General features: G+C 42.4%; 2 protein-coding genes and 2 pseudogenes across 3 annotated transcripts in view; all 4 read left to right on the plus strand.

Annotated features, from left to right (window-relative positions):
• The window catches only part of LOC139159262 (zinc finger protein 850-like), a 28130-nt pseudogene extending 13681 nt beyond the window's left edge, over positions 1-14449 (plus strand).
• On the plus strand, positions 1494-3657 carry LOC139160057 (zinc finger protein 572-like). Its single transcript, XM_070737586.1, has one exon. The coding sequence runs from the start codon at positions 2768-2770 to the stop codon at positions 3080-3082; it is 315 nt and encodes a 104-aa protein (XP_070593687.1). The 5' UTR covers positions 1494-2767; the 3' UTR covers positions 3083-3657.
• Positions 14450-23491: 9042 nt separating the features above from the next.
• LOC139160058 (zinc finger protein 271-like) lies at positions 23492-53907 on the plus strand (annotated as a pseudogene).
• A 9256-nt stretch (positions 53908-63163) lies between these two features.
• Positions 63164-72089, plus strand: part of LOC139160053 (zinc finger protein 271-like) — a 15404-nt gene continuing 6478 nt past the window's right edge. Inside the window, exon 1 of one of the 2 annotated variants that reach the window (XM_070737580.1) lies at positions 63164-63245. The gene's annotated coding sequence lies outside the window, so the exon portion shown is untranslated. The remainder of the gene's footprint in view (positions 63246-72089) is intronic. The other variant, XM_070737581.1, reaches the window with a different exon arrangement.

Here is a 72089-nt window from a genome sequence, read left to right on the forward strand (position 1 = left end):
TTGCAAAACACAGCTGTTTATGTAATGAGAAGCTAAACAGGAGAAAAGCCATACACACTGGTCAGAACAGCTCCCTTGTGATTCCTGGAAGCAACCACACAAGAGGGAAGCCACAAAAGTGCTCCCAATGTGCTAAGTACTTTAGTGAACATGGCAACATGGTGGAATACCAGAAGACACACATGAAATGGAAAACATATGACTGTGCAGATTGTGTAAATGTTTCTTTAGAAATTCTCAGGTCATGAGACACTAAAGGACACACACACAAGAATAAAAGGATTTGAATATCCTTTCTGTGAGAAAGGCTCCATAGAGAGAAAGTTTGGTGAAGCACACAAAGACCCCCAAAGAAGAGAAACCCTTTGAATGTGCTGACTGTAAAGTCATAATTTCAGTCATGAGACACCAGAGAGTTCACACAGGAGAGAAACCCTTTGAATGTCCTGACTGTGGGAAAAGATTTAGTCATAATTCCAACCTGGTGCAACACCAGAGGAAACACACAGGAGAGAAACCCTTTGAATGTCCTGACTGTGGCAAAAGTTTTAGTCATCATTCCAGCCTGGTGCAACACCAGAGGACTCACACAGGAGAGAAACCCTTTGAATGTCCTGACTGTGGGAAACGTTTTAGTCAGAGTTCTGACCTGGTGAGACACCAGAGGACTCACACAGGAGAGAAACCCTTTGAATGTCCTGACTGTGGGAAAAGTTTTAGTGATACTTCCAACCTGGTGCAACACCAGAGGACTCACACAAAAGAGAAACCCTTTGAATGTCCTGACTGTGGGAAAAGTTTTAGTCATAATTCCAGCCTTTCGAATCACCAGAGGACTCACACAGGAGAGAAACCCTTTGAATGTCCTTACTGTGGGAAAAGTTTTAGTCAGAGTTTCAGCCTGGTGATACACCAGAGGACTCACACGGGAGAGAAACCCTTTGAATGTCCTGACTGTGGGAAAAGTTTTTGTCATAATTCCCACTTGGTGCAACACCAGAGCACTCACACAGGAGAGAAACCCTTTGAATGTCCTGACTGTGGCAAAGGTTTCAGTCGTAACTCCAGCCTGATGCAACACCAGAGGACTCATACAGGAGAGAAACCCTTTGAATGTCTTGACTGTGGGAAAAGTTTTAGTTTGAATTCCAGCCTTTTGAAACACCAGAGGACTCACACAGGAGAGAAACCCTTTGAATGTCCTGACTGTGGGAAAAGTTTTACTCAGAGTTCCAGCCTTTTAAAACACAAGAGGATTCACACAGGAGAGAAGCCCTTTGAATGTCTTGACTGTGGGAAACGTTTTAGTGATAGTTCCAGCCTTTTAAAACACAAGAGGATTCACACAGGAGAGAAACCCTTTAGATGTCTTGACTGTGGGAAAAGTTTTAGTGATAGTTCCAGTCTGGTGAAGCACAAGAGGATTCACACAGGAGAGAAACACTTTAAATGTCCTAGAAATATAGAAACATAGAAGATTGGCAGCAGAAAAAGACTTCATGGTCCATCTAGTCTGCCCTTATAATATTTCCTGTATTTTTTCTTAGGATGGATATACGTTTATCCCAGGCATGTTTAAATTCAGTTACTGTGGATTTACCAACCATGTCTGCTGAAAGTTTGTTCCAAGCATATACTACTGTTTCAGTAAAATAATATTTTCTCACATTGCTTGCGATCTTTCCCCTAACTTACCTCAGATTGTGGACCCTTGTTCTTGTGTTTACTTTTCTATTAAAAACACTTGCCTCCTGTTGTGGTTGGCTCTGGGCCAGCTGCTGCCCCAAGGACAGGGAGTGGATGTAGGTGAATTTTTACAGTGTCAGAGGCCAGAGTTACTGCCTTCTTCTGCTGACAGCGAACAGTCGGTATCAGGAGATGAAGAGGAATTGGACTCAGTGGGAGGCAAGGCAGAATCCTCGTTATCATCCCTGGATTCGGATGACGAACCCTTCATTGACGTACGCAGCCGCAGAGCACTGAATAGGAAAGAGCAGCTGCGTAGATATTATCAGAAATAAGAGAATTCACTTGTATTTGGGTGTGGTGCAACTAATTAGGGCTGCTGATAAAAGGACAGCTTGTCGGCTGCTGTGTGTGGAAGATTTATCTGTTTGTATTTGGAGGAAGAGCCTGGCGTTTCAAGAAATCTCTGGTTGTTGATTTTTTAGGACTTTGAAACCAAGCCATAGCAAAGCGTGTTTGTTTCAACTCCTGAAAGAAAGGTGGCTGTGACGTTCTTCACAGCTGCTAGCTAAGTACTTTGGGAATTGCTTAAAGGGTTTTACTGCCTACAAGTTTGTTTTGGAAAGTGTGCTCCTTGCAATACAAAAAGGGTGCTTTGTTTCTTTTGAATTTTGTGAAAAGAAAACATTGTTTTTGAATTTTCAAGTGTGTGTGTGTGTGTGTGTGTGTGTGTGTGTGTCTGAATTTTTTACCTTTGAATTTTCTTAAGGCTCATGCCATAGAGCCCGGCATAACACCTCCTGAACCTTATTTAACCCTTTAACATTTTAAATGTTTCGATCATATCCCCTCTTTCCCTTCTGTCCTCCAGACTATACAGATTGAGTTCATTAAGTCTTTCCTGATAAGTTTTATGCTTAAGACCTTCCACCATTCTTGTAGCCCGTCTTTGGACCCATTCCATTTTATCAATATTTTTTAATAGGTGAGGTCTCCAGAACTGAGCACAGTATTCCAAATATGGTCTCCCAGCGCTCTATACAGCGGGATCACAATCTCCCTGCTTGTTATACCTCTAGCTATGCAGCCAAGCATTCTACTTGCTGACTATAGGAAAGGTTTTAGTGATAGTTTCAGCCTGGTAAAACACAAGAGGACTCATACACGAGAGAAACCCTTTGAATATGCTGACCGTAGGAAAAGTTTTAGTGAGAATTCCAGCCTGGTGCAACACCAGAGGAATCACACAGGAAAGAAACCCTTTGAATGTCCTGACTGTGGGAAAGGTTTTAGTAATAATTCCAGCTTGATGAGACACCAGGAGTCTCATACAGGAGAGAAACCTTTTGAATGTCCTGATTGTGGGAAAAGTTTTAGTCATAATTCTAACCTGTAGCAAAACCAGAGGACTCATACAGGAGAAAAACCCTTTCAGTGTCCTGATTGTGGGAAAGGTTTCAGTCATAATTCCCATCTCGTGATACACCAGAGGACTCACACAGGAGAGCAACTCTTTGAATATCCTGATTGCTGGATTGTTGCATCCCTCTCATCCTGGACACATCAACTCCTACCCTCAAAACATTGCTACAGAGCACATACGCCAAGACAGCTAGACACAATAATAGTTTTTCCCCAAACACCATCACTCTGCTAAACAAATAATTCCCACTGTCAACTATTTACTAAGTGTGCACTACTATTACTACTAGTTTTTTTCTCATTCCAATCACCCATTTCCTCCCACTAATAACTGTATGACTAACTTGTTGCTTGTACCCTTAAGGGTTTTTATTAATATTGATTGTTTCCTCATTGCTTATTTGATCCCTATAATCATTAAGTGTTGTATCTCATGATTCTTGAAAAATTTGTATTTTCTTTTATGTACAATGAGAGCATATGCACCAAGACAAATTCCTTGTGTGTCCAATCACACTTGGCCAATAAAGAATTCTATGAATATTCTTATTGTTGGAAAGGTTTTAGTCATAATTCTCACCTGGTGAAACACAAAAGGACTCACACGGGAGAGAAACTCTTTGAATCTCCTGACTGCGGGAAAAGCTTTAGTCAGAATTCCATCTCGATGAGACACCAGAGGACTCACAAAGGAGAGAAACCCTTTAAATATCCTGACTGTGGGAAAGGTTTTAGTAATAATTCCAGCCTAGCCTGAAGAAGCACTAGCCTGAAGATGATGAGTGGGACCTTGTCGAAATATCGGCAGAAATCTCTGAATCCTACACGGGAAGAAACCTGAATATGCCAATACCTTCATACCTGTACCCATGAAGATCTACAAAAACAAATGTGTGTGTGTGAGTGTGTGTGTATATATATATATACAGTGATACCTTGTCTTACAAACTTAATTGGTTCCGGGACAAGGTTCTTAAGGTGAAAAGTTTGTAAGACGAAACAATGTTTCCCATAGGAATCAATGGAAAAGCGATTAATGCGTGCAAGCCCAAAATTCACCCCTTTTGCCAGCCAAAGTGCCCGTTTTTGCGCTGCTGGGATTCTCCTGATGTTCCCCTCCATAGGAAACCTCACCTCTGGACTTCTGTGTTTTTGCGATGCTGCAGGGGAATCCCAGCATAGGAATCCCAGCATCGCAAAAACAAGTGCTTCGCTGTCAACGGAAGTCCGGAGGTGGGATTTCCCATGGAGAGGAGCCTCAGGGGAATCCCAGCAGCGCAAAAACAGGTGCTTCGCTGGCAACGGAAGTCCAGAGGCGGGGCATCCCAGCGGCGGCGGTGGGTTTGTAAGGTGAAAATAGTTTGTAAGAAGAGGCAAAAAAATCTTAAACCCCGGGTTTGTATCTCGAAAAGTTTGTATGACGAGGCGTTTGTAAGATGAGGTATCACTGTATATATATATATATATACACACACACACACACACACATATATATATATATATATCGTAGATTTTCACTGGTACATGTATGTAGATTGTTCTGAGTTCGGGTTTTGCCCCCATGTAATATTTTGAGTGTCTATGCGACGTTTCAGTGAAAACACTAAAACATAGTCACCCAATCTATTTGCTACATTCAAACCAAATCTCCACCCCCAACACTATATATAAGGAACAAATGGCAGTTGCAAACATTCCATATTTAAAGCAGCACGAAGCTTAAAACTTCAGCCTGATGATGGTGAATGTGATTTCACCGAAATGTCGCATAGACACTCAAAATATTACACGGGGCAAAAGCCGAACTCAGAACAATGTACATACATATACCCATGAAAATCTATGAAAACAAATATATATATTCTATTACACACACACACACACTATAGTATTTGAGATATTGTATCAGATATAACTGTATCTCAGAACCACTGAACTATACCTTTCAGAGATCCTGGAGCACTGATGAACTGCCAGAGGACTGGAAAAGAACTGATGTAGTTCCCATCATCAAAAAAGGGGGGAAAATAGATCCGGGAAACTACAGACCTATCAGTCAGACCTCAATACCAGGGAAGATTCAAGCAATGAATCAGCGAATATCTAGAAGCAAAGAAAGTAATAACCAAAACCTACATGGGTTTGTCAAAAAGAGAGCATGCAAATCTTTATTGCATTACTGTATTTGACAAAGTGACAAAATTAGTGGACAAGAGGAATGCTGTTGATATAATATACTTGGACTTCAGTAAGGCATTTGATAAAGTAGACCATAACCTACTACTACATAAATTAGAAAAATGTGGGTTAGACAGCATCACCATCAGATAGATTCGTAACTGGCTGATGAACTGCACTCAACATATAGTCCTCAATCGAACTGCATCTACATGGAGGGAGGTATTGTCAACAATCACTTAGATTGCTGTATTCTTTCGCTTAGTTGTCAATAGTTATGGGGTGAGTTAGATAGAAGGGGTGTTGGTGGGAAGTTCACAGGAGGAGATATAGGTTTCATTTTCTTAGGTACCAGGAGGAGACCGTTAGAGGAAAATTCCAGAAGAGTGACGTGAGGGCCAAGATGTCCCACCTGATGATTATGGACAATGGGGATTGGGCACGGTCCCAAGGGGGCTTGGAAAAGGGGTTTGATATATGTCTGTATCACATCATTTTCTCAGACTTTGCTTTTCTTTCCAGTTCTGATTTTGATAAATTCACTTTTGAACTTTTATAAAAAGGACTCTGAGTTTTATTTGTCTGAATTTTGACTGGCAGCTTGACAGGCATGCAGTGGAATACCACAGGGCTCTGTTTTAAACCCAGTAGTCTTCAATACCTTCCTCAATGATTTTGCAAGGGGATAGGTGGGGAACACAAAAATTTGCAGATGACATCAAGCTGGCAGGAATAGCCAACACTAGAACAGTGGTTCTCAACCTGGGGGTCGGGACCCCTTTGGGGGTCGAACAACCATTTCACAAGGCTCGCCTAAGACCATGGGAAAAGACAAATTTTCCCTGGTGTTAGGAACTAAAACTTCTATTCTGGCCCCTTAGAACATATTTTTACACTCTGACCAATCAGGCATTTACAGTAGAGGTGTCCCTCTGATCTTACTACCAATCAACTTAAAGATCTGTTGGGAGAATTGGCGCTAGACTTATGGTTGGGGGTCACTAACACATGAGGAATTGTATTAAGGGGTCGCAGCATTAGAAAGATTGAGAACCACTGCTCTAGAAGATAGGCGCTAGATACAGAAGCAGCAACCGTCCACCATTCCCGGTGCTACCGGAATGGACTGGGTGCACGGGAGTGTGCGCGCCCGGTGCATGCCCACGCTTGGCACAAAATTCAGTTTCTGCACTTTCACAGAAGCAGAATATCATGCGATGATGTGCCTGCAAAAGATTTTCGGGGGGGTGGGGTTGCTTCCACGTATGTGCGGAAGCAAAAAGTCTCAAAATCCAGCCAAAATAACTGCTTGTGCCAGTTCCACCGTGAACGGCCTGTCCACTCACCTGCACACCTGCACCGCTAATGACGGCTCTGCCATGAGTGGCCTGCCCCGCCACCATCGTACCGCTCGTGGCAATTCTGCCCCGAGCAGCCTGCCCGCTCATCTGTATACCCATGGCGCTCATGGTGGCTCTAGCCTGAGGAGCCTGCTCGCCCCACCGTGCTGCTAATGGAAAGTTAACTTAGAGTAGAGGATATATGAAAGGAAGAGAATATATATGATAGGTGAAAGAAAGGAAAGACAATTGGACAGGGGACGAAAGGCACACCAGTGCACTTATGTACGCCCCTTACTGGCCTCTTAGGAACCTGGAGAGGTCAATCGTGGAGAGTCTAAGGGAGAAGTGTTGGGGGTTAGGGGTTGACACAACTGAGTCCGGTAATGAGTTCCACACGGGGCATTCCGGTAGCGTAAGTGTAAGTGTTTATAAACCTCTGCTAGTAATCTATGTGGTCCTGGGGTCCCATTATTATTATTTGCCTTTTTATTATCAGCCAGCAATGGGCAGCAGCTGCCAAAACAGCCAACACAGTTCTAGGCTGCATTAACAGAGAGACAGTCTCAGGTTCATGTGAAGTGTTAATATCACTATATAATGCCTTGGTAAGGCCACACTTGCAATACTGCATGCAGTTTTGATCACCACGATGCAAAAACGATGTTGAAACTAGAAAAAGTGATGAGAAGAGCAACAAAATATGCCCATGTTACACCAACACTCCGCAGTCTGCATTGGTTGCCAATCTGTTTCAGGTCACAATTCAAAGTGTTGGTTATGACCTATAAAGTCCTTCATGGCACCGGACCACATTATCTCCGGGACCGCCTTCTGCTGCACAAATCCCAGCGACCAGTTAGGTCCCAGAGAGTGGGCCTTCTCCAGGTCCCGTCAATTAAACAATGCCGCTTGGCGGGACCCAGGGGAAGAGCCTTCTCTGTGGCGGCCCCGGCCCTCTGGAACCAACTCCCCCCAGAGATTAGAATTGCCCCCACCCTCCTTGCCTTTCGTAAGCTACTCAAAATCCACCTCTGCCATCAGGCATGGGGGAATTGAGATACTCTTTCTCCCTAGGCCTTTACAATTTTATGCACGGGATGTCTGTATGTATGTTTGGTTTTTATATTAATGGGTTTTTTAATTGTTTTTAGTATTGGATTATTATTGTATACTGTCTTATTATTGCTGTTAGCCGGAGAGGGGCAGCATACAAATCCAATAAATATAATAATAATAATAATAATAATAATAATAATAATAATAATAATAATAAAAAAATGATTAGGGGACTGGAGGCTAAAACATATGAAGAATGGTTGCAGGAACTGAGTATATCTAGTTTAAGTCACCCTTAACAAAGATGATGGTGTCATTCTTTAAGCCTTCATGAACGTTTACAATTGAGAGAGTCCAGAAATATTTCACAAGAACAGTCCTCCACTCTTCCCACAGAATATCTTATTCCATCAGAGTTGACATTTTGGGCTTAGAAAATTTAGAGCTACCTCACCTTTCATCTGATCTAAATATAGTTCATAAAATCATCTGCCACAATATTCTACCTGTCAATGAATACCTTAGCTTCAACCACCACAACACACGAGCACATAATATATTCTAACTCAATGTAAATAGCTCAGATACTAAGTTCAGCAACACAGTGATCAGTGCCTGGAATGCACTACTTGACTCTGTGGTTTCTTCTCCAAAACTTTAACCTTAGACTGTCTACAGTTGACCTCACCCCTTTCCTAAGAGGTCTTTCAGGGGAGTGCATAAGCACACTATCGTGCCTACCATCCCTGTCCTACTGTCCAAATTTATCTATACCTATTTTGCATTTATGTTTATAACTGTTATCATGTACACATTTGACAGATAAATAAAATAAAAATATTTCCTTTAAAAAATAAATTTAGGGAAAATGTCTCCCCACCCCACCCCTTCTGTATGTTGGTCTTGTAGATATGTATATTTTGTATTTTGTATGTTGGTTTGTCTTAAATTCAATAAAAATCTTTTTTAAAAAAAAGTAAAATAAATTTAGGACTCAGCACATATCTAAACTTGGTAAGATAAGTAGCATCACATTTCACTATTTTACTAGGCTCACTTGCAAAGGTCAGTTGCTAGAAGTGAAAAACGTTTTGACAGAATTTATACAGTGAAAACATCTTTCAAACGCCTTTGATAGAGACGCTATCAGGAGGTGGCAGTCAGAAAGGCAGCATCTGTGCCACAAACGTGAGGAGTTAAAACCATCGAGGACTGAATTGCTAGAAAATATCTGAGGAGAGAAGAAACGCAGAACTTCCTTTTCCGGAAGACTGATGCGGGGAACGTGGTCTGTAGAGCGGCTTTTGTGCTCTTCAGAGAATTGAAGCGGTAGCTGGAACGTGAGTTGAGGGCAGGTGGGAGGAAAGTCTGGGAGCAAGTTGTGCTGTTTGTTTTTCCTCCACGGCCTGGAAGCAGAGAAGCAACCCGGGTGAAGCGTGTTAGCTGCTGCAGGTTCCTCTCCTGCCCAAATTTAAGCCCACTGGTGCTGTACGCTGTGAACCTGGTGGCTGCAATTTTCTGCTGGTGGGAAGATTGAAAAAGTCGCTTTCAAGTTAAGGTTGATTTTTTTGAGAATGGATCCCTGCAGAGGTTGTGGGTGGCCCATCGCTGGGGGTTTGTGACAGAGTTGGAAGGGACCTTGGGAATCTTCTATTCCGACCCCCTGCACAAGCAGGAGACCCAATACCATTTCAGACAATTGGTTAATTGTTCTCAGTGTCAGGAAAATTCTCCTTAATTGTAGGCTGCTTCTCTCCTGGATTAGTTTCCACCCATTGCTTCTTGTCTTGCCTTCTGGTACATTGCAAAATATCTTGACCCCGTTCTTGACCCTTCAACTATTGGAACACTGCTATCATGTCACCCCAGTCCTTCCTTTCACTAGATTAGACATACTCAATTCCTGCAACCCTTCTTTATATGTTTTAACCTCCAGTCCCCTACTGCTCTTCTCTGCACTGTTTATACAGTCTCAACACCTTTTAAAAAATATGGCAATACTCCAAGTGTGATCTTACCAAAACATTATAAATTGATACTAACACTTCACATGATCTTCATTCTAGCCCGGTGTTAAGGCAGCCTAGGATTGCATTAGTTTTTGTGGCCACTGCATCACACTGTTGGCTTTTTTAAATTGATTGTTCACTATGGTAGGACTTCAAGATCCATCTCACAGTTACTGCTGTTGCACCTATTCTGTACCTTGCCATTTGCTTTTTGGTGACTAAGTGTACAACCTCTTTTCTTCACTGAATTTCATTTTGTTGGATAGGGCTCAGTGTTCAAATCTATCAAGATTCTTCTGTATCTTGAGTCTGTCTCTTGGGGTGTTGGCTATTCCTGCCAGCTTAGTGTTGTCTCCAAATTATCCTCTGGGAGTTGGGTGGAATATAAGCACTTCCAGCGACAGGCGAACTGGTTTCCCATACGGATCTTGAAGATATTGAGCGCCCACAGTGGTCACCTCCTCCACCCTGCAGTCGCTCTCCTCCATGCCAAGTCTGAGCCTCCTTTTGCCTTCCTAACTGGCCCTTTCTTTTATTTTTTGCCTCTCAGCTGTGCGCGCTTTTGAACTCCTTGCTCAGCTGCTTCCCGATCCCGCTATATAGAATGCTGGTGAGACCACATTTGGAATACTGTGTTCAGTTCTGGAGACCTCACCTACAAAAAGATATTGACAAAATTGAACGGGTCCAAAGACGAGCTACAAGAATGGTGGATGGTCTTAAGCATAAAACGTATCAGGAAAGACTTCATGAACTCAATCTGTATAGTCTGGAGGACAGAAGGAAAAGGGGGGACATGATCGAAACATTTAAATATATTAAAGGGTTAAATAAGGTCCAGGAGGGAAGTGTTTTTAATAGGAAAGTGAACACAAGAACAAGGGGACACAATCTGAAGTTAGTTGGGGGAAAGAGCAAAAGCAACATGAGAAAATATTATTTTACTGAAAGAGTAGTAGATCCTTGGAACAAACTTCCAGCAGACGTGGTAGATAAATCCACAGTAACTGAATTTAAACATGCCTGGGATAAACATATATCCATCCTAAGATAAAATACAGAAAATAGTATAAGGGCAGACTAGATGGACCATGAGGTCTTTTTCTGCCGTCAGACTTCTATGTTTCTATGCTTCTGGAACCCCATCTGACTCTCCTTCCTCCCCTTGATTAGTTCGGGGATCTCTGCTCCCTGCTGCCTTCAAGCCAAACTGATTTGGCTGTCCGGGTTGTTTCTTCAGGCAGTAATTTTTTTAACATACCATCTGCGGCACAAAGTTCAAAGTTGGAGAAGAAGGCGCCAAAGAGCTCAATGCGTCTTTCTTTTGTCCCCTCCTCCCCGTCCCTGTCATCAACAAGCCAGCCAGCCAAATCAGTTCAACTTGAAGGCAGCAGGGAGCAGAGATCCCCAAACTAAGAGGGGGTGGAAGGAGAGCCAGATGGGGCTCCAGAAGCACTGCAGCCCGGGAAGCAGCAGGGCAAGGAGTGGGAAGCGCGCGCAGCCGAGAGACAAAAAAATAAAAGGCCCAGTTAGGCAGGCAAAAGGAGGTTCAGACTTGGCATGGAGGAGAGGGGCTGCAGGTATTCTGGGTGGAGGAGGTGACCGCTTTGGGCACTCAGTATCTTTCAGGATCGGGATGGGAAGCCCATTCGCCTGGCGCCGGGGGTCCTCCAGGGAGAGGTGCAGCAACACCGGGCATGCAGAAACTTTTCTCATGAGGACAAGCAGTTAACAACTTCTGGCAGTGAAAAGAGTTTCTGTACCATTCAAAGTTTTTTTCTGTAAAGAGAGCAACACAGAGCTGCCAAACTTCAGTACCGGTAATACACCTGTCTTATGACCCACCCCTGCACCGCTCTGCGCCGCCTTCCCTGCCACCTCCAAATTGCGTCCCAACACGAGTTGGGCCCCTGTCTTATTTTCCGGGGGGAAACAGTATCTACAATTATATAATCTATCCCCAGAATTTCAAGATGTATTTGACGATAGTCCTTTGCATTACTAAGAATTCTTGATTGACTCAATTAAACAACTGAATTTGAATGGATATTTGAACATTCATCTCGGTAGTCTTCTATGAATCATAAATAATGTAATTGATTAGTATTGGGGCATGTTTTCTTTTTCATTATATATACAGTACTTTTTTTCTTTTTTTCACATCATCTATAACTACTGTACTTTATAAACAATTAAAGTTCTATTTTTCTTTGTATCTTGCAGACAAAGAGGATGGCAATAAGAGCACTCAGGACAATTGTAAATAAGAACCAACATTGAAAAGGGAAGAACATCAAGCAAAAAAAAAAATCAAAATATTTTCCATTTCTTTCAGAAATTCATACCATTCTCCTCCTCCTCCTCCTCCAGCAACTGATGGACAAGAGAGAGAAAATCAAGAAAGATTTCAAGCTCAAATAAGCAGATTAAGAAGAACTCAAGGAAATGTTACATGAAAAGTCAAAGGAGATTATTTTTCAATCAACAAAAATATGCTAAGTGCTTTAGTAAGCATGGCAACATGGTGGAATACCAGAAGACACACATGAGGGTGAAAACATATGACTGTACAGATTGGGAAAATGTTTCTTTACAAATTCTCAGGTCATGGGAGACTAAAGGTCACAAGAATAAAAGGATTTGAACATCCTTTCTGTGAGAAAGGATTCAAAGAAGCATCCAAGACTCGCAAAGAAAGAAAACAGTTGAATGTGCTGACTGTGTAAAAAAATTACTCATAATTTCAGTCATGAAACACCTGGTGAACCATGAGAGGACTCACACAGGAGAGAAACCCTTTGAATGTCCCGTCTGTGGGAAAAGTTTTAGTCATAATTCCACCCTCATTAGACACCAGAGGATTCACACAGGCGAGAAACCCTTTGAATGTCCTGACTGTGGGAAAAGGTTTAGTCATAATTCCACCCTCGTTACACACCAGAGGATTCACACAGGCGAGAAACCCTTTGAATGTCCCGTCTGTGGGAAAAGTTTTCGTCAGAATTTTGCCCTGGTGAAACACAAGAGGACTCACACAGGAGAGAAACCCTTTGAATGTCCTGACTGTGGGAAAGGTTTTAGTCAGAATTCCAACCTGGTGCAACACCAGAGGACTCACACAGGAGAGAAACACTTTAAATGTCCCGAGTGTGGGAAAAGATTTAGTGATAGTTCCAAGCTAGTGATACACCAGAGGACTCACACAGGAGAGAAACCCTTTGAATGTCCTGACTGTGGGAAAAGTTTTAGTCAGAATTCCAACCTGGTGCGACACCAGAGGACACACACAGGAGAGAAACACTTTAAATGTCCCGAGTGTGGGAAAAGATTTAGTGATAGTTCCAAGCTAGTGATACACCAGAGGACTCACACAGGAGAGAAACCCTTTGAATGTCCTGACTGTGGGAAACGTTTTAGTCATAATTCCATCCTGGTGGAACACCAGAGGATTCACACAGGCGAGAAACCCTTTGAATGTCCCGTATGTGGGAAAAGTTTTAGTCGTAATTCCAGGCTTTTGAATCACAAGAGGACTCACACAGGAGAGAAACCCTTTGAATGTCCTGACTGTGGGAAACGTTTTAGTCATAATTCCACCCTGGTGGAACACCAGAGGATTCACACAGGCGAGAAACCCTTTGAATGTCCCGTATGTGGGAAAAGTTTTAGTCGTAATTCCAGGCTTTTGAATCACAAGAGGACTCACACAGGAGAGAAACCCTTTGAATGTCCCGTCTGTGGGAAAAGTTTTAGTCAGAATTCCGACCTGGTGAAACACCAGAGGACTCACACAGGAGAGAAACCCTTTGAATGTCCTCACTGTGAGAAAGGTTTTAGTGATAATTCCACCCTCGTTAGACACCAGAGGACTCACACAGGAGAGAAACCCTTTGAATGTCCCGTCTGTGGGAAAAGTTTTAGTCGTAATTCCAGGCTTTTGAATCACAAGAGGACTCACACAGGAGAGAAACCCTTTGAATGTCCCGTCTGTGGGAAAAGTTTTAGTCAGAATTCCGACCTGGTGAAACACCAGAGGACTCACACAGGAGAGAAACCCTTTGAATGTCCTGACTGCGGGAAACGTTTTAGTCTGAATTTCATCTTGATCAGACACCAGAGGACTCACACAGGAGAGAAACACTTTTAATGTAGGAAAAGTTTTAGTCGTAAGTTCAGCCTGGTGAGAAACCTTTGGATGAACTGATTGTGGGAAAAGTTCTAACCTGGTGCAAAACCAGAGGACTCATACAGGAGGAAAACCCTTTCAATGTCCTGATTGTGGGAAAAGTTTCAGTCATAATTCCCATCTCGTGATACACCAGATGACTCCCACAGGAGAGAAACTCTTTGAATGTCCTGATTGCTGGATTGTTGCATCCCTCTCATCCTGGACACAAACTGTTTCAACTCCTATCCTCAAAACGTTGCTACAGAGCACTGCACACCAAGACAACTAGACACAAGTATAGTTTTTCCCCAAACACCATCACTCTGCTAAACAAATAATTCCCTCAACACTGTCAACTATTTACTAAGTCTGCACTTTCCTCCCTCTAATGACTGTATGACTGTAACTTTTTGCTTGTATCCTTAAGATTTTTATTAATATTGATTATTTCTTCATTTCTTATTTGACCCCTAAAATCATTAAGTGTTTTATCTCCTGATTCTTGACAAATGTATCTGTAATGTACACTGAGAGCATATCCACCAAGACAAATTCCCACTTGGGCAATAAATAATTCTATGAATATTCTTATTGTTGGAAAGGTTTTAGTCATAATTCTAGCCTGATGAAACACCAAAGGACTCACACAGGAGAGAAACACTTTGAATGTTCTGATTGTGGGAAAGGTTTCAGTCTTATTTCCCATCTTGTGATATACCACTGATGTTAAAAAAATTATGAACAGAAATACAATATAAAATACCAACAACATCAAATTGCATCACAATAAATCAATTTTGAGATTATGGTGTACAAATCCAATGCTACCTCCTTTATTTTTGACATCTGGACAAAAATAGCTTACATTACAGTGATCCCCCGCTCGTTGCGAGGGTTCCGTTCCAGGAGCCCCCGCAACGAGCGAGTTTTCGCGAAGTAGCGATGCGGAAGTAAAAACACCGTCTGCGCATGTGCAGACGGTGTTTTTACTCCCACAGCGCTAGCGAGGAGCCGAAGATTGGGGGCGGGGCGGCTATTTGCCGCCGGCATGGAGGGCTTCCTAGCAGCCCCCCAAACCCGGGTTGGGGGTCCAGGGGGCGCTGGCTCTCGGCGCTTTTGAGCTGAGTCCGGAAGCGAATTCGCTTCCGGACTCAGCTCAAAAGCGCCGATAGCAAGCGGCAAGGAACGGCTTGTCTCGGCGCTTTCGAGCTGACCGGACTCAGCTCGAAAGCGCCGAGACAAGCCGTTCCTTGCCGCTTGCTATCGGCGCTTTTGAGCTGAGTCCGGAAGCGAATTCGCTTCCGGACTCAGCTCAAAACCGGCGATACCAAGCGGCAAGGAACGGCTTGTCTCGGCGCTTTCGAGCTGACAGCTCGAAAGCGCCGAGACAAGCCGTTCCTTGCCGCTTGCTATCGGCGCTTTTGAGCTGAGTCCGGGAGCGAATTCGCTCCCGGACTCAGCTCAAAAGCGGCGAGAATGAACGGCGTGGGCGGGCGAAGGGCGGGCGGCAGCGAGGAGTTTGCGTGGGCGGTGGGGAAACTCCTCGCTGACGCCAGCAAGAGGGGGAAGACCCAGGGAAGCCGCTGCCATCTACGCATGCGTGCCCGGCACGCATGCGTAGATGGTATTTTTGACTTCCGGGTTGAAAAATAGCGAAGTACCCTGTTCGCAATGGTTGGGGACGCAATAAACGGGGGATCACTGTATACTAATAAGCTATTAACTAATTAACTTTTTAAGCTGTTCCTAATTTTGATCACCTCTAATTGATTTGGCTGTAATATTTCAAATTTCTCTATATCAATTTTCATGTACATTTATTAACCTTTTTAATAGTAAATGCCCTTTAAAATAAAAGAATCTTTTTTTTTTCAAAATATTTTTATTAATTTTCTTTAAAAAGACAAACAAACTTACAAACATTTAACATACAATGTAGGGATGTATCATCCCTGCTCTTCTCAAAAGTATAATTGCAGATACAGAAAAAGGAATACACAATTGAGTATCTAATACAATACTACTAATACAAAAATTATCTAATAAAAAGTTTTTTATTATCATATAAAAATTTCTAACTAATTTCAAGTCATAAAAAATCTTTAAAGAAAACAAATTTCTATTCTATCTATATAAACTAAATCTAGTATAAGTCTCTATGAAGAAAAATCATCTAAGATATCTATATTGCTACTCTTCTTACTTTATTTTTTTATTCTTATCTATCCATTCATAAACACTGTTCCATGTTTCGTAAAATTTGGTTTCTTCCTGGTCATTCAAGCGTCTTGTCATCATGTCCATTTCCGCGCAGTCTAATATTTTTGCAATAACTCCCTCTTCTTTGGGGATATCTTCCCCTTTCCAATTTTGCGCGTATATAATCCTTGCCGCTGTAAAAATATGTATTATCAAGTACAAAATTTCTTTTTTATAATTTTGGTTAGTAATTCCTAGCAAACAAAACTCCGGGGTGAAATCTATTTTCTGCTTTGTAATTTCTTTTGTCATTTTCTCTATCATTTTCCAGTACGTTTTAGCTTTATTACATGTCCACCATTGATGGTAGTAGGATCCTATTTCTTTCTTACATTTCCAGCACAGAGGTGATGTCTTTGGGAACATTTTTGCTATTCTGCTTGGTGGGAGATGCCATCTATAAAACATTTTAATTTGGTTCTCTTTCAAAGAAACAGATTTTGTCATCTTCCAGTTACACATCCAAACTTTCTCCCATGTATCTAGATCGATTTCTTTACCTATGTTTCTACACCAATGTAACATACTATCTTTTAATGTTAGCTCAATATTCTTGTGGGTAATCAAATATTTATATATTTTTCCAATTACCCTATTTTGATTTTTAATAATTAACTCACTTAGCAGGTTTTTGCTTTTGTTAAATATATAAAGTATACTATCTTTCTGATATCTGGATCTAATCTGTGCATAGTGCCACCAATCAATTTGTATCCCTTCATCTTGTAATTTAATTCTAGATTTCAATTTCATTTGATTATCTAGCAAATCTTTATATCTTATATTTCTTGCGTCATTGATGGAGTTTGGATGTATTATTGCATCTAAGGGGGTAACCCAGTCTGGAATTATTAAAAAGTGGTTTTTCTTTATATCTTTCCAGACGTCGAATAAATATTTTCTCAGCGTATGTCTTTTAAAATAAGAATGATTTTTATCTTTATCGTACCAAACAAATGCATGCCAGCCGAGCATGAGATCATGTCCTTCTAATATTGATGTTCTCATATCCTCTAAAGTTATCCAATTTTTAATCCATGTTAAAGCGGCTGCCTGATAATATAATTTCCAATTTGGGAGAGCAAAACCCCCCCCTCTCTTTTATATCTTCTAACACATTTATCTTAATTCTTGCCTTTTTCCCTTGCCATATAAATTTTTTAACCACATTTGTTAAATTTTTAAAAAAATTGGCCCCTGGATTTATTGGGATTACTTGAAATAAAAATAATACCTTAGGTAAAATATTCATCTTAATCGTGGCTATTCTTCCCAAAAATGATATTTTTAAATTGTTCCATATTTCTAAATCTTTTTTAATTTCATTAATTAATTTTATATAATTATCATTTTTTAATGTTATTGTTTTAGCTGTTAGCCATATTCCCAAATATTTTACTTTTTTAACTATTTGCATTCCAGTAATACATTCTAAATTACTGTCTTGTATTTTACTCATATTTTTAGTTATGATTTTTGTTTTATTTTTATTTATTTTCAAACCTGCTACCTTACCATATTGTTCTATTGTTTGGATTAATCTTGGTGCTGTGACTAACGGATCTTCCATTATAAAAGTCAAATCATCTGCAAAAGCCTGGACTTTGTATGTCTCTTTTCTAACTGTTAAACCCTTTATCTTTGGGTCTGCTCTTATTTTTATTAAGAGTGTTTCTAATGTCATAATGAAAAGAAGAGGTGATATGGGACATCCTTGTCGCACTCCTTTATTTATTTTAAACGCTTCTAATTGTTCATTGTTTAATACAATTTTTGTCGTTTGTTCTGAATAAATAGCATCTATTAAATTGACAAATTTGGGGCCGAATCTCATTTTATTTAATTGCATCTTTATAAATGTCCAATTCACGTTATCAAAAGCTTTTTGAGCGTCTAGGAACATTAAAGATAATGTTTTATCTGAATGTTGCTCATAATACTCTAATACGTTAATAATTGTTCTAAGATTATTTTTAATTTGTCTACCTGGAAGGAAGCCATTTTGGTCAGAATGAATTTTGCTATTTATCACAGTTTTCAGCCTATCTGCATATATTGCTATAAAAATTTTATAATCTACATTCAATAAAGATATTGGTCTATAGTTTTTAATTTTTTCTTTTGGTGTTTCTGGTTTATGAATTAGAGTTATCAGAGATTCCGACCATGATTTGGGAATTTTACCATCTACTCTACATTCATTAAAAATTTGCAGCATATTATTTCTTAATACTTCATTTTCTATTTTATACCACTCTGCTGGTATAGCATCCGGTCCCGTAGCTTTGTTGTTTTTCTGCTTTTTAATAACTATAAGGAGTTCTTCCATTGTTATAGGACTCTCCATCTTTTCTTGTTGCTCTTCTGTTATTTGTGGTAACTCTGCACTCTCTAGGTATTTGAATACTACATCTTCTTCAATATTATCATCTTTGTACAATTCCTTAAAAAAAATTTGAACTATGTTTGCTTTTCCCTCTGGGTCATATTTTATTGTTCCATCTTTATCTTCTAACTGTCTAATTAATTTAGATTGTCTCTGTTTTCTCAATTTGTATGCTAACCATCTACCTGGTTTGTTGGCATGTTCAAAATATTGTTGCTTAGCTCTCTTTATTTTTTCCAAAATCTGATTTTGTTCTTGTAGTCTAATTTTGTGTTTAAAATAAAAGAATCTATGAATAACACCCCCCCCCCAAAAAACCTTCCAATAATGAATTCAAGGGGAAAAAGCCAAATAGTATAAAGTGATCCCTCGATTTTCGCGGGGGTTGCATTCCCGGACTGCCCACGAAAATCAAATTTCCATGAAGTAGAGATATGGAAGTAAAAACACCATTTTTTGCTATGGACAGCCAAAAATTACCCCCGCGCACCCTTTTCCAAGGCCGCACAAGGAGCCGGGATTGAAGTTGGGAGCAGGGAGCGACGAAAATGAGGCCAGCAAATATTGTTTTGAATGTCGGCCGCCCCCGCATCCCCAGCCCCTCTGGCCCCCTCACTGCTATCTCCCGCCCGATCCGGCTTTCTTGGGGCACGGGTCCTCCTGCAGCATCGCTGGCGGCTACAGCTTCTAGTCCTCCTCATTCGGCCGCTAGCCACTCTGAGCGCTTTGAGAATCCCCGCCCCTATCGCAGTCCCTTATCTGAGAGCGCTTTCATCCCAGCTGTTAGCGAGGGGGCTGCAGGAGAGGCGGGGCAGGTGTTCTCACAGAGAGAGAGCAAGAGACAGAGCGAGATAGAAAGGAGAGAGGGAGAGAGAGAGTAAGAAAGAGAGAGAGCAGGAGGGGGGAGAGTGGAAGGTAGAGAGAGACAGAGAAATGATAGAAAAAAGGGGAGAAAAAAAGAAATGAGAAAATGATTGAAGCTGAGAATGACAGGAAAGAGAGAGAGAAGTGACTCTTGGTGATGACGTATGACGTCATGGGGTGCGAAAAACCGTGGTATAGAAAAAAACCCGCAGATTATTTTTTTAATTAATATTTTTTGAAAAATCGTGGTATAGCCGTTTCGCGAAGTTTGAGCCCACGAAAATCGAGGGATCACTGCATTGTCAAATTAACCAAATTAATAAACCTAATTAATAATAATTCCTTTCAATAGGAATTATACAGAGAAAAAATAAAGATTTAAAGTTAAAAGGTTAGAATAAAGGAAAAGGGGAGGTGTGAAAAGAAAGCGCAGTAAGAAAGAAAAGAAAAAAAGAGAAAAAGGATCTTTCTTCTTCTTACCAACCTCCCATGTAAATCCAAGTAACACTATCGTAGCTTGCAGAACTTTATGGTTTGCAAATGGACCAATAAAATCCTCCAACCCACTCTAGACCATATTCCTTTAAATCCAGTGACATAATATACTCCTCATAACCTCCATTATCTATACCAGCGGTCCCCAAACTACGGCCCAGGGGCCGCATGCGTCCCTCTGAGGCCATTTATTTGGCCCGCGGGTGAGTCTGTCAGCCTGGAGAAACCCCCATGGGCTTTGAGCCCCGCCTGGCTTCTCCGGCTGTGTCCAGGGACCACGCCAATGTCCCCTGTAAGGTGTGCTGCCACGCACACAAAAACAACCCCCCGTGCAGTCTTTTCCAAGGCCGCACTGGGGAGCTGGGCATTGGAGTTGGGGCGGGGAGTGACAAGGAAAGTGCAGGGAACTCTTGCACCAGGGAAGGTTCACACGCACCTATGTGCGCGAGCTCCCCATTCCACTGCCAGCCTGCCATACACTTGGGGGTGGGTGGGGAGGCTGAGCACTCCAACGCTAACTTCAAAGAGGCCCTTACATGCAAAAGTAAGAATATAGTAGAGGCCTTTACAGGAGCAGCTCTGGCACAGCTGGTTAAGACACCGACTAGAGGGGAGAATATTCTACATTTAGTTTTTACGAATGGGAATTGGGTTTCAGAGGTTAAGGTGGGAGAAAATTTAGGTTGCAGTGACCACCTATGTTTGTGGTTTGATGTAAAAATCTGATTGTGAGCAATCCTATACTGCAACCAAACTGTTGGATTTCAAAAAAACAAATTTTAATGCAATGGGGGAATGTTTAAATAATGAATTAAAGGGCAGGGATAAAATGGCAGGAGCAAGCACCCAGTGGACTGTATTTAAAAAGGCCAACTTAAAAGCCACTAGACTGTGTATGTAAGGCAAATAACTAAAGGTAAAATGAAGAAGAAACCGCTATGCTTTAGCAATGATGTAATGGCTATAGTCAATGAAAAAAAGTCTGCCTATAGGACTGAGGATTGGAGAATGGCCAGTGTTGTGCCTATCCAGAAGAAGGGCAGTATAGAAGAAGCTGGTAACTACAGGCCAGTTAGCTTGACATCAGTTATAGTTAAAATGATGGAGACTCTACTCAAGAGGATATATCAGCACCTAAAAAACAATAACTTATTGGACCCAAATCAGCATAGCTTTACTAAAGGCAAATCATGTCAGACTAATCTCATTGATTTCTTTGACTATGTCACAAAGGTGGTGGATGAAGGTGGTGCCGTGGATATTGCCTATCTGGACTTCAGCAAAGCCTTTGAAAAGGTTCCACATAAAGGGCTGATAGTGAAAATTGGACAATCGCTGGATAGTTCAGTGGATTTGCAGCTGGCTGAAGCATAGACATCAGAGGTTTGTTGTTAATGGCAAGTATTCTGAGCAGAGACTGGTTACAAGCGATGTGCCACAAGGGTCTGTTCTGGGTCCTATTCTTTTTAATATGTTTGTGAGTGACATAGGGGAAGGTTTGGTAGGGAAGGTTTGCCTATTTGTTGATGACTAAAGTGTGTAATAGGGTTGATATTCCTGGAGGCATCTGTAATATGGCAAATGGTCAAAGCAGTGGAAACTGCAGTTTAATGTTTCCAAATGTAAAATAATGCACTTGGGGAAAAGGAATCCTCAATCTGAGTATTGTATTGGCAGTTCTGTGTTAGCAAATACTGTACTTCAAAAGAAAAGGATTTAGGGGTAGTGATTTCTGACAGTCTCAAAATGGATGAACAGTGCAGTCAGGCGGTAGGGAAAGCAAGTAGGATGCTTGGCTGCATAGCCAGAGGTATAACAAGCAGGAAGAGGGAGGTTATGATCCCGTTATATAGAATGCTGGTGAGACCACATTTGGAATACTGTGTTCAGTTCTGGAGACCTCACCTACAAAAAGATATTGACAAAATTGAACGGGTCCAAAGACGGGCTACAAGAATGGTGGAAGGTCTTAAGCATAAAACGTATCAGGAAAGACTTAATGAACTCAATCTGTATAGTCTGGAGGACAGAAGGAAAAGGGGGGACATGATCTAAACATTTAAATATATTAAAGGGTTAAATAAGATCCAGGAGGGAAGTGTTTTTAATAGGAAAGTGAACACAAGAACAAGGGGACACAATCTGAAGTTAGTTGGGGGAAAGATCAAAAGCAACATGAGAAAATATTATTTTACTGAAAGAGTAGTAGATCCTTGGAACAAACTTTCAGCAGACGTGGTAGATAAATCCACAGTAACCGAATTTAGTATAATGGTATTAGGGCAGACTAGATGGACCATGAGGTCTTTTTCTGCCGTCAGACGTCTATGTTTCTATTTTGAGACTGTTAGAAATCACTTTCCCTAAATCCTTTTCTGAAGTTTTTGCTAACACAGAACTGCCAATACAATACTCAGATTGAGGATTCCTTTTCCCCAAGTGCATTATTTTACATTTGGAAACATTAAACTGCAGTTTCCACTGCTTTGACCATTTGCCATATTACAGATGCCTCCAGGAATATCAACCCTGTTACACACTTTAGAGTCATTGGCATATAGGCAAACCTTCCCTACCAAAACTTCCCCTTTATTTCCTTAAAAAAAATTAATTCAGGGGAAATGTTCTCCCCCCCCCTTTTTTGTATGTTGGTCTTGTAAATATGTAAATATATAAATAAATAAAATAAAAATCTTTCCTTCAAAAATAAATTTAAGGAAAAATGTTTCCCCATTCTCCCTACTTTTTTTATATGTTGGTCTTGTAGATATTTTGTCCTCGAAGAGGGGGGCATACAAATCTAAATAATAATAATAGTAATAATAATAATAATGATAATAACAACAATAATAACAATAATCACAATCCCCGGGGACAGCAGAATTGAGGCGAAGCAGCTAGAGAAATTAGTGAAATACGAATATCTAAAAATCGAGCTGCAACGACTATGGCATAAGCCAGTGAAAGTGGTCCCAGTGGTTCTTGGCATGCTGGGCACAGTGCCAAAGGATCTCAGCGGACATTTGAAAACCATCGGAATTGACAAAATCTCCATCTGTCAGTTGCAAAAGGCTGCTTTACTGTGATCGGCAAATATAATTCGCCGCTACATCACGCAGTCTTAGGTGCTTGGGAAGCACCGGACTGGTGATGAAATACGAAATCCAGCATAGTGATCTCTTTTGCTGTGTTGTATTGACATAATAATAATAATCCTAGGTGTTTGGGAAGCGCCCGACTGGTAATAAAATACGAAATCCAGCATAGTGATCTCCTTTGCTGAGTTGTATTGACATAATAATAATAATAATAATAATAATAATAATAATAATAATAATAATAAATCTAAACTTGGTAAGCTAAGTAGCATCATATTTCACTAGGCTCACTTGAAGAAGTCAGTTGCTAGAAGTTAAAAACTTTTTGATATTTGATAGAATTTGTACAGTGAAAACATCTTGCAAACTTAGAGACGGGACAAGAGAGCTTTTCTGCCGCTATCATGAGATGGCAGTCAGAAAGGCAGAATCTCTGCCAGAAACGTGAGGAGTTAAAACCATCGAGTACTGAATTGCTAGAAAAGATCAGAGAGAGAAGAAACGCAGCACTTCCTTTTCCGGAAGACTGATGGCGGGAAGGTAGCCTGCAGAGCGGCTTTTGTGGTCTTCCGAGGATCGAAGCAGCAGCTGGTAGGTGAGTTGAGGGCAGGTGGAAGTAGAGTCCGGGAGCGAGTTGGGCTGTTTGGTTTCCTCCACGGTCTGGAAGCAGAGAAGCAGCCGGGCTGAAACCTGTCAGCTGCTGCAGGTTCCTCTCCTGCCCAAATATAAGCCCACTGGTGCTGCACGCTGTTAAACTGGTGGCTGCAGTTTTCTGCTAGTGGGAACAATGAAAATGCCTCTTTCAAGTTAAGGTTGATTTTTTGAGAATGGCTTCCCTGCAGAGGTTGTGGGTGCGAACTTAGATCAGCTGATGTGCAACGGAAGAAACCATGTTAAGCTTGTTATATATTATTTGTTAACCAAACTAATTTATGAGTAGAAATAATAGATTTAAAGATATATTTGCTCCCAACCAGTATATTATGTTCATAGAAGGCTTCATTTTAACAGAAGGCTACAATTGTTTGCATATTTCTTTGGCTATAAATGCCAACTAGCAGTGGAATATACTAAATATCTTGCTAAATATTGGTCTAGTCACTAAAGTATCATACATTTGCTGATTCCTCCAGTTCAAAGTTTGGAAATGTAAATTAGAATATTACTTAATGTTCAATTTTATAAGAGCGCTGTTTTAAGAGAACTGTCTGAGAGAGCTTATCTACAATTTTGGTCAGGAAACTATCTTTACTGCCCAAAAGCAATATCAGTAAGTCTTACTAAGCCCAACATTTATTACAAAAGCGAGTAAAGTTTGTGACAGTTTCCATCATTTTCCAACCATATTTGATGGGGTGGGGTTCCTACTGTTTTGAGCCTGGAAGTGAACTCTGTGGCATCTCACTATGATACTATGCGGTATTCCAAGTATAAATGCAGTATGGAATGCAATATGGAATACTGCATTTAGTTTTGATCACCACAATGCAAAAAGGATGTTGAGACTTTAGAAAAAGTGCAGAGAAGAGCAACAAAGATGATCAGGGGACTATAAGCTAAAACATATGAAGAATGATTGCAGGAACTGAGCATGGCTATATTAATTGAAAGAAAGACCAGGGGAGACATGATAGCAGTGTTCCAATATCTCAGGGGTTGCCATAAAGAAGAAGGAGTGAACCTATTCTCCAAAGCACCTGAAGGCAGGGCAAGAAGCAATGGGTGGAAACTAAACAAGGAGAGAAGCATCTTAGAACTAAGGAGAAAATTCAGCTGACTTGCATCTTAAGGAGGTACAGTAACTTCACATTTGAAGTATGTGGAAAAATTCAGAATATTAGTTTCCCAATTCATGTAAACATAATGATCTCTGTGCCCAACTGTTTCAGGATCTGATAAACAATGGAAGTACACAGGAGCTTACACAGAGAAATAATGTTGAACAAGTTATCCCTTAGTGCAGTACATAACCAATTAAGTATGGTGATAGGAATAAAAAAGATAATTCATAAGAATAAAAGGCAAACGTGTTCGACAAGGAGGGTTGCTCTTAAGGCCAAATTAAAAGTGAAAAGGAAACATAATAAAGTATATCTCCAGCATGACCACATTGTACATATTTTCAACAAGAGCTTTAGTAAGTAAGTTTTACTTTGCAAGATGTAGAACAATAGCTCTCTATATGAAATATGAAATAAATACTCCATATTAACACTGTCTATTCCTTATTAAAGCACGGGCAATTTGGCATTTCATGACAATAACAGTTATTGTTTCTATTGTATCGTAACTCCCATTAGAGACCAAAATAATGAGCCATTCTTTAGCCAAAAGGGGAAATAAGTGGAGCAGGGGGGGGAAAGCAAATTAAGTAAGATTGTATTGAATTGCTAGAAAAGATCAGAGAGAAGAAACACAGAACTTCCTTTTCTGGAAGACTGATGGGGGGAGGTAGCCTGAAGATTGACTTTTGTGCTCTTCCGAGGATCGAAGCAGCAGCTGGAAGGTGAGTTAGAAACATAGAAACATAGAAGACTGATGGCAGAAAAAGACCACATGGTCCATCTAGTCTGCTCTTATGCTACTTCTTGTATTTTATCTTACAAGGGATATATGTTTATCCCAGGCATGTTTAAATTCAGTTCCTGTGGAGAAAGTAGAAAAGTTGAGGGCAGGTAGGAGGAGAGTTTGTGACAGAGTTGGAAGGGACCTTGCGGGTCTTCTATTCTGACGCCCTGCACAAGCAGGTGACCCAATACCATTTCAGACAATTAGTTAGTTCTTAGTTGTCAGGAAAATTCTCCTTAATTAATTGTAGGTTGCTTCTCTCCTGGATTAGATTCCACCCACTGCTCCTTGTCTTGCCTTCTGCTGCACTGCAAAATAGGTTGATCGCATTCTTGGCCCTTCAACTATTGGAACATTGATATTAATCCTTCTTTCCACTAGACTAGACATACTCAATTCCTGCAACCCTTCTTTATATGTTTTAGCCTCAAGCCCCCTACTGCTCTTCTCTGCCCTCTTTATAGAGTCTCAACACCTTTTTGAAAAATATGGCAATCAAAACTAGTTGCAGTAATCCAAGTGTGATCTTACCAAAGCATTATAAATTGATACTAACACTTCACATGATCTTCATTCTAGCCCTGTGTTAAGGCAGCCTAGGATTGCATCAGTTTTTGTGGCCACTGCATCACACTGTTGGCTCTTTTTAGTTGATTGTTCACTATGGTAGGACTTCAAGATCCATCTCGCAATTACTGCTATTGAGCCAGGTTTTTCGTGTGCAACCTCTTTTCTTTTCTCCACTGAATTTCATTTTGTTGGATAGGGCCCAGTGTTCAAATCTATCAAGATTCTTCTGTATATTGAGTTTGTCTATTGGGGTGTTGGCTATTCCTGCCAGCTTAGTGTTATCTCCAAATTGTCCTCTGGGAATTTGGTGGAATATAAGTACAAACAAACAATGAGTTCCCATTGTAGTCATTCATTGAAATTATTCATGAAGATATTGAAGAATACTGAGATTAACATAGAGCCTTGGTGTACTTCACTGCTTACTTCCCTCCATATAGATGTACAGTGGTACTTCTACTTACGAACTTAATTCGTTCCGTGACCCGGTTCATAAGTAGAAAAGTTCGTAAGTAGAGGCAATTTTTCCCATAGAAATCAATGTAAATGATTTTGAATAATGCGAATAATGCGTGCAAACCCATCCCAAAACTCACCCCTTTTGCCTTATTACTGCCTGCATTCTCATCTTTTTTCGGGGGGTGGGGCTGGGGGGGCGTAAAGACTGTGGAGGCTGCCCGGAGAGAACCTCATGGGTGGATTGAAATGTGCGGGAAGCTGCCTGGCGGCTTGCCAGCCGGCAGGGCTTCCACCCTCCTTGAAAGTTTTCCATGACAGTAGCAGGCAAAGGGGAATCTGGAGGAGTCCCTTCAAGGCGCCCAAAGCAGCGGGTTTTAATTCCTCCTACCTTCCATCCCCGCGGACCCTTCCCGATGCCTCCCTGCCAACCGCCAAGGAAGAAGTTTTCGGAGAGGGGCAGCATACAAATCTAATAAATAATAATAATAAATAAATAAAAAGAAGAAGAGAGCCGAAAAGTTGTGAGGGGTGGTAGAAGGACCCGCGTGAGGAACTAGAAGGAAACCCGTGGAGCAGGGTGAAGAGAGCCAGGCAGAGGAGGAGGGTGCAAGGCAGGGTTTATCCCCAGCCTTGATCCCGAAGGCCAATCCGTGAAGTGAGCATCGGAGTCGCTGCGGTCTTTTGGGGAGCGCTCCATCAGAGACTTCTCCATGTTTTCACTACTAAAGGCTTTGGTGCACAAAAGCCAAGGACGGTTGCTCCCTTTTAGGGAGAGGGACTTGGACTGAACGACTCTCCATTGGAGTTTTTGCCGGTCCATGGTGAGAATCCGGCACTACGGCAGGAAATGTGTTGCCCCCGCTGTGTTCTGGCTTCCATGTTTTTTAAATTATCAATGAGTCATCTGCTGGGTGGGTTGTTTCCAGATTCCAGCTACCACCATTCCGGCTGCCATTAATATGTGTATCGTTAGGTAATAATTATCTTGGCCCAATTTTTTATCTATGATTCCTAGAAGAAATGCTTTCGATTTCTTATTTATTTTGACTTTAATTATGTCCCTTATCCATTTTTGTATTTTGGTCCAAAATTTCTTGATCGATGGACAAGTCCACCACATAAGATAATAGGTTCCCATATTTTCTTTACGACTCCAACAATGTGGCTTTAATCTAGAATACATTTGGGCTAATCTTGCGGGAGGGAGATGCCATAATCTATAACACGTTTTGTATAAGCTCTCCCTATAAGTCAATTTCATCAATTTATAATTTTTAGGCTAAGTTATGTCCAAAATTTTTGTTCCAATTGTGAATATTAGTTAGAAAATTGGAAAGGAGATTCGTACGACCCCCACCCTCCTTGCCTTCCGTAACAGTCTGAAGACGCACTTATACCGCCAGGCCTGGGGCCATCAGAACTCAATGAATGTGTTGAGAGAATGTAACATGAATAGAATGATTGTTTTTTATAGGGTGTTTTTTGGGGGGGGTGTTCAATTTTAATTAAATCAAGAGGCATAAACGATAATGACTATTTTTGGAATTTAAGTTATAGCATTTAATTAGGAAGAAAGTGGACAATTACAGGTGGTAGACCCAGGCAACAAAAATAGGAGGAAGGAGGCAGCATTAGATCAAAAGTAGATGTACCCGGAATAATATATTAAAAATATAAATATATATAAAGGGAAAGATATGTTTAAGAAATAGCTCTGATGTTGACATGATTGAAACATTTATATATGTTAAAGGGTTAAATAAAGTCCAGGAGGGAAGTGTTTTTAATAGGAAAGTGAACACAAGAACAAGGGGACACAATCTGAAGTTAGTTGGGGGAAAAGATCAAAAGCAACGTGAGAAAATATTATTTTACGGAAAGAGTAGTAGATCCTTGGAACAAACTTCCAGCAGACGTCGTAGATAAATCCACAGGAACTGAATTTAAACATGCCTGGGATAAACATATATCCATTGTAAGATAAAATACAGAAAATAGTATAAGGGCAGACCAGATGGACCATGAGGTCTTTTTCTGCCGTCAGACTTCTATGTTTCTATGTTGAAATGAAGTTAAGGCTTCTGAATTGATAGTCTGCTAACCATAAAAGGGAGTAAGAGGAAGTAGAAAGGGAAGTAGGAAAGAGGTAGAGAAGGAGAAAGAAGGTAGAGGGAAGAGAGGGAGATAAAGGGAGGGGAGTAGTATGAAATATAGAAGGAAAGCAGACTGGAGATAAAAGTATGAAAGGAGAAAACCAAGGATATATGTTTATGATATTTCGGATAGAAATATATAACTGGATGTCTCGGTAATATGGTATATGTACGAATGTTTGTGTAAGTTTGGTGAAAAAAATAGAAATTATTAAAAAAAATAAATGAGTGACCACACATATTTTTGACGTCAAGAATATAAGTGCTGGAAAAGCTCCAGGGATTGTGGGGAAATGCAGATATTGCAAATGACAGCTGATTATGCACAAGAAGATCCACACGGGAGAAAAGTCTTGAAAGTGCTCCCAATGTGGTAAATTCTTTAGTGAGCATGGCAACATGGTGATACCTCAGCGGAATCGCATGATGTAAGAGTGTCCAGATTGTGTGAAAGTTTCATTGGAAGGCCTCACCTCATGAGACAACAGAGGACTCATATATGGGGGGTAAATGTTCCCGCTAATATTTTTTCGGTGTGGGCGGAAAAGTATAGTGTCTGAGTGGCATAGAAGTATAAATAAATAAATAAATAAATAAGCAAATAAATAAGCAAATAAACAAACAAACAAATAAAAATTAAATTAAATTTAAAAATTTAATTTAATTTAATAATTTAATTTAATTAAAAATTAAATTTAAAATTAAATTAAATTAAATTATTAAATTAAATAATTAAATTAAATTAAATTAAATTAATCTCCCCCCTGCCTCTGTGTGTGTGTGTTTCTATGTGAACTCTTGAACCATTTCCAAAAAAAAGGTGAGGGCTGGGGTTTTTTTTCTCTGTTATTATTTAAGTGCTTTTTACCATATGCTTTAAATCAAGAGTCACTTCTCTCTCTGTTTCTCTCTCTTTCCTGTCATTCTCTGCCTCATTTTCTCATTTCTCTTTTTTTCTCCCCTTTTTTCTATCATTTCTCTCTCTCCCTTCCTTCCACTCTTCTCTCTTTCTTGCTTTCTCTCTCTCTCTCTGGCTGGCATTTTGTCAGACTTTGAAGACATAGATTTTCTCCATATGTGTTTGTGTGTGTAGGTGGGTGTGTTTGTTTTTTTATTCAATCCATATACACTGTTTCCCCGAAAATAAGACATCCTGAAAATAAGTCCCACAGGGCTTTTCAGGACATGCATTGAAATAAGCCCTGTCCTGAAAATAAGCCCCCTCCCCAATACTTTCTGGGGAAAAGAGGAACATGCTGGGAAGTGTTCTTTCCCTGGCGGGGACTCTTTTACACAAGAAAGTGAGAGAAAGCGAGAGCAGGTGTGCAAACACCCGCAGGACTATCTCGGCTCATATGGGCTCTGCGTACATCATTTTGAAATGCGCTCCTCCCTGTGAAAAACAGCAGACAACCTTCGAAGCCTTCATCGCAGGCAGGAGCATGTTTCAAAATTCTGCAGAAGGCAGCTCAGAGCAGCCAAACCAGTTTAGCAAGTGAGGGAGTCAGAGAAAAGGTGCAGAGCCAAAAGCGAGGGCGACAGGGACCTCTGCTTCTCAAGCCCTGGGCTCATCTGGGCTCTGCCTATGTTAGTTTGAAACGCCTCCTGCTTGCTCGCCGGCTCAGGTCTTTTCATCCACCACCTGTCTCCTTCAGATGGGGGATGCAGGCAAGGGCGGTGCATTTTAATGCCCTGCAGGACATTGATCCTCCTCCGCCTCCTAATATCGGGGAAAGGAGGAGGGGGAAAAAACTCTCGCAGGCTGCATAAGGTATCTGAGCTGAGAGCCAAACTTCTAGTTGGGCTGAGCTGCGCTTCCTTCCTTGCCAGTACAGTGGTACCTCATGATACGAACTTAATTGGTTCCAGGAGGAGGTTCGTAAGGTGAAAAGTTCGTAAGACGAAACAATGTTTCCCATAGGAATCAATGTAAAAGCAAATAATGCGTGCAAATCCTTCAGGAAAATCCCAAACTTTAGAAGGGAGGCGAACAGAGGGCAGGGAGGAGCAGCTAAAGGGGGCGGGTGGAAGAAGCAAGGCTAGGCTAAAGGGTGAGTGGGAAGGAAGAAAGGCAAGGGAGGCGCCCCTCCCTTTTCTTTCTTCAAAAGACACCCTTTCAGTGCCTCTGCAAGCACGCTGTTCTCTGCAAAGTCTTTCCCCCTCCAAGCCGCCCCTCCCTTATATTTCTTCAAAAGACACCTTTTCAGTGCCTCTGCAAGCACGCTGTTCTCTGCAAAGTCTTTCCCCCTCCAAGCCGCCCCTCCCTTTTCTTTCTTCAAAAGACACCCTTTCAGTGCCTCTGCAAGCACGCTGTTCTCTGCAAAGTCTTTCCCCCTCCAAGCCACCCCCCCTTTTCTTTCTTCAAAAAAGGGGGGGGAAAGAAACCCCTTCATCCCAGCAGCAGCGGCTTGGGTTCATAAGGTGAAAATAGTTTGGCAGAAGAGGCAAAAAAATCTTAAACACCAGGTTCGTATCTCGAAAAGTTCGTTAGAAGAGGCGTTCGTAAGATGAGGTACCACTGTACTTGAGTTTAGCAGCTCTGTGTGCCGGTTGGCTGGTCTCTTTAGGAAATAAAAGCTTGAAAAATACAGAAACTCTCCTCATGAGGTTAAGCAATTAACAACTTTTCGCAGTGAGAAGAGTTTCTCTACCGTGCAAGGGTTTTTTCTGTAAAGAGACCAGCTGAGAGATACACAGAGCTGCCAAACTCCAGTACCGGTAAGACACCTGTCCCGCGCCCCACCCCCTTGGTGATCTGCTCCGCCCTCCCAGCCACCCCAAATTGTGTCTTATTTTCAGAAGGAAACAGCATCTACAATTATATAATCTATCCCTAGCATTTCAAGATTTATTTGATGATAGTCCTTTGTATTGCTGAGAAATCTTGATTGACCCGATTAAATCTCTAACTATTTTATAAACAATTAAAATACTACTTTTCTTTTAATCTTACAGACAAAGAGAATGGCAATAAGAGCACTCTGGACAATTGTAAATAAGAACCAACGTTGAAAAGGGAAGAAAATCAAGCGGAAAATCAAAATATTACCATTTTGTTCAGAAAACCATACAATTCCTACAGCAGCTGTTACATGAGAGAGAAAATCAAGACAGATTTCAAACTCGAATAAGCAGATTAAGAAGAACTCAAGGAAAGGTTACATGAAAAGTCAAAGGAGATTATTTTTCAATCAGAAAACAATGAAATATCTGGAAGTCAGTGAGGAGGAAAAGGTCAATAGTAAAATCATGTAGAGAAGACAGGAATGAAAGCCTCTCCCACCAATAAACAAAGCATTGCCCATATTTTTGGTGACCTCAACTGTGGAAAAGCAACATAAATTTTCCTAATGTTGGAAACAAAGAGATAGTAAATCATAGCTGTTTTTGCAATGAGGAGCTAGACATGCGAAAAGCATACGTATTATCTCAATGTAGCAAAAACTGGTCGGAACAGCTCCCTTGTGATTCATGGAAGCAACCACACAAGAGGGAAACCACAAAAGTGCTCCCTATGTGCTAAGTACTTTAGTGAACATGGCAACATGGTGGAATACCAGAAGACACACATGGAAGAGAAAACATATGACTGTGCAGATTGTGTAAATGTTTCTTCAGAAATTCTCAGGTCATGAGACACTAAAGGACACACACGAGAATAAAAGGATTTGAACATCCTTTTCTGTGAGAAAGATTTCAAAGAGAGAATTCCAGTCTGCTGAACTACCAGACTCGCAAAGAAAACATTTGAATGTGCTGAGTATGTAAAAAAATTAGTAGTAATTTCAGTCATGAAACACCAGAGGACTCACACAGGAAAGAAATCATTTAAATGTCCTGACTGTGGGAAAAGTTTTAGTGATAGTTCCAAGCTGGTGGAACACCAGAGGACTCACACAGGAGATAAACCCTTTGAATGTCCTGTGTGTGGGAAAAGTTTTAGTCAGAATTCTGACCTGATGAAACACAAGAGGACTCACACAGGAGAGAAACCCTTTGAATGTCCTGACTGTGGGAAAAGTTTTAGTCAGAATTCCGGCCTGGTGCAACACCGGAGGACTCACACAGGAGAGAAACCCTTTGAATGTCCTGACTGTGAGAAAAGTTTTAGTCATAATTCTGACCTGGTGAAACACCAGAGGACTCACACAGGAGAGAAACCCTTTGAATGTCCTGTCTGTGGGAAAGGTTTTAGTCAGAATTCTGACATGACGAAACACAAGAGGACTCACACAGGAGAGAAACCCTTTGAATGTCCTGACTGTGGGAAAAGTTTTAGTCAGAATTCCAGCCTGGTGCAACACCAGAGGACTCACACAGGAGAGAAACCCTTTGAATGTCCTGACTGTGAAAAAGGTTTTAGTCAGAATTCTGACCTGGTGAAACACAAGAGGACTCACACAGGAGAGAAACCCTTTGAATGTCCTGACTGTGGGAAAAATTTTAGTCAGAATTCCAGCCTGGTGCAACACCAGAGGACTCACACAGGAGAGAAACCCTTTGAATGTCCTGACTGTGAGAAAAGTTTTAGTCAGAATTCTGGCCTGATGAAACACAAGAGGACTCACACAGGAGAGAAACCCTTTGAATGTCCTGACTGTGGGAAAAGTTTTAGTCAGAATTCCAACCTTGTGCAACACCAGAGGACTCACACAGGAGAGAAACCCTTTGAATGTCCTGACTGTGGGAAAAGTTTTAGTCTGAATTCCAACCTGGTGCAACACCAGAGGACTCACACAGGAGAAAAACCCTTTGAATGTCCTGACTGTGGGAAAAGTTTTAGTCAGAATTCTGACCTGGTGAAACACCAGAGGACTCACACAGGAGAGAAACCCTTTGAATGTCCTGACTGTGGGAAAAGTTTTAGTCAGAATTCCGACCTGGTGCAACACCAGAGGACTCACACAGGAGAGAAACCCTTTGAATGTCCTGACTGTGGGAAATGTTTTCGTCAGAATTCCGACCTGGTAAAACACAAGAGGACTCACACAGGAGAGAAACCCTTTGAATGTCCTGACTGTGGGAAAAGTTTTATTCAGAATTCCGACCTGGTGAAACACCAGAGGACTCACACAGGAGAGAAACCCTTTGAATGTCCTGACTGTGGGAAAAATTTTAGTCAGAATACCAACCTGGTGAAACACCAGAGGATTCACACAGGAGAGAAACCCTTTGAATGTCCTGACTGTGAGAAACGTTTTAGTCAGAATTCTGACCTGGTGAAACACAAGAGGACACACACAGGAGAGAAACCCTTTGAATGTCCTGACTGTGGGAAAGGTTTTAGTCAGAATTCTGATCTGGTGAAACACAAGAGGACTCACACAGGAGAGAAACCCTTTGAATGTCCTGACTGTGAGAAAAGTTTTAGTCAGAATTCCGGCCTGATGAAACACAAGAGGACTCACACAGGAGAGAAACCCTTTGAATGTCCTGACTGTGGGAAAAGTTTTAGTCAGAATTCCAACCTGCTGCAACACCAGAGGACTCACACAGGAGAGAAACCCTTTGAATGTCCTGACTGTGGGAAAAGTTTTAGTCAGAATTCCGACCTGGTGCAACACCAGAGGACTCACACAGGAGAGAAACCCTTTGAATGTCCTGACTGTGGGAAAAGTTTTAGTAAGAATTCCGACCTGGTAAAACACAAGAGGATTCACACAGGAGAGAAACCCTTTGAATGTCCTGACTGTGGGAAAAGTTTTAGTCAGAATTCCGACCTGGTAAAACACAAGAGGACTCACACAGGAGAGAAACCCTTTGAATGTCCTAACTGTGTGAAAGGTTTTAGTGATCGTTCCAGCCTGGTGCAACACCTGAGGAGTCACACAGGAGAGAAACCCTTTGAATGTCCTGTCTGTGCGAAAAGTTTTAGTTGTAATTCCAGCCTGGTGCAGCACCAGAGGACCCACACAGGAGAGAAACCCTTTGAATGTCTTGTCTGTGGGAAAGGTTTTTGTCGTAATTCCAGCCTGGTGCAACACCAAAGGACTCACACAGGACAGAAACCCTTTGAATGTCCTGACTGTGGGAAATGTTTTAGTCAGATTTCCAAACAGGTGCAACACCAGAGGACTCACACAGGAGAGGAACCCTGCAAATGTGCTGTGGGAAAGGTTTCAGCGATAGTTCCAGCCTTTTGAATCACAAGAGGACTCACACAGGAGTGAAACCCTTTGAATGTCCTGACTGTGAGAAACATTTTTGTCAAAATTCCACCCTCGTGATATACCAGAGGACTCACACAGGAGAGAAAGCCTTTGAATGTCCTGACTGCAGGAAAAGTTTTAGTCAGAATTTCATCTTGATCAGACACCAGAGAACTCACACAGATGAGAAACCCTTTTAATGTAGGAAAAGTTTTAGTCGTAAGTTCAGCCTGGTGAGAAACCTTTTGAATGAACTGATTGTGGGAAAAGTTCTAACCTGGTGCAAAACCAGAGGACTCATACAGGAGGAAAACCCTTTCAATGTCCTGATTGTGGGAAAGGTTTCAGTCATGATTCCCATCTCATGGTACACCAGAGGACTCATACAGTAGAGAAACTCTTTGAATGTCCTGATTCCTGGATTGTTGCATCCCTCTCATCCTTGACACAAACTGTTTCAACTCCTACCCTCAAAACGTTGCTACAGAGCACTGCACACCAAGACAACTAGTATAGTTTTTCCCCAAACACCATCACTCTGCTAAACAAATAATTCCCTCAACACTGTCAAACTACTTACTAATTTTGCACTTTCCTCCCTCTATTGACTGTATGACTGTAACTTTTTGCTTGTATCCTTAAGATTTTTATTAATATTGATTATTTCTTCATTTCTTATTTGACCCCTAAAATCATTAAGTGTTTTATCTCCTGATTCTTGACAAATGTATCTGTAATGTACACTGAGAGCATATCCACCAAGACAAATTCCCACTTGGGCAATAAATAATTCTATGAATATTCTTATTGTTGGAAAGGTTTTAGTCATAATTCTAGCCTTATGAAACACCAAAGGACTCACACAGGAGAGAAACACTTTGAATGTTCTGGTTGTGGGAAAGGTTTCAGTCTTATTTCCCATCTTGTGATATACCACTGATGTTAAAAAAATTATGAAAGATTATAAATCTGGCAACGGGCCTGGAAAAGCGGGAACAGCTGGATCTGGAGCAGGAGGATGAAGCGGAGAATCAGGATTTACTGAAACAAGTAGGGAGCCCTGAAACACGGGATGTACACGAAGAGGTAGTCAGGCAATAAATCACTGGATTGATGACCTTTTTGACAGGCAAACGTTTTTTTAAAAAATTCTCTCCAATCAGAAATACAATATAAAATACCAACAACATCAAATTGCATCACAATAAATCAATTTTGAGATTACGGTGTACAAATCCAATGCTACCTCCTTTATTTTCGATATCTGGACAAAAATAGCTTACATTATACTAATAAGCTATTAACTAATACACTTTTTAAGCTGTTCCTAATTTTGATCACCTCTAATTGATTTGGCCGTAATATTTCAAATTTCTCCATATTAATTTTCATGTACATTTATTAACCTTTTTAATAGTAAATGCCCTTTAAAATAAAAGAATCTATGAATAACCGCCCCCCCCAAAAAACCTTCCAATAATGAATTCAAGGGGGAAAAGCCAAATAGTATACAGTGATCCCTCGATTTTCGCGTTCCCAGACTGCCCGCGAAAGTCAAATTTCCGCGAAGTAGAGATGTGGAAGTAAAAACACCATTTTTTGCTATGGACAGCCAAAAACTATGCCCGCGCACCCTTTTCCAAGGCCGGGCAAGGAGCCGGGATTGAAGTTGGGGGCGGGGAGCGACAAAAGTGCGGATTGTTTTGAATGTCGGCCGCCCCCACCCCCCCAGCGCCTCCGGCCCCCTCGCCGCTACCCCCCCGCCTGGCCGATCCGCCCCTCTCACCAGCTTTCTTGGGGCATGGGTCCTCCTGCAGCAGCGCTGGTGGCTACAGCTTGTCGTCCTCATTCGGCCGGTAGCCGCTCTAAGCGCTTTGAGAATGCCCGCCCCTATCGCAGTCCCTTAGCTGAGAGCGCTTTCGTCCCAGCTGTTAGCGAGGGGGCTGCAGGAGAGGCGGGGCAGGTGTTCTCACACAGAGAGAGCAAGATACAGAGCGAGATAGAAAGGAGAGAGGGAGAGAGAGTAAGGAAGAGAGAGAGCAACAGGGGGGAGAGTAGAAGGTAGAGAGAGAGGGAAATGATAGAAAAAAGGGGAGAATAAAAGATAAATGAGAAAATGATTGAAGCTGAGAATGACAGGAAAGAGAGAGAAGTGACTTGGTGATGACGTATGACGTCATCGGGTGCGAAAAACCGTGGTATAGGGAAAAAAATGTGGATTATTTTTTAATTAATATCTTTTCAAAAACCGTGGTAGAGCCGTTTCGCAAAGTTTGAACCCACAAAACTCGAGGGATCACTGCATTGTGAAATTAACCAAATTAATAAACCTAATTAATAATAATTCCTTTCAATAGGAAGTATAAAGAGAAAAAATAAAGATTTAAACTTAAAAGGTTAGAATAAAGGAAAAGGGGAGGTGAAAGAAGAAAGCGCAGTAAGAAAAAAATAAATAAAAAGGATCTTTCTTCTTGCCAACCTCCCATGTAAATCCAAGTAACACTATCGTAGCTTGCAGAACTTTATGGTTTGCAAATGGACCAATAAAATCCTCCAACCCACTCTACACCATATCCCTTTAAATCCAGTGACATAATAAACTCATCATAACCTCCATTATCTATAGCAGCGGACCCCAAACTACGGCCCGGGGGCCGCATGCGTCCCGCTGAGGCCATTTATCCGGCCCGCGGGTGAGTCTGTCAGCCTGGAGAAACCCCCATGGGCTTTGAGCCCCGCCCGGCTTCTCCGGCTGTGTCCAGGGACCACGCCAATGTCCCCTGTAAGGTATGCTGCCACGCACACAAAAACAACCCCCCGTGCAGTCTTTTCCAAGGCCGCACTGGGGAGATGGGCATTGGAGTTGGGGCGTTGAGGGACAAGAAAAGTGTGGGGAAGTCTTGCACCAGGGAAGGTTCACACGCACCTATGCGCGCGAGCTCCCGATTCCACTGCCAGCCTGCCCTACACCTGGGGGTGGGTGGGGAGGCTGAGCACTCCAACGCAAACTTTAAAGAGGCTCAGCGTCTCCCTCTCCTTCCCCACCGCCGAAGGAAGGAAGGGGGAGAAAGGGAGAGAGAAAGGGAGGGTGGTTATGGGTGATTTCAACATGTCCGACATTGACTGGAATATCCCCAGTGCCCTTACATGCAAAAGTAAGAATATAATAGAGGCCTTTACAGGAGCAGCTCTGGCACAGCTGGTAAAGACACCGACTAGAGGGGAGAATATTCTAGATTTAGTTTTTACGAATGGGAATTGGGTTTCAGAGGTTAAAGTGGGAGAAAATTTAGGTTGCAGTGACCACCTATGTTTGTGGTTTGATGTAAAAATCTGATTGTGAGCAATCCTATACTGCAACCAAACTATTGGATTTCAAAAAAACAAATTTTAATGCAATGGGGGAATATTTAAATAATGAATTAAAGGGCAGGGATAAAATGGCAGGAGCGAGCACCCAGTGGACTGTATCTCTCGAAAACGTCCAAAGATATTTCACCAGAAGAGCCCTTCACTCCTCCACTTGAAACAGAATACCCTACGAAAATAGACTAACTATCCTGGATCTTGAAAGCTTAGAACTGCGGCGCCTAAAACACGATTTAAGTATTGCCCACAAGATCATATGCTGCAACGTCCTTCCGATGAACGACTACTTCAGCTTCAACCGCAACAACACAAGAGCACACAACAAATTCAAACTTAATATTCACCGCTCCAAACTTGACTGTAAAAAATATGACTTTAACAATCGATTTGTCGAAACGTGGAACTCATTACCGGACTCAACAGTGTCAACTCCCAACCCCCAACATTGCTCCCTTAGACTCTCCACGATTGACTTCTCCAGGTTCCTAAGAGGCCAGTAAGGGGCGTATATAAGTGCACTGATGTGCCTATCGTACCTTGGCCAATTGTCTTTCCTTATCTCATATATCATATATATTCTCTCCTTATCTCTCTCTCTCTATATATATATATTATATATATATATATATATCATATATACTTATATATTCTCTCCTTATCTCTTATATCATATATATTCTCTCCCTCCCGTCTACTTCTCTTCTTTTTTACTTTCTATCTTTATATATATTACTTAATGTCTATTCTCTTCCATATATATTGTATATTGGACAAGGAATAAATAAATAAATAAATTTAAAAAGGCCATCTTAAAAGCCACTAGACTGTATGTAAGGAAAATAACTAAAGGTAAAAGGAAGAAGAAACCGCTATGCTTTAGCAATGATGTAAGGGCTATAGTCAATGAAAAAAAGTCTGCCTATAGGACTGAGGATTGGAGAATGGCCTGTGTTGTGCCTATCCACAAGAAGGGCAGTAGAGAAGAAGCTGGTAAGTACAGGCCAGTTAGCTTGACATCAGTTATAGTTAAAATGATGCAGACTCTACTCAAAAAGAGGATATATCAGCACCTAAAAAACAATAACTTATTGGACCCAAATGAGCATGGCTTTACTGAAGGCAAATCATGTCAGACTAATCTCATTGATTTCTTTGACTATGTCACAAAGGTGGTGGATGAAGGTGGTGCCGTGGATATTGCCTATCTGGACTTCAGCAAAGCCTTTGAAAAGGTTCCACATAAAGAGCTGATAGATAAGTTAGTGAAGATTGGACAATTGCTGGATAGTTCAGTGGATTTGCAGCTGGCTGAAGCATAGACATCAGAGAGTTGTTGTTAATGGCAAGTATTCTGAGCAGAGACAAGTTACAAGCGGTGTGCCACAAGGGTCTGTTCTGGATCCTATTCTTTTTAATATGTTTGTGAGTGACATAGGGGAAGGTTTGGTAGGGAAGGTTTGCCTATTTGTTGATGACTAAAGTGTGCAATAGGGTTGATATTCCTGGAGGCCTCTGTAATATGGCAAATGATTTAGCTTTACTAGATAAATAGTCAAAGCAATTGAAACTGCAGTTTAATGCTTCCAAATGTAAAATAATGCACTTGGGGAAAAGGAATCTTCAATCTGAGTATTGTATTGGCAGTTCTGTGTTAGCAAAAACTTCAGAAGGGAGTAGTTATGTATGTATGTATGTATGTATGTATGTATGTATGTATGTATGTATGTATGTATGACATATTTTTGCTGAATATTTAAAATTAAGGGAGACTAGGATAACTAATATTTAAAATTAAGGGAGACTATTTCAGCCTTGTTCTGGCCTCATCAGCTAGCCATACCCTTACTGGGATTTGATCCTGGGGCCTCTGTCTTGTAAGGCAGAGAATTAACCTCTAGGCCACTAGGTGTGATCCCTTTTGCTTTGTACCAGGGAGGGACTATATGTTTTTCCTGTTGGATCACCCTGGTATATTGAAGGAATGTCACAGTTTCTTTTTGGCTCTAGACCCAACCCAGGGCCATTTCAAGGGAGTTAATTTATTCATAGCCAACAAATGTGGTGTCACCAGCACTCTATACATCAGGATCACAATCTCCCTCTTCCTGCTTGTTATACTTCTAGCTATACAGCCAAGCATTCTACTTGCTTTCCCTACCACCTGATCACACTGTTCACCCATTTCGAGACTGATAGAAATCACTATCCCTAAATCCTTTTCTGAAGTTTTTGCTAACACCGAACTGCCAATTACAATACTCAGATTGAGGATTCCTTTTCCGCAAGTGTATTATTTTACATTTGGAAACATTAAACTGCAGTTTCCACTGCTTTGACCACTTATCTAATAAAGCTATATCATTTGCCATATTACAGATGCCTCCAGAAATATCAACCCTATTACACACTTTAGAGTCATTGGCATATAAGCAAACCTTCCCTACCAAAACTTCCCCTTTATTTCTTTATAAAAAATTAATTTAGGGAAAAATGTCCCCCCCTTTTTTTTATGTTGGTCTTGTAAATATGTAAATATATAAATAAATAAAATAAAAATTTTTAAGGAAAAATGTTTCCCCATTCCCCCTCCTTTTTTTGTATGTTGGTCTTGTAGATATTTTGTCCTCGGAGAGGGGGGCATACAAATCTAAATAATAATAATAATAGTAATAATAATAACAACAACAATAATAATAACAATAATCACAATCCCAGGGGACAGCAGAATTGAGGAGAAGCAGCTAGAGAAATTAGTGAAATACGAAGATCTAAAAATCGAGCTGCAACGACTCTGGCATAAGCCAGTGAAAGTGGTCACAGTGGTACTTGGCACGCTGGGCACAGTGCCAAAGGATCTTAGCGGACATTTGAAAACCATCGGAATTGACAAAATCTCCATCTGTCAATTGCAAAAGGCTGCTTTACTGTGATCGGTAAACATAATTCGCCGCTACATCATGCAGTCTTAGGTGCTTGGGAACCGACTGGTGATGAAATACGAAATCCAGCATAGTTATCTTGTTTGCTGAGTTGTATTGACATAATAATAATAATAATAATAATAATAATAATAATAATAATAATAATAAATCTAAACTTGGTAAGCTAAGTAGCATCATATTTCACTAGGCTCACTTGAAGAAGTCAGTTGCTAGAAGTTAAAAACTTTTTGATATTTTATAGAATTTGTACAGTGAAATCATCTTGCAAACTTAGAGATGGGACAAGAGAACTTTTCTATCATGAGATGGCAGTCAGAAAGGCAGAATCTCTGCCAGAAACGTGAGGAGTTAAAACCATCGAGTACTGAATTGCTAGAAAAGATCGGAGAGAAGAAACGCAGCACTTCCTTTTCCGGAAGACTGATGGCGGGAAGGTAGCCTGCAGAGCGGCTTTTGTGGTCTTCCGAGGATCGAAGCAGCAGCTGGTAGGTGAGTTGAGGGCAGGTGGGAGGAGAGTCCGGGAGCAAGTTGGGTTGTTTGGTTTCCTCCACGGCCTGGAAGCAGAGAAGCAACCGGGCTGAAACCTGTCAGCTGCTGCAGGTTCCTCTCCTGCCCAAATTTAAGCCCACTGGTGCTGCACGCTGTTAAACTGGTGGCTGCAATTTTCTGCTAGTGGGAACAATGAAAATGCCTCTTTCAAGTTAAGGTTGATTTTTTGAGAATGGCTTCCCTGTAGAGGTTGCGGGTGCAAACTTAGATCAGCTGATGTGCAAGGGAAGAAACCATGTTAAGCTTGTTATATATTATTTGTTAACCAAACTAATTTATGAGTAGAAATAATAGATTTAAAGATATATTTGCTGCCAACCAGTATATTATGTTCATAGAAGGCTTCATTTTAACAGAAGGCTACAATTGTTTGCATATTTCTTTGGCTTTAAATGTCAACTAGCAGTGGAATATACTAAATATCTTGCTAAATATTGGTCTAGTCACTAAAGTATCATACATTTGCTGATTCCTCCAGTTCAAAGTTTGGAAATGTAAATTAGCATATTACTTAATGTTTAATTTTATAAGAGCTCTGTTTTAAGAGAACTGTCTGAGAGAGCTTATCTACAATTTTGGTCAGGAAACTATCTTTACTGCCCAAAAGCAATATCAGTAAGTCTTACTAAGCGAAACATTTATTACCAAAGCGAGTACAGTTTGTGACAGTTCCCATCATTTTCCAACCATAGTTGATGGGGGGGGGGGGGGGGAGAGAGTTTCCTACTGTTTTGAGCCTAGAAGTGAAATCTGTGGCATCTCACTATGATACTATGCGGTATTCCAAGTATAAATACAGTATGGAATGCAGTATGGAATACTGCATTTAGTTTTGATCACCACAATGCAAAAAGGATGTTGAGATTTTAGAAAAAGTGCAGAGAAGAGCAACAAAGATGATCAGGGGACTAGAAGCTAAAACATATGAAGAATGGTTGCAGGAACTGAGCATGGCTATATTAATTGAAAGAAAGACCAGGGGAGACATGATAGCAGTGTTCCAATATCTCAGGGGCTGCCACAAAGAAGAAGGAGTCAACCTATTCTCCAAAGCACCTGAAGGCAGAACAAGAAGCAATGGGTGGAAACTAAACAAGGAGAGAAGCATCTTAGAACTAAGGAGAACATTCCGCTGACTTGCATCTTAAGGAGGTACAGTAACTTCACATTTGAAGTATGTGGAAAAATTCAGAATATTAGTTTTACAATTCATGTAAACATAATCTGTGCACAACTGTTTCAGGATCTGGTAAACAATGGAAGTACACAGGAGCTTACACAGAGAAATAATGTTGAACAAGTTATCCCTTAGTGCAGTACATAACCAATTAAGTATGGTGATAGGAATATAAAAGATAATTCATAAGAATAAAAGGCAAACATGTTCGACGAGGAGGGTTCTCTCAAGGCCAAATTAAAAGTGAAAAGGAAACATAATAAAGTATATCTCCAGCATGACCACATTGTACATATTTTCAACAAGAGCTTTAATAAGTAAGTTTTACTTTGCAAGATGTAGAACATATATTAAATATGAAATAAATACTCCATATTAACACTGTCTATTCCTTACTAAACCACGGGCAATTTGGCATTTCATGACAATAACAGTTCTAGTTTCTATTGTATCATAACTCCCATTAAAGACCAAAATAATGAGCCATTCTTTAGCCAAAAGGGGAAATAAGTGGAGCAGGGGGGGAAAGCAAATTAGGTAAGATTGTATTGAATTACTAGAAAAGATCAGAGAGAAGAAACACAGACCTTCCTTTTCTGGAAGACTGATGGGGGGGAGGTAGCCTGAAGAGCCACTTTTGTGCTCTTCCGAGGATCGAAGCAGCAGCTGGAAGGTGAGTTAGAAACATAGAAACATAGAAGACTGACGGCAGAAAAAGACCACATGGTCCATCTAGTCTGCCCTTATACTATTTCCTGTATTTTATCTTACAATGGATATATGTTTATCCCAGGCATGTTTAAATTCAGTTACTGTGGAGAAAGTAGAAAAGTTGAGGGCAGGTAGGAGGAGAGTTTGTGACAGAGTTGGAAGGGACCTTGCAGGTCTTCTATTCCGACGCCCTGCACAAGCAGGTGACCCAATACCATTTCAGACAATTAGTTAGTTGTTCTTAGTTGTCAGGAAAATTAATTGTAGGCTGCTTCTCTCCTGGATTAGATTCCATCCACTGCTCCTTGTCTTGCCTTCTGCTGCACTGCAAAATAAGTTGACCCCGTTCTTGGCCCTTCAACTATTGGAACATTGATATCATGTCACCCTTAATCCTTCTCTTCAATAGATTAGACATACTGTACAGTGGAACCTCGACATACGAGCAGCTCTACTTACGAGCTACTCGAGATAAGAGCTGGGAGGGGAGCGACATTTTTGTTCGCCTCCCGAGCTCACATTCGGGATACGAGCGCCAAGGAGCTGTCTCCTGAAGCCGAACGCTAACTTCCGCATTCGGCTTCAGGAGACAGCTGCGAAGCGGCGCGCGTGTTTTAAAACGTGGCAGCCGGCCTGGGGGGCTCGGGGGGAAGCCCCCGAGCCCCCCAGGCCAGCTGCGACGTTTTAAAACACCCGCGCCGCTTGGCAGCTGTCTCCTGAAGCCGAATGCTAACTTCCGCGTTCGGCGGCAGCGGTTTTTTTTTGTTGTTGCACGGATTAATTGACTTTACATTGTTTCCTATGGGAAACAATGTTTCATCATACGAGCGTTCCGACTTACGAGCCTCCTTCCGGAACCAATTAGTCTCGTAAGTCAGGGTTCTACTGTACTCAATTCCTGCAACCCTTCTTTATATGTTTTAGCCTCAAGCCCCCTATTGCTCTTCTCTGCCCTCTTTATAGAGTCTCAACACCTTTTTGAAAAATATGGCAATCAAAACTAGTTGCAGTAATCCAGGTGTGATCTTACCAAAGCATTATAAATTGATACTAACACTTCACATGATCTTCATTCTAGCCCTGTGTTAAGGCAGCCTAGGATTGCATCAGTTTTTGTGGCCACTGCATCACACTGTTGGCTCTTTTTAGTTGATTGTTCACTATGGTAGGACTTCAAGATCCATCTCGCAATTACTGCTATTGAGCCAGGTTTTTCGTGTGCAAGCTCTCTTTTTTTCTCCACTGAATTTCATTTTGTTGGATAGGGCCCATTGTTCAAATCTATCAAGATTCTTCTGTATATTGAGTTTGTCTATTGGGGTGTTGGCTATTCCTGCCAGCTTAGTGTTATCTCCAAATTGTCCTCTGGGAATTTGGTGGAATATAAGTACAAACAAACAATGAGTTCCCATTCTAGTCATTCATTGAAATTATTCATGAAGATATTGAAGAATACTGAGATTAACATAGAGCCTTGGTGTACTTCACTGCTTACTTCCCTCCATATAGATGTACAGTGGTACTTCTACTTACGAACTTAATTCGTTCCGTGACCCGGTTCGTAACTAGAAAAGTTCGTAAGTAGAGGCAATTTTTCCCATAGAAATCAATGTAAACGATTTTGAATAATGCGAATAATGCGTGCAAACCCATCCCAAAACTCACCCCTTTTGCCTTATTACTGCCTGCATTCTGATCCTTTTTCGGGGGTGGCTGGCAAGGGCGTAAAGACAGTGGAGGCTGCCCGGAGAGAACCTCATGGGTGGATTGAAATGTGCGGGAAGCTGCCTGGTGGCTTGTCAGCCGACAGGGCTTCCACCCTCCTTGAAAGTTTTCCATGACAGTAGCAGGCAAAGGGGAATCTGGAGGAGTCCCTTCAAGGCGCCCAAAGCAGCGGGTTTTAATTCCTCCTACCTTCCATCCCCGCGGACCCTTCCCGATGCCTCCCTGCCATCCGCCAAGGAAGAAGTTTTCTGAGAGGGGCACCATAAAAATCTAATAAATAATAATAAAAAATAAATAAAAAGAAGAAGAGAGCGGAAAAGTTGTGAGGGGTGGTAGAAGGACCCGCGTGAGGAACTAGAAGGAAACCCGTGGAGCAGGGTGAAGAGAGCCAGGCAGAGGAGGAGGGTGCAAGGCAGGGTTTATCCCCAGCCTTGATCCCGAAGGCCAATCCGTGAAGTGAGCATCGGAGTCGCTGCGGTCTTTTGGGGAGCGCTCCATCAGAGACTTCTCCATGTTTTCACTACTAAAGGCTTTGGTGCACAAAAGCCAAGGACGGTTGCTCTCTTTTAGGGAGAGGGACTTGGACTGAACGACTCTCCATTGGAGTTTTTGCCGGTCCATGGTGAGAATCCGGCACTACAGCAGGAAATGTGTTGCCCCCGCTGTGTTCTGGCTTCCATGTTTTTTAAATTACCAATGAGTCATCTGGTAAGGTGGGTTGTTTCCAGATTCCAGCTACCACCATTCCGGCTGCCATTAATATGTGTATCGTTAGGTAATAATTATCTTGGCCCAATTTTTTATCTATGATTCCTAGAAGAAATGCTTTTGATTTCTTATTTATTTTGACTTTAATTATGTCCCTTATCCATTTTTGTATTTTGGTCCAAAATTTCTTGATCGATGGACAAGTCCACCACATAAGATAATAGGTTCCCATATTTTCTTTACGACTCCAACAATGTGGCTTTAATCTAGAATACATTTGGGCTAATCTTGCAGGAGGGAGATGCCATCATCTATAACACGTTTTGTATAAGCTCTCCCTATAAGTCAATTTCATCAATTTATAATTTTTAGGCTAAGTTATGTCCAAAATTTTTGTTCCAATTGTGAATATTAGTTAGAAAATTAGAAAGGAGATTCGTACGACCCCCACCCTCCTTGCCTTCCGTAACAGTCTGAAGACGCACTTATACCGCCAGGCCTGGGGCCATCAGAACTCAATGAATGTGTTGAGAGAATGTAACATGAATAGAATGATTGTTTTTTATGGCGGTTTTTTTGGGGGGTGTTCAATTTTAATTAAATCAAGAGGCATAAACGATAATGACTATTTTTGGAAGTTAAGTTATAGCATTTAATTAGGAAGAAACTGGACAATTACAGGTGGTAGACCCAGGCAACAAAAATAGGAGGAAGGAGGCAGCATTAGATCAAAAGTAGATGTACCCGGAATAATATATTAAAAATATAAATATATATAAAGGGAAAGATATGTTTAAGAAATAGCTCTGATGTTGACATGATTGAAACATTTATATATGTTAAAGGGTTAAATAAAGTCCAGGAGGGAAGTGTTTTTAATAGGAAAGTGAACACAAGAACAAGGGGACACAATCTGAAGTTAGTTGGGGGGAAAGATCAAAAGCAACGTGAGAAAATATTATTTTACGGAAAGAGTAGTAGATCCTTGGAACAAACTTCCAGCAGACGTCGTAGATAAATCCACAGGAACTGAATTTAAACATGCCTGGGATAAACATATATCCATTGTAAGATAAAATACAGAAAATAGTATAAGGGCAGACCAGATGGACCATGAGGTCTTTTTCTGCCGTCAGACTTCTATGTTTCTATGTTGAAATGAAGTTAAGGCTTCTGAATTGATAGTCTGCTAACCATAAAAGGGAGTAAGAGGAAGTAGAAAGGGAAGTAGGAAAGAGGTAGAGAAGGAGAAAGAAGGTAGAGGGAAGAGAGGGAGATAAAGGGAGGGGAGTAGTATGAAATATAGAAGGAAAGCAGACTGGAGATAAAAGTATGAAAGGAGAAAACCAAGGATATATGTTTATGATATTTCGGATAGAAATATATAACTGGATGTCTCGATAATATGGTATATGTACGAATGTTTGTGTAAGTTTGGTGAAAAAAATAGAAATTATTAAAAAAAATAAATGAGTGACCACACATATTTTTGACGTCAAGAATATAAGTGCTGGAAAAGCTCCAGGGATTGTGGGGAAATGCAGATATTGCAAATGACAGCTGATTATGCACAAGAAGATCCACACGGGAGAAAAGTCTTGAAAGTGCTCCCAATGTGGTAAATTCTTTAGTGAGCATGGCAACATGGCGATACCTCAGCGGAATCGCATGATGTAAGAGTGTCCAGATTGTGTGAAAGTTTCATTGGAAGGCCTCACCTCATGAGACAACAGAGGACTCATATACGGGGGGTAAATGTTCCCGCTAATATTTTTTCGGTGTGGGCGGAAAAGTATAGTGTCTGAGTGGCATAGAAGTATAAATAAATAAATAAATAAATGAATAAGCAAATAAATAAGCAAATAAACAAAGAAACAAATAAAAATTAAATTAAATTTAATAATTTAATTAAATTTAATAATTTAATTAAATTAAAAATTAAATTAAATTAAAAATTAAATTAAATTAAATTATTAAATTAAATAAATAAATTAAATTAAATTAAATTAAATAATTAAATTAAATTAAATTAAATTAATCTCCCCCCTGCCTCTGTGTGTGTGTGTTTCTATGTGAACTCTTGAACCATTTCCAAAAAAAGGTGAGGGCTGGGGGTTTTTTTCTCCGTTATTATTTAAGTGCTTTTTACCATATGCTTTAAATCAAGAGTCACTTCTCTCTCTGTTTCTCTCTCTTTCCTGTCATTCTCTGCCTCATTTTCTCATTTCTCTTTTTTTCTCCCCTTTTTTCTATCATTTCTCTCTCTCCCTTCCTTCCACTCTTCTCTCTTTCTTGCTTTGTCTCTCTCTCTCTCTGGCTGGCATTTTGTCAGACTTTGAAGACATAGATTTTCTCCATATGTGTTTGTGTGTGTAGGTGGGTGTGTTTGTTTTTTTATTCAATCCATATACACTGTTTCCCCGAAAATAAGACATCCTGAAAATAAGTCCCACAGGGCTTTTCAGGACATGCATTGAAATAAGCCCTGTCCTGAAAATAAGCCCCCTCCCCAATACTTTCTGGGGAAAAGAGGAACATGCTGGGAAGTGTTCTTTCCCTGGCGGGGACTCTTTTACACAAGAAAGTGAGAGAAAGCGAGAGCAGGTGTGCAAACACCCGCAGGACTAGCTCGGCTCATATGGGCTCTGCGTACATCATTTTGAAATGCGCTCCTCCCTGTGAAAAACAGCAGACAACCTTCGAAGCCTTCATCGCAGGCAGGAGCATGTTTCAAAATTCTGCAGAAGGCAGCTCAGAGCAGCCAAACCAGTTTAGCAAGTGAGGGAGTCAGAGAGAAGGGGCAGAGCCAAAAGCGAGGGCGACAGGGACCTCTGCTTCTCAAGCCCTGGGCTCATCTGGGCTCTGCCTATGTTAGTTTGAAACGCCTCCTGCTTGCTCGCCGGCTCAGGTCTTTTCATCCACCACCTGTCTCCTTCAGATGGGGGATGCAGGCAAGGGCGGTGCATTTTAATGCCCTGCAGGACACTGATCCTCCTCCGCCTCCTAATATCGGGGAAAGGAGGAGGGGGAAGAAACTCTCGCAGGCTGCATAAGGTATCTGAGCTGAGAGCCAAACTTCTAGTTGGGCTGAGCTGCGCTTCCTTCCTTGCCAGTACAGTGGTACCTCATGATACGAACTTAATTGGTTCCAGGAGGAGGTTCGTAAGGTGAAAAGTTCGTAAGACGAAACAATGTTTCCCATAGGAATCAATGTAAAAGCAAATAATGCGTGCAAATCCTTCAGGAAAATCCCAAACTTTAGAAGGGAGGTGAACAGAGGGCAGGGAGGAGCAGCTAAAGGGGGCGGGTGGAAGAAGCAAGGCTAAGCTAAAGGGTGAGTAGGAAGGAAGAAAGGCAAGGGAGGCGCCCCTCCCTTTTCTTTCTTCAAAAGACACCCTTTCAGTGCCTCTGCAGGCACGTTGTTCTCTGCAAAGTCTTTCCCCCTCCAAGCCGCCCCTCCCTTTTCTTTTTTCAAAAGACACCCTTTCAGTGCCTTTGCAAGCACGCTGTTCTCTACAAAGTCTTTCCCCTCCAAGCAGCCCCTCCCTTTTCTTTCTTCAAAAGACACCCTTTCAGTGCCTCTGCAAGCACGCTGTTCTCTGCAAAGTCTTTCCCCCTCCAAGCCGCCCCTCCCTTTTCTTTCTTCAAAAGATACCCTTTCAGTGCCTCTGCAAGCACGCTGTTCTCTGCAAAGTCTTTCCCCCTCCAAGCCGCCCCTCCCTTTTCTTTCTTCAAAAGACACCCTTTCAGTGCCTCTGCAAGCACGCTGTTCTCCTACTTTTGTTAATGCAAAGTCTTTCCCCCTCCACACCGCCCCTCCCTTTTCTTTCTTCAAAAAAGGGGGGGGAAAGAAACCCCTTCATCCCAGCAGCAGCGGCTTGGGTTCGTAAGGTGAAAATAGTTTGGAAGAAGAGGCAAAAAAATCTTAAACACCGGGTTCGTATCTCGAAAAGTTTGTTAGAAGAGGCGTTCGTAAGATGAGGTACCACTGTACTTGAGTTTAGCAGCTCTGTGTGCCGGTTGGCTGGTCTCTTTAGGAAATAAAAGCTTGAAAAATACAGAAACTCTCCTCATGAGGTTAAGCAATTAACAACTTCTCGCAGTGAGAAGAGTTTCTCTACCGTGCAAGGGTTTTTTCTGTAAAGAGACCAGCTGAGAGATACACAGAGCTGCCAAACTCCAGTACCGGTAAGACACCTGTCTCGCGCCCCACCCCCTTGGTGATCTGCTCCGCCCTCCCAGCCACCCCAAATTGTGTCTTATTTTCAGAAGGAAACAGCATCTACAATTATATAATCTATCCCTAGCATTTCAAGATTTATTTGATGATAGTCCTTTGTATTGCTGAGAAATCTTGATTGACCCGATTAAATCTCTAACTATTTTATAAACAATTAAAATACTACTTTTCTTTTAATCTTACAGACAAAGAGAATGGCAATAAGAGCACTCTGGACAATTGTAAATAAGAACCAACGTTGAAAAGGGAAGAAAATCAAGCGGAAAATCAAAATATTACCATTTCGTTCAGAAAACCATACAATTCCTACAGCAGCTGTTACACGAGAGAGAAAATCAAGACAGATTTCAAACTCGAATAAGCAGATTAAGAAGAACTCAAGGAAAGGTTACATGAAAAGTCAAAGGAGATTATTTTTCAATCAGAAAACAATGAAATATCTGGAAGTCAGTGAGGAGGAAAAGGTCAATAGTAAAATCATGTAGAGAAGACAGGAATGAAAGCCTCTCCCACCACTAAACAAAGCATTGCCCCTATTTTTGGTGACCTCAACTGTGGGAAAGCAACATAAATTTGCCTAATGTTGAAAACAAAGAGATTGTAAATCATAGCTGTTTTTGCAATGAGGAGCTAGACATGCGAAAAGCATACGTATTATCTCAATGTAGCAAAATCTGATCAGAACAGCTCCCTTGTGATTCATGGAAGCAACCACACAAGAGGGAAACCACAAAAGTGCTCCCTATATGCTAAGTCTTTTAGTGAACATGGCAACATGGTGGAATACCAGAAGACACACATGGAAGAGAAAACATATGACTGTGCAGATTGTGTAAATGTTTCTTCAGAAATTCTCAGGTCATGAGACACTAAAGGACACACACGAGAATAAAAGGATTTGAACATCCTTTTCTATGAGAAAGATTTCAAACAGAGAATTCCAGCCTGCTGAACTACCCGACTCGCAAAGAAGAGAAAACATTTGAATGTGCTGAGTATGTAAAAAAATTAGTAGTAATTTCAGTCATGAAACACCAGAGGTCTCACGCAGGAAAGAAATCATTTGAATGTCCTGACTGTGGGAAAAGTTTTAGTGATAGTTCCAAGCTGGTGGAAAACCAGAGGACTCACACAGGAGAGAAACCCTTTGAATGTCCTGACCGTGGCAATAGTTTTAGTCAGAATTCCGACCTGGTGCAACACCAGAGGACTCACACAGGAGATAAACCCTTTGAATGTCCTGGCTGTGAGAAAGGTTTTAGTCAGAATTCTGACCTGGTGAAACACCAGAGGACTCACACAGGAGAGAAACCCTTTGAATGTCCTGTCTGTGGGAAAAGTTTTAGTCAGAATTCTGACCTGGTGAAACACCAGAGGACTCACACAGGAGAGAAACCCTTTGAATGTCCTGACTGTGAGAAAAGTTTTAGTCAGAATTCTGACCTGGTGAAACACCAGAGGACTCACACAGGAGAGAAACCCTTTGAATGTCCTGACTGTGAGAAAAGTTTTAGTCAGAATTCTGACCTGGTGAAACACAAGAGGACTCACACAGGAGAGAAACCCTTTGAATGTCCTGACTGTGGGAAAAGTTTTAGTCAGAATTCCGATCTGGTGCAACACCAGAGGACTCACACAGGAGAGAAACCCTTTGAATGTCCTGACTGTGGGAAAAGTTTTAGTCAGAATTCCGACCTGGTAAAACACATGAGGACTCACACAGGAGAGAAACCCTTTGAATGTCCTGACTGTGCGAAAAGTTTTAGTCAGAATTCCGACCTGGTGAAACACCAGAGGACTCACACAGGGGAGAAACCCTTTGAATGTCCTGACTGTGGGAAAAGTTTTAGTCAGAATACCAACCTGGTGAAACACCAGAGGACTCACACAGGAGAGAAACCCTTTGAATGTCCTGACTGTGAGAAACGTTTTAGTCAGAATTCTGACCTGGTGAAACACAAGAGGACTCACACAGGAGAGAAACCCTTTGAATGTCCTGACTGTGGGAAAAGTTTTAGTCAGAATACCAACCTGGTGAAACACCAGAGGACTCACACAGGAGAGAAACGCTTTGAATGTCCTGACTGTGGGGAAAAATTTAGTCAGAATTCCAGCCTGGTGAAACACCAGAGGACTCACACAGGAGAGAAACCCTTTGAATGTCCTGACTGTGAGAAAAGTTTTAGTCAGAATTCCAACCTGGTGCAACACCTGAGGAGTCACACAGGAGAGAAACCCTTTGAATGTCCTGTCTGTGGAAAATGTTTTAGTCAGAATTCCAACCTGGTGCAACACCAGAGGACTCACACAGGAGAAAAACCCTTTGCATGTCCTGTCTGTGGGAAATGTTTTAGTCAGAATTCCAACCTGGTGCAACACCAGAGGACTCATACAGGAGAGGAACCCTTCAAATGTACTGTGGGAAAGGTTTTAGCGATAGTTCCAGCCTGGTGAAACACCAGAGGACTCACACAGGAGTGAAACCCTTTGAATGTCCTCCCTGTGGGAAACGTTTTAGTGATAGTTCTGGCCTGGTGAAACACCAGAGGACTCACACAGATGAGAAACCCTTTTAATGTAGGAAAAGTTTTAGTCGTAAGTTCAGCCTAGTGAGGAACCTTTTGAATGAACTGATTGTGGGAAAAGTTCTAACCTGGTGCAAAACCAGAGGACTCATACAGGAGGAAAACCCTTTCAATGTCCTGATTGTGGGAAAGGTTTCAGTCATGATTCCCATCTCATGGTACACCAGAGGACTCACACAGGAGAGAAACTCTTTGAATGTCCTGATTGATGGATTGTTGCATCCCTCTCATCCTTGACACAAACTGTTTCAACTCCTACCCTCAGAACGTTGCTACAGAGCACTGCACACCAAGACAACTAGACACAAGTATAGTTTTTCCCCAAACACCATCACTCGGCTAAACAAATAATTCCCTCAACACATTCAAACTATTTACTAAGTCTGCACTTTCCTCCCACTAATGACTGTATGACTGCAACTTTTTGCTTGTATCCTTAAGATTTTTATTAATATTGATTATTTCTTCATTTCATATTTGACCCCTAAAATTATTAAGTGTTTTATCTCCTGATTCTTGACAAATGTATCGGTAATGTACACTGAGAGCATATCCACCAAGACAAATTCCCACTTGGGCAATGAATAATTCTATGAATATTCTTATTGTTGGAAAGGTTTTAGTCATAATTCTAGCCTGATGAAACACCAAAGGACTCACACAGGAGAGAAACACTTTGAATGTTCTGATTGTGGGAAAGGTTTCAGTCTTATTTCCCATCTTGTGATATACCACTGATGTTAAAAACATTATGAACAGATTAAAAATCTGGCAACGGGCCTGGAAAAGCAGGAACTGCTGTCTCTGGAGCAGGAGGACGAAGCGCAGAATCAGGATTTACTGAAACAAGTAGGGAGCCCTGAAACACGGGATGTACACGAAGAGGCAGTCAGGCGATAAATCACTGGATTGATGACCTTTTTGACAGGCAAATGTTCCGGGCAAAGAATTTTAAAAATGCTTTTCTCTCCAATCAGAAATACAATATAAAATACCAACAACATCAAATTGCATCACAATAAATCAATTTTGAGATTACGGTGTACAAATCCAATGCTACCTCCTTTATTTTTGACATCTGGACAAAAATAGCTTACATTATACTAATAAGCTATTAACTAATACACTTTTTAAGGTGTTCCTAATTTTGATCACCTCTAATTGATTTGGCTGTAATATTTCAAATTTCTCCATATCAATTTTCATGTACAGTGGTACCTCAAGATACGAACCCCTCGTCTTACGAACAACCCGTGATACGAACCCGGGGTTCAGAAAATTTTGGCCTCTTCTTACGAACGTTTTTCGTCTTACGAACGCCAAACCCGAACTTCCGGGTTCGGCATTCCGGAGGCTGCTGGGAAGCCCCGCAGCCCGGCTGTCACCTTTTAAAACAGCCGGGGGGCTTCCCAGCAGCCTCCCGAAGCTGAACCCGGAAGTTCGGGTTTGGCGTTCGGGAGGCTGCTGGGAAGCCACCCGGCTGTTTTAAAAGGTGACAGCCGGGCTGCGGGGCTTCTCGGCGGCGGCGGCAGCAGGTTGGTAAGACGGAAAACGTTCAGGAGGCCGCTTTGGGTTTTTGGCTGGGAGGGAAGGCAGGAGGTCCGGCGCTGGGGAAGGGAGTCAGGAAGGTCCTCCTGCTCCCCCCTCAGTGAAAAACACAAAGACGGTCTGCTGCCGCATGACAGGCAGGGCGGAGCAGCATGGAGCAGACCGCCTTTGTATTTTTGGCTTGGGGGGGGAAGCAGGAGGCGCAGGATCGGGCGGGCGGCGGGCGAGGCGTGACCGAACGGGCCCGGCTCAGGCTAGGACGGGGCGGGCAGCGGCTGGGCGCGGCGGCGAGGGTGCGTCCGACTGCTTGGCTTCCCTCGCCGCCGCAGGCAACGTGCGTTGCGAACTTTCGGGCCGGCCAGGCTCAGTGGATCAAGCCGTGCCTCCTGGGCTTTCCGTCACTGAGCCGGCGAGGCTCAGTGATGGGAGGCGCGGCTTGATCCACTCAGCGGCCCGGAAAATTGCAGCTCGTGTTGCCTGCGGCGGCGAGTGAGGCCAAACCGAGAGCAGCATCACCGCGGCTCCTGGCTCGGTTTTCCCCGCAGCCGCAGGCAACACGGGCTGTGATTTTCCGGGCCGGCGAGGCTGTGACAGGAGGCGCGGCTTGATCAGGGAGGCGCGGCTTGATCCGCTGAGCGGCCCGGAAAATCGCAGCCCGTGTTGCCTGCGGCGGGGAGGGAGGCCAAGCCGAGAGCAGCATCACCGCGGCTCCTGGCTTGGTTTCCCTCGCAGCCGCAGGCAACACGGGCTGTGATTTTCCGGGCCGGCGAGGCTGTGACAGGAGGCGCGGCTTGATCCGCTGAGTGGCCCGGAAAATTGCAGCCCGTGTTGCCTGCGGCGGGGAGGGAGGCCAAGCCGAGAGCAGCATCACCGCGGCTCCTGGCTCGGTTTCCCTCGCAGCCGCAGGCAACACGGGCTCCGATTTTCCGGGCCGGCGAGGCTGTGACGGGAGGCGCGGCTTGATCCGCTGAGCGGCCTGGAAAATCGCAGCCCGTGTTGCCTGCGGCGGGGAGGCCAAGCCGAGAGCAGCATCACTGCGGCTCCTGGCTCGGTTTCCCTCGCAGCCGCAGGCAACATGGGCTGCGATTTTCCGGGCCGGCGAGGCTGTGACAGGAGGCGCGGCTTGATCCGGAAGGCGCGGCTTGATCTGCTGAGCAGCCCGGAAAATCGCAGCCCATGTTGCCTGCGGCGGGGAGGGAGGCCAAGCCGAGAGCAGCATCACCGCAGCTCCTGGCTCGGTTTCCCTCGATGCCGCAGGCAACACGGGCTGCGATTTTCCGGGGCGGCGAGGCTCAGTGATGGGAGGCGCGGCTTGATCCACTCAGTGGATCAAGCCGCGCCTCCCGGGCCTTCCGTCACTGAGCCTGGCCGGCCTGGAAAATCGCAGCCCGTTTTGCCTGCGGCGGCGAGGGAGGCCAAGCCGAGAGCAGCATCACCGCGGCTCCTGGCTCGGTTTCCCTCGACGCCGCAGGCAACACGGGTTGCGATTTTCCGGGCCGGCGAGGCTCAGTGACGGAAGGCCCGGGAGGTGCGGCTTGATCCAGGAGGCGCGGCTTGATCTGCTAAGCCTAGCCACCTTCCCCAAGGAGCCTCCCAACCGCAGAGGAGGCAGGGAGAACTTTGCACCACTTCGGAGCCCAGCGCAGCGCATCGTTGGGAAAACCTTCAAGGAGATAGTGGCAGCAGGAAAGAAACGGGCTCCGAAGCGGCGCAAAGTTATCCTGCCTCTCCACCTCCTACCCCTGCGGCCGCCTTCCCAAAGGAGCCTTCTGGCTGCCCAGGGGGCGGGGTTAGCTTTGTGCCGGGGAAGCGGGGGCTGCCACCCGAGCGCTCTTGCCCAGCGGGAGGCGAAGCACTGGGGTGGGGGGGGGCTGTCGGGACACCTCCTACCCCAGCACTTTGAATCCCGCCAGCCAAGAGGACTCGGGCAGAAGCTTCTGCCAGACACAGGCGATGAGGGGGAAGCTTCTGCCCGAGTGCTCTTGGCCGGCGGGATTCAAAGTGCTGGGATGGGGGTGTCACGACAGTCCCCATCCCAGCACTTTGAATCCAGCAGCTTCTGATGAAGACGGGCGGTGGGCGGGGCGAGCTGCCACAGCCCCTGGCTTCCGCGCCGCCCATCTTCATCAGAAGCTGCTGGATTCAAAGTGCTGGGATGGGGACTGTCGGGACACCCCCATCCCAGCACTTTGAATCCTGCCGCTTCTGATGAAGACGGGCGGTGGGCGGGGCGAGCTGCCACAGCCCCTGGCTTCCGTGCCGCCCGTCTTCATCAGAAGCTGCTGGATTCAAAGTGCTGGGATGGGGACTGTCGGGAAACCCCCATCCCAGCACTTTGAATCCAGCAGCTTCTGATGAAGACGGGCGGTGGGCGGGGCGAGCTGCCACAGCCCCTGGCTTCCGTGCCGCCCGTCTTCATCAGAAGCTGCTGGATTCAAAGTGCTGGGATGGGGACTGTCGGGACACCCCCATCCCAGCACTTTGAATCCTGCCGCTTCTGATGAAGACGGGCGGTGGGCGGGGCGAGCTGCCACAGCCCCTGGCTTCCGTGCCGCCCGTCTTCATCAGAAGCTGCTGGATTCAAAGTGCTGGGATGGGGACTGTCGGGAAACCCCCATCCCAGCACTTTGAATCCAGCAGCTTCTGATGAAGACGGGCGGTGGGCGGGGCGAGCTGCCACAGCCCCTGGCTTCCGTGCCGCCCGTCTTCATCAGAAGCTGCTGGATTCAAAGTGCTGGGATGGGGACTGTCGGGACACCCCCATCCCAGCACTTTGAATCCTGCCGCTTCTGCTGGATACGGGCGGTGGGCGGGGCGAGCTGCCACAGCCCCTGGCTTCCGCGCCGCCCGTCTTCATCAGAAGCGGCGGGATTCAAAGTGCTGGGGTGGGGGCCTGTCGGGACAAGCCGCGCACAAAGGCCGAGGCAAGGCTGAGCAGGCTGCGAGCGCTCTGCCAGGCGGCCAAGAAGCATTCAGGGCGAAGTGACTTCGCCCTGAATGCTTCTTGGCCGCCTGGCAGAGCGCTCGCAGCCAGCGGGCGGCGGGGGGGGGGGAAACCTCGCGGGGAAGCCGGGCAAGAGCGATCTTCTGCCGGCCATGGGCGAGCGGCGGGGAGTCGCCAATGGCCGGCAGAAGATCGCTCTTGCTGACCTGATGCCTCGCGGTGAAGCCGGGCAAGAGCGATCTTCTGCAGGTCAGCATCCTGGGCGGGCGAGCGGCGGGGAAGCCGGCGGCTGTGGCAGCTGCTGCCCCCCCACCTCCCCGGCTGTTTTAAAAGGTGACAGCCGGGCGGCAGCGGTTTTTTGGGGTTTTTTTTTTGTTGTTGCACGGATTAATAGACTTTACATTGTTTCCTATGGGAAACAATGTTTCGTCTTACGAACCTTTCGTCTTACGAACCTCCTCCTTGCACCAATTAAGTTCGTATCATGAGGTATTACTGTACATTTATTAACCTTTTTAATAGTAAATGCCCTTTAAAATAAAAGAATCTATGAATAACACCCTCCCCCCAAAAAACCTTCCAATAATGAATTCAAGGGGGAAAAGCCAAATAGTATACAGTGATCCCTCGATTTTCGCGGGGGTTGCATTCCCGGACTGCCCACGAAAATCAAATTTCCACGAAGTAGAGATGTGGAAGTAAAAACACCATTTTTTGCTATGGACAGCCAAAAACTACCCCTGCGCACCGTTTTCCAAGGCCGCGCAAGGAGCCGGGATTGAAGTTGGGGGCAGGGAGCGACGAAAGTGCGGAGGCCAGCAAAGATTGTTTTGAATGTCGGCCGCCCCCCCAGCGCCTCCGGCCCCCTCGCTGCTATCTCCCGCCCGATCCGCCCCTCTCACCGACTTTCTTGGGGCACGGTTCCTCCTGCCGCAGTGCTGGCGGCTACAGCTTCTCGTCCTCCTCATTCGGCCGCTAGCCGCTCTGAGCGCTTTGAGAATGCCCGCCCTGCCCCTATCGCAGTCCCTTAGCTGAGAGCGCTTTCGTCCCAGCTGTTAGCAAGGGGGCTGCAGGAGAGGCGGGGCAGGTGTTCTCACAGAGAGAGAGCAAGAGACAGAGCGAGATAGAAAGGAGAGAGAGAGCAAGAGGGGGAGAGTGAAAGGTAGAGAGAGAGAGAGAAATGATAGAAAAAAGGGGAGAATAAAAGAGAAATGAGAAAATGATTGAAGCTGAGAATGACAGGAAAGAGAGAGAAGTGACTCTTGGTGATGACGTATGACGTCATCGGGTGCGAAAAACCGTGGTATAGGAAAAAAAATGCGGATTATTTTTTAATTAATATCTTTTGAAAAACCGTGGTATAGCCGTTTCGCAAAGTTTGAATCCACAAAACTCGAGGAATCACTGCATTGTGAAATTAACCAAATTAACAAATCTAATTAATAATAATTCCTTTAAATAGGAAGTATAAAGAGAAAGAATAAAGATTGAAAGTTAAAAGGTTAGAATAAAGGAAAAGGGGAGGGGTAAAAAGAAAGCGCAGTAAGAAAGAAAAGGAAAATAAATAAAAAGGATCTTCTTCTTACCAACCTTCCATGGAAATCCAAGTAACACTATCGTAGCTTGCAGAACTTTATGGTTTGCAAATGGACCAATAAAATCCTCCAACCCACTCTAGACCATATCCCTTTAAATCCAGTGACATAATAAACTCATCATAACCTCCATTATCTATAGCAGCGGACCCCAAACTACGGCCCGGGGGCCGCATGCGTCCCGCTGAGGCCATTTATCCGGCCCGCGGGTGAGTCTGTCAGCCTGGAGAAACCCCCATGGGCTTTGAGCCCCGCCCGGCTTCTCCGGCTGTGTCCAGGGACCACGCCAATGTCCCCTGTAAGGTATGCTGCCACGCACACAAAAACAACCCCCCGTGCAGTTTTTTCCAAGGCCGCACTGGGGAGATGGGCATTGGAGTTGGGGTGTGGAGGGACAAGAAAAGTGTGGGGAAGTCTTGCACCAGGGAAGGTTCACACGCACCTATGCGCGCGAGCTCCCGATTCCACTGCCAGCCTGCCCTACACCTGGGGGTGGGTAGGGAGGCTGAGCACTCCAACACAAACTTCAAAGAGGCTCAGCGTCTCCCTCTCCTTCCCCACCGCCGAAGGAAGGAAGGGGGAGAAAGGGAGAGAGAAAGGGAGGGTGGTTATGGGTGATTTCAACATGTCCAACATTGACTGGAATATCCCCAGTGCCCTTACATGCAAAAGTAAGAATATAATAGAGGCCTTTACAGGAGCAGCTCTGGCACAGCTGGTAAAGACACCGACTAGAGGGGAGAATATTCTAGATTTAGTTTTTACGAATGGGAATTGGGTTTCAGAGGTTAAAGTGGGAGAAAATTTAGGTTGCAGTGACCACCTATGTTTGTGGTTTGATGTAAAAATCTGATTGTGAGCAATCCTATACTGCAACCAAACTATTGGATTTCAAAAAAACAAATTTTAATGCAATGGGGGAATATTTAAATAATGAATTAAAGGGCAGGGATAAAATGGCAGGAGCGAGCATCCAGTGGACTGTATCTCTCGAAAACGTCCAAAGATATTTCACCAGAAGAGCCCTTCACTCCTCCACTCGAAACAGAATACCCTACGAAAATAGACTAACTATCCTGGATCTTGAAAGCTTAGAACTGTGGCGCCTAAAACACGATTTAAGTATTGCCCACAAGATCATATGCTGCAACGTCCTTCCGATGAACGACTACTTCAGCTTCAACCGCAACAACACAAGAGCACACAACAGATTCAAACTTAATATTCACCGCTCCAAACTTGACTGTAAAAAATATGACTTTAACAATCGATTTGTCGAAACGTGGAACTCATTACCGGACTCAACAGTGTCAACTCCCAACCCCCAACATTGCTCCCTTAGACTCTCCACGATTGACTTCTCCAGGTTCCTAAGAGGCCAGTAGGGGCGTATATAAGTGCACTGATGTGCCTATCATACCTTGTCCAATTGTCTTTCCTTATCTCATATATCATATATATTCTCTCCTTATCTCTCTCTCTATATATATATATTATATATATATATATATCATATATACTTATATATTCTCTCCTTATCTCTTATATATATTCTCTCCCTCCCGTCTACTTCTCTTCTTTTTTACTTTCTATCTTTATATATATTACTTAATGTCTATTCTCTTCCATATATATTGTATATTGGACAAGGAATAAATAAATAAATAAATTTAAAAAGGCCATCTTAAAAGCCACTAGACTGTATGTAAGGAAAATAACTAAAGGTAAAAGGAAGAAGAAACCGCTATGCTTTAGCAATGATGTAAGGGCTATAGTCAAAGAAAAAAAGTCTGCCTATAGGACTGAGGATTGGAGAATGGCCTGTGTTGTGCCTATCCACAAGAAGGGCAGTAGAGAAGAAGCTGGTAAGTACAGGCCAGTTAGCTTGACATCAGTTATAGTTAAAATGATGGAGACTCTACTCAAAAAGAGGATATATCAGCACCTAAAAAACAATAACTTATTGGACCCAAATCAGCATGGCTTTACTGAAGGCAAATCATGTCAGACTAATCTCATTGATTTCTTTGACTATGTCACAAAGGTGGTGGATGAAGGTGGTGCCGTGGATATTGCCTATCTGGACTTCAGCAAAGCCTTTGAAAAGGTTCCACATAAAGAGCTGATAGATAAGTTAGTGAAGATTGGACAATTGCTGGATAGTTCAGTGGATTTGCAGCTGGCTGAAGCATAGACATCAGAGAGTTGTTGTTAATGGCAAGTATTCTGAGCAGAGACAGGTTACAAGCGGTGTGCCACAAGGGTCTGTTCTGGATCCTATTCTTTTTAATATGTTTGTGAGTGACATAGGGAAAGGTTTGGTAGGGAAGGTTTGCCTATTTGTTGATGACTAAAGTGTGCAATAGGGTTGATATTCCTGGAGGCCTCTGTAATATGGCAAATGATTTAGCTTTACTAGATAAATAGTCAAAGCAATTGAAACTGCAGTTTAATGCTTCCAAATGTAAAATAATGCACTTGGGGAAAAGGAATCTTCAATCTGAGTATTGTATTGGCAGTTCTGTGTTAGCAAAAACTTCAGAAGGGAGTAGTTATATATGTATGTATGTATGTATGTATGTATGTATGTATGTATGTATGACATATCTTTGCTGAATATTTAAAATTAAGGGAGACTAGGATAACTAATATTTAAAATTAAGGGAGACTATTTCAGCCATGTTCTGGCCTCATCAGCTAGCCATACCCTTACTGGGATTTGATCCTGGGGCCTCTGTCTTGTAAGGCAGAGAATTAACCTCTAGGCCACTAGGTGTGATCCCTTTTGCTTTGTACCAGGGAGGGACTATATGTTTTTCCTGTTGGATCACCCTGGTATATTGAAGGAATGTCACAGCTTCTTTTTGGCTCTAGACCCAACCCAGGGCCATTTCAAGGGAGTTAATTTATTCATAGCCAACAAATGTGGTGTCACCAGCACTCTATACACCAGGATCACAATCTCCCTCTTCCTGCTTGTTATACTTCTAGCTATACAGCCAAGCATTCTAATTGCTTTCCCTACCACCTGATCACACTGTTCACCCATTTTGAGACTGATAGAAATCACTATCCCTAAATCCTTTTCTGAAGTTTTTGCTAACACAGAACTGCCAATACAATACTCAGATTGAGGATTCCTTTTCCATAATTTTGAAACATTAAACTGCAGTTTCCACTGCTTTGACCACTTATCTAATAAAGCTATATCATTTGCCATATTACAGATGCCTCCAGAAATATCAACCCTATTACACAGTTTAGAGTCATTGGCATATAGGCAAACCTTCCCTACCAAAACTTCCCCTTTATTTCTTTATAAAAAATTAATTTAGGGAAAAATGTCCCCCCCCTTTTTTTTATGTTGGTCTTGTAAATATGTAAATATATAAATAAATAAAATAAAAATCTTTAAGGAAAAATGTTTCCCCATTCCCCCTCCTTTTTTTGTATGTTGGTCTTGTAGATATTTTGTCCTCGGAGAGGGGGGCATACAAATCTAAATAATAATAATAATAGTAATAATAATAACAACAACAATAATAATCACAATAATCACAATCCCAGGGGACAGCAGAATTGAGGAGAAGCAGCTGGAGAAATTAGTGAAATACGAAGATCTAAAAATCGAGCTGCAACGACTGTGGCATAAGCCAGTGAAAGTGGTCCCAGTGGTACTTGGCATGCTGGGCACAGTGCCAAAGGATCTCAGCAGACATTTGAAAACCATCGGAATTGACAAAATCTCCATCTGTCAATTGCAAAAGGCTGCTTTACTGTGATCGGTAAACATAATTCGCCGCTACATCACACAGTCTTAGGTGCTTGGGAAGCGCCCGACTGGTGATGAAATACGAAATCCAGCATAGTGATCTCGTTTGCTGTGTTGTATTGACATAATAATAATAATAATAATAATAATAATAATAATAAATCTAAACTTGGTAAGCTAAGTAGCATCATATTTCACTATTTTACTAGGCTCACTTGAAGAAGTCAGTTGGTAGAAGTTAAAAACTTTTTGATATTTTATAGAATTTGTACAGTGAAAACATCTTGCAAACTTAGAGACGGGACAAGAGAGCTTTTCTGCCGCTATAATGAGATGGCAGTCAGAAAAGCAGAATCTCTGCCAGAAACGTGAGGAGTTAAAACCATCGAGTACTGAATTGCTAGAAAAGATCGGAGGGAAGAAACGCAAAACTTCCTTTTCCGGAAGACTGATGGCGGGAAGGTAGCCTGCAGAGCGGCTTTTGTGGTCTTCCGAGGATCGAAGCAGGAGCTGGTAGGTGAGTTGAGGGCAGGTGGGAGGAGAGTCCGGGAGCGAGTTAGGCTGTTTGGTTTCCTCCACGGCCTGGAAGCAGAGAAGCAACCGGGCTGAAACCTGTCAGCTGCTGCAGGTTCCTCTCCTGCCCAAATATAAGCCCACTGGTGCTGCACGCTGCTAAACTGATGGCTGCAATTTTCTGCTAGTGGGAACAATGAAAATGCCTCTTTCAAGTTAAGGTTGATTTTTTGAGAGTGGCTTCCCTGCAGATGTTGCGGGTGCAAACTTAGATCACCTGATGTGCAAGGGAAGAAACCATGTTAAGCTTGTTATATATTATTTGTTAACCAAACTAATTTATGAGTAGAAATAATAGATTTAAAGATATATTTGCTCCCAACCAGTATATTATGTTCATAGAAGGCTTCATTTTAACAGAAGGCTAGAATTGTTTGCGTATTTCTTTGGCCATAAATGCCAACTAGCAGTGGAATCTACTAAATATCTTCCTAAATATTGGTCTAGTCATTAAAGTATCATACATTTGTTGATTCCTCCAGTTCAAAGTTTGGAAATGTAAATTAGCATATCACTTAATGTTCAATTTTATAAGAGCTCTGTTTTAAGAGAACTGTCTGAGAGAGCTTATCTACAATTTTGGTCAGGAAACTATCTTTACTGCCCAAAAGCAATATCAGTAAGTCTTACTAAGCCCAACATTTATTACAAAAGCGAGTACAGTTTGTGACAGTTTCCATCATTTTCCAACCATATTTGATGGGGGGGGGGGAGGTTCCTACTGTTTTGAGCCTGGAAGTGAAATCTGTGGCATCTCACTATGACACTATGCGGTATTCCAAGTATAAATACAGTATGGAATGCAGTATGGAACACTGCATTTAGTTTTGATCGCCACAATGCAAAAAGGATGTTGAGACTTTAGAAAAAGTGCAGAGAAGAGCAACAAAGATGATCAGGGGACTAGAAGCTAAAACATATGAAGAATGGTTGCAGGAACTGAGCATGGCTATATTAATTGAAAGAAAGACCAGGGGAGACATGATAGCAGTGTTCCAATATCTCAGGGGTTGCCATAAAGAAGAAAGAGTCAACCTATTCTCCAAAGCACCTGAAGGCAGGGCAAGAAGCAATGGGTGGAAACTAAACAAAGGAGAGAAGCATCTTAGAACTAAGGAGAAAATTCCGCTGACTTGCATCTTAAGGAGGTACAGTAACTTCACATTTGAAGTATGTGGAAAAATTCAGAATATTAGTTTCACAATTCATGTAAACATAATCTGTGCCCAACTGTTTCAGGATCTGGTAAACAATGGAAGTACACAGGAGCTTACACAGAGAAATAATGTTGAACAAGTTATCCCTTAGTGCAGTACATAACCAATTAAGTATGGTGATAGGAATAAAAATGATAATTTATAAGAATATAAGGTAAACATGTTCGACAAGGAGGGTTGCTCTCAAGGCCAAATTAAAAGTGAAAAGGAAACATAATAAAGTACATCTCCAGCATGACCACATTGTACATATTTTCAACAAGAGCTTTAATAAGTAAGTTTTACTTTGCAAGATGTAGAACATATATTAAATATGAAATAAATACTCCATATTAACACTGTCTATTCCTTATTAAAGCATGGGCAATTTGGCATTTCATGACAATAACAGTTATTGTTTCTATTGTATCATAACTCCCATTAAAGACCAAAATAATGAGCCATTCTTTAGCCAAAAGGGGAAATAAGTGGAGCAGTGGGGGAAAGCAAATTAAGTAAGATTGTATTGAATTACTAGAAAAGATAGGAGAGAAGAAACACAGACCTTCCTTTTCTGGAAGACTGATGGGGGGGAGGTAGCCTGAAGAGCCACTTTTGTGCTCTTCCGAGGATCGAAGCAGCAGCTGGAAGGTGAGTTAGAAACATAGAAACATAGAAGACTGACGGCAGAAAAAGACCACATGGTCCATCTAGTCTGCCCTTATACTATTTCCTGTATTTTATCTTACAATGGATATATGTTTATCCCAGGCATGTTTAAATTCAGTTACTGTGGGGAAAGTAGAAAAGTTGAGGGCAGGTAGGAGGAGAGTTTGTGACAGAGTTGGAAGGGACCTTGCGGGTCTTCTATTCCGACGCCCTGCACAAGCAGGTGACTCAATACCATTTCAGACAATTAGTTAGTTGTTCTCAGTTGTCAGGAAAATTCTCCTTAATTAATTGTAGGCTGCTTCTCTCCTGGATTAGATAGAACATAGAAACATAGAAGTCTGACGGCAGAAAAAGACCCATGGTCCATCTAGTCTGCCCTTATACTATTTTCTGTATTTTATCTTAGGATGGATATATGTTTATCCCAGGCATGTTTAAATTCAGTTACTGTGGATTTATCTACCACGTCTGCTGGAAGTTTGTTCCAAGGATCTACTACTCTTTCAGTAAAATAATATTTTCTCATGTTGCTTTTGATCTTTCCCCCAACTAACCTCAGATTGTGTCCCCTTGTTCTTGTGTTCACTTTCCTATTAAAAACACTTCCCTCCTGGACCTTATTTAACCCTTTAATATATTTAAATGTTTCGATCATGTCCCCCCTTTTCCTTCTGTCCTCCAGACTATACAGATTGAGTTCATTAAGTCTTTCCTGATACGTTTTATACTTAAGACCTTCCACCATTCTTGTAGCCCGTCTTTGGACCCGTTCAATTTTGTCAATATCTTTTTGTAGGTGAGGTCTCCAGAACTGAACACAGTATTCCAAATGTGGTCTCACCAGCATTCTATATAGCGGGATCATAATCTCCCTCTTCCTGCTTGTTATACCTCTAGCTATGCAGCCAAGCATCCTACTTGCTTTCCCTACCGCCTGACTGCACTGTTCACCCATTTTGAGACTGTCAGAAATCACTACGCCTAAATCCTTTTCTTTTGAAGTATTTGCTAACACAGAACTGCCAATACAATAGTCAGATTGAGGATTCCTTTTCCCCAAGTGCATTATTTTACATTTGGAAACATTAAACTGCAGTTTCCATTGCTTTGACCATTTATCTAGTAAAGCTAAATCATTTACCATATTGCCGACGCCTCCAGGAATATCAACCCTATTGCACACTTTAGAGTCATCGGCAAATAGGCAAACCTTCCCTACCAGACCTTCCCCTATGTCACTCACAAACATATTAAAAAGAATAGGACCCAGAACAGACCCTTGTGGCACACCGCTTGTAACCTGACTCTGCTCAGAATACTCGCCATTCACAACAACCCTCTGGTGTCTATGCTTCAGCCAGCTGCAAATCCATTGAACTATCCAGGGATTAAGTCCAATCTTCACTAATTTATCTATCAGCTCTTTATGTGGAACCGTATCAAAGGCTTTGCTGAAGTCCAGGTAGGCAATATCCACGGCACCACCTTCATCCAACACCTTTGTGACATAGTCAAAGAAATCAATGAGATTAGTCTGACATGATTTGCCTTCAGTAAAGCCATGCTGATTTGGGTCCAATAAGTTATTGTTTTTTAGGTGCTGATTTATCCTCTTTTTCAGTAGAGTCTCCATCATTTTAACGACAACTGATGTCAAGCTAACTGGCCTGTAGTTACCAGCTTCTTCTCTACTGCCCTTCTTGTGGATAGGCACAACACTTGCCATTCTCCAATCCTCAGGAACATCTCCTGTTAACAAGGATTGGTTAAACAAATCAGTCAGGGGGGTAGCAATGACAGATCTGAGTTCTTTAAGAACTCTGGGGTGGATGCCATCTGGACCCATTGCCTTATTTATCTTTAATCGTTCAAGTTCTTCTAAGACATCGGCTTCTAAGATCACTGGAGCTGAATCCGTACAGTTGGAAGCAATGCTATATCCCTCTATAGTATTATTTTGTAAGGTGTCTTTTGAGAAAACTGAACAGAAGTAGCTATTGAAATGGTCAGCGATCTCCTTATTCCCATTAATGCATGTATTTTTCCCGGTACTAAGCTTCGTGATGCCACAGTTTTTCTTCTTCTTATCACTAATATATCTGAAAAAGGTTTTATCTCCCTTCTTTAGAGATTTGGCAATTTCTTCCTCTTTTGAGGCTTTAGCAGCATATATTATCTGTTTCGCCTCCTTCTGTCTCATTTTATACACCTCCCTATCAGCTATACTTCCAGACTCTTTATACCTCCTATAGGCAGCCTTTTTTTCATTGACTATAGTCCTTACATCATTGCTAAACCATAGCGGTTTCTTCTTCCTTTTACCTTTAGTTATTTGTCTTACATACAGTCCAGTGGCTTTTAAGATGGCCTTTTTAAATACAGTCCACTGGGTGCTCGCTCCTGCCATTTTATCCCTCCCCTTTAATTCATTATCTAAATATTCCCCCATTGCATTAAAATTTGTTTTTCTGAAATCCAATACTTTGGTTGCATTATAGGATTGCTCACAATGAGTTTTTACATCAAACCACAAACATAGATGGTCACTGCAACCTAAATTTTCTCCCACCTTGACATCTGAAACCCAATTCCCATTTGTAAAAACTAAATCTAGAATATTCTCCCCTCTAGTTGGTGTCTTAACCAGCTGTGCCAGAGCTGCTCCTGTAAAGGCCTCTACTATATTCTTACTTTTGCATGTAAGGGCACTGGGGATATTCCAGTCAACATCAGGCATGTTGAAATCACCCATAACCACAATATCTCCCTTTACTGCCATTTGGGTAATTTCATCCACCATCTTGTTGTCATATTCCTCAGATTGCCCTGGAGGCCTATAGATCACCCCAATTCTAATGACAGAACCGTCTTTATTTTGCATGCAAATCCAGAGGGTCTCTAGATCTTGACATGTATTTTGAATTAGTGTTGTTTTTAGAGTTTCTTTAACATAAATGGCTACTCCACCTCCCCTTCTCTCTATTCTATCCTTCCTATACAGTGTATATCCTGGTATGGATATTTCCCATTCATTAGAATCCTTAAACCATGTCTCAGTTATGGCAACCAGGTCCAAATTATCTCTAGATATTATGGCCATTAATTCACAGAGCTTGTTGCTCAAGCTTCGAGCATTCGTGCACATTACACGAAGAACATTATTTTCTTTATTAGTTTGCCCCTTATCATCAACAACTACATCTATTTTATTTGCAGCTCCCTTTTCATAAGCTTCCAAAAACTGCTTTATCCTCATTGGTCGGGGACAGAAATCACCCACATCAGTTACATCTCTGTCCCCTTTACCTAGTTTAAATGCCTGTCCAAAAAAGTTCTGAATTCCTCACCGAGTACCTGGGTACCTCTGTATGATGGATGCAAACCATCCCTCTTAAACAACTCCCTATTAGACCACCTACTGACATCATGACTTACATAGCCAAAACCTTCAGCTTTACACCACTGCTTTAACCACACATTAAACTCTATGATACACGTTGTTTTATCCTCTTGGCCACAAACCGGTAACACCTCTGAGAAAGTCACTGAATCTGCTATTTTACCCAGCTCCACACTTAGACATTGAAAATCTCTTTTTACTACATTGACATTTCTCTGGGACAAATCATTTGTGCCAAGATGCACCACCACATCAATGTTATTACCTTTACTCACAGCCTTGACAATGTTTGTAATCCTCCTCCTGTCCCTGCTGGCAGTGGCCCCTGGGAGACACCTCAGCACCTTCACCACGTCCTTACTCTGTCCCAAATCAACACCTCTAACAGTCGAATCACCCACAAGAAAATGTGTCCTCTTTTTATTTCTACTAACTGCACTTGATGGTTTGATTCCACCCACTGCTCCTTGTCTTGCCTTCTGCTGCACTGCAAAATAAGTTGACCCCGTTCTTGGCCCTTCAACTATTGGAACATTGATATCACGTCACCCTTAATCCTTCTTTTCAATAGACTAGACATACTCAATTCCTGCAACCCTTCTTTATGTGTTTTAGCCTCAAGCCCCCTATTGCTCTTCTCTGCCCTCTTTATAGAGTCTCAACACCTTTTTTAAAAACATGGCAATCAAAACTAGTTGCAGTAATGCAAGTGTGATCTTACCAAAGCATTATAAATTGATACTAACACTTCACATGATCTTCATTCTAGCCCTGTGTTAAGGCAGCCTAGGATTGCATCAGTTTTTGTGGCCACTGCATCACACTGTTGGCTCTTTTTAGTTGATTGTTCACTATGGTAGGACTTCAAGATCCATCTCGCCATTACTGCTATTGAGCCAGGTTTTTCGTGTGCAACCTCTTTTCTTTTCTCCACTGAATTTCATTTTGTTGGATAGGGCCCAGTGTTCGAATCTATCAAGATTCTTCTGTATATTGAGTCTGTCTATTGGGGTGTTGGCTATTCCTGCCAGCTTAGTGTTATCTACAAATTGTCCTCTGGGAATTTGGTGGAATATAAGTACAAACAAACAATGAGTTCCCATTGTAGTCATTCATTGAAATTATTCATGAAGATATTGAAGAATACTGAGATTAACATAGAGCCTTGGTGTACTTCACTGCTTACTTCCCTCCATATAGATGTACAGTGGTACTTCTACTTACGAACTTAATTCGTTCCGTGACCCGGTTCGTAACTAGAAAAGTTCGTAAGTAGAGGCAATTTTTCCCATAGAAATCAATGTAAACGATTTTGAATAATGCGAATAATGCGTGCAAACCCATCCCAAAACTCACCCCTTTTGCCTTATTACTGCCTGCATTCTGATCCTTTTTCGGGGGTGGCTGGCAAGGGCGTAAAGACAGTGGAGGCTGCCCGGAGAGAACCTCATGGGTGGATTGAAATGTGCGGGAAGCTGCCTGGTGGCTTGTCAGCCGACAGGGCTTCCACCCTCCTTGAAAGTTTTCCATGACAGTAGCAGGCAAAGGGGAATCTGGAGGAGTCCCTTCAAGGCGCCCAAAGCAGCGGGTTTTAATTCCTCCTACCTTCCATCCCCGCGGACCCTTCCCGATGCCTCCCTGCCATCCGCCAAGGAAGAAGTTTTCTGAGAGGGGCACCATAAAAATCTAATAAATAATAATAAAAAATAAATAAAAAGAAGAAGAGAGCGGAAAAGTTGTGAGGGGTGGTAGAAGGACCCGCGTGAGGAACTAGAAGGAAACCCGTGGAGCAGGGTGAAGAGAGCCAGGCAGAGGAGGAGGGTGCAAGGCAGGGTTTATCCCCAGCCTTGATCCCGAAGGCCAATCCGTGAAGTGAGCATCGGAGTCGCTGCGGTCTTTTGGGGAGCGCTCCATCAGAGACTTCTCCATGTTTTCACTACTAAAGGCTTTGGTGCACAAAAGCCAAGGACGGTTGCTCTCTTTTAGGGAGAGGGACTTGGACTGAACGACTCTCCATTGGAGTTTTTGCCGGTCCATGGTGAGAATCCGGCACTACAGCAGGAAATGTGTTGCCCCCGCTGTGTTCTGGCTTCCATGTTTTTTAAATTACCAATGAGTCATCTGGTAAGGTGGGTTGTTTCCAGATTCCAGCTACCACCATTCCGGCTGCCATTAATATGTGTATCGTTAGGTAATAATTATCTTGGCCCAATTTTTTATCTATGATTCCTAGAAGAAATGCTTTTGATTTCTTATTTATTTTGACTTTAATTATGTCCCTTATCCATTTTTGTATTTTGGTCCAAAATTTCTTGATCGATGGACAAGTCCACCACATAAGATAATAGGTTCCCATATTTTCTTTACGACTCCAACAATGTGGCTTTAATCTAGAATACATTTGGGCTAATCTTGCAGGAGGGAGATGCCATCATCTATAACACGTTTTGTATAAGCTCTCCCTATAAGTCAATTTCATCAATTTATAATTTTTAGGCTAAGTTATGTCCAAAATTTTTGTTCCAATTGTGAATATTAGTTAGAAAATTAGAAAGGAGATTCGTACGACCCCCACCCTCCTTGCCTTCCGTAACAGTCTGAAGACGCACTTATACCGCCAGGCCTGGGGCCATCAGAACTCAATGAATGTGTTGAGAGAATGTAACATGAATAGAATGATTGTTTTTTATGGCGGTTTTTTTGGGGGGTGTTCAATTTTAATTAAATCAAGAGGCATAAACGATAATGACTATTTTTGGAAGTTAAGTTATAGCATTTAATTAGGAAGAAACTGGACAATTACAGGTGGTAGACCCAGGCAACAAAAATAGGAGGAAGGAGGCAGCATTAGATCAAAAGTAGATGTACCCGGAATAATATATTAAAAATATAAATATATATAAAGGGAAAGATATGTTTAAGAAATAGCTCTGATGTTGACATGATTGAAACATTTATATATGTTAAAGGGTTAAATAAAGTCCAGGAGGGAAGTGTTTTTAATAGGAAAGTGAACACAAGAACAAGGGGACACAATCTGAAGTTAGTTGGGGGGAAAGATCAAAAGCAACGTGAGAAAATATTATTTTACGGAAAGAGTAGTAGATCCTTGGAACAAACTTCCAGCAGACGTCGTAGATAAATCCACAGGAACTGAATTTAAACATGCCTGGGATAAACATATATCCATTGTAAGATAAAATACAGAAAATAGTATAAGGGCAGACCAGATGGACCATGAGGTCTTTTTCTGCCGTCAGACTTCTATGTTTCTATGTTGAAATGAAGTTAAGGCTTCTGAATTGATAGTCTGCTAACCATAAAAGGGAGTAAGAGGAAGTAGAAAGGGAAGTAGGAAAGAGGTAGAGAAGGAGAAAGAAGGTAGAGGGAAGAGAGGGAGATAAAGGGAGGGGAGTAGTATGAAATATAGAAGGAAAGCAGACTGGAGATAAAAGTATGAAAGGAGAAAACCAAGGATATATGTTTATGATATTTCGGATAGAAATATATAACTGGATGT

Source organism: Erythrolamprus reginae, chromosome 2, assembly GCF_031021105.1.
Source record: "Erythrolamprus reginae isolate rEryReg1 chromosome 2, rEryReg1.hap1, whole genome shotgun sequence".
Taxonomy (NCBI): Eukaryota; Metazoa; Chordata; class Lepidosauria; order Squamata; family Dipsadidae; genus Erythrolamprus; species Erythrolamprus reginae.

Bases quoted from the DNA above. Each gene is read 5' to 3' on its own strand.
- LOC139160057 (XM_070737586.1), top strand. From the start codon at position 2,768: ATGCAGCCAAGCATTCTACTTGCTGACTATAGGAAAGGTTTTAGTGAT.